The 72089-nt window shown below is 40.1% G+C and overlaps 1 protein-coding gene and 1 long non-coding RNA gene across 2 annotated transcripts; one reads left to right on the forward strand and one right to left on the reverse strand.

Moving 5' to 3' along the window:
• Positions 1 to 22886: 22886 nt before the first annotated feature.
• LOC130682858 (uncharacterized) lies at positions 22887 to 52852 on the forward strand. Its single transcript, XR_008996251.1, has 3 exons — positions 22887 to 22985; positions 36846 to 36975; positions 52776 to 52852. It is a non-coding gene; the product is annotated as an uncharacterized LOC130682858 (long non-coding RNA).
• LOC118935897 (zinc finger protein 770-like) lies at positions 25247 to 27966 on the reverse strand. Its single transcript, XM_036932550.2, is given in 2 exon segments — positions 25247 to 27551; positions 27554 to 27966. Coding segments are annotated over 2 exon segments (2103 nt in total). The 5' UTR covers positions 27885 to 27966; the 3' UTR covers positions 25247 to 25779.
• Positions 52853 to 72089: the final 19237 nt, after the last annotated feature.

Genomic DNA, 72089 nt, shown 5'->3' on the forward strand with positions numbered 1-72089 from the left:
TTGATTGAATTGATGAGTCAATTTAGTTTTTACAACACTATTAAAAATGATTATTTGATCAAGAACATTTGCCATTTTATTCAAGAGTCTCAAATAATTTTAATGTGTGGGCATAGCCTTGTATCTGCATTAATTAATTTAAAGTATGATATCAAAGAAACAGGATCTAATACAAAAAGAATTTCAAGGGGCATGTCTTTGGAATCTAGTTATGTGTCTAGCTCCAAAGTTCCATGTACTTCTTGAAAATTGACATCGGTAATTTAAAACATTTTCTTAAACAGATGGGCCTGATTTAGGGAGTAAAGACATTGATTTGTAGATGGCAAATCAGGAGCTGCAGTTCATGTAGGCATCTTATACATTTTAGTATTTGAAGTCATTAGTAAGAGACTGACATTTTGATACTTGTTTACTCTTTATTACTTCTTCATGGTTTTATGTATAACCTACTGATTTTACCTTCGAAATATTTCTGGAATCTTTCCTCTTATGAGAGCATCTCCTAGCTCAAGCCCTGTGCTCACTCTGCTCTTGGAGTTCTGCAGGACAAGCCTAACTTGTAATCCTGCTTCCGTTCTCAGGCCCCTTCACTCTAATCTCATCTCCAAGTCTGAATTTACATGGCAGCCAGAGCTATCTCTCAAGACCACATCCATCCAGATCAACTCTTTTCAATGTGCCTTCCCTAGAAAGAGAACAGAGTATAATCTTCTGTGCACAATAGGCAAGGCCCTCTGCTTTCTCTGCTCTGCTCAGCCCTCCTTTGCTGCCAGTTTCCCTGCTCATTTGCTGTTCGCATAATGTCTCACTGCTGGATGCCTCTGCATGTGCCCTTATGTCTCTTGCTTCTCTTTAAGCAGTTCTTTCTGCCTGCGTGGTTGCCCTTCCATATTTCTTTGCATAGATCATTTAGATTCATTTTTAAAGAAAATTAAGGCATCTTCTTTCCCATTTTGCATTCAGGGAGACTAGGTCTCAGAGAGGTGAAGGAAGTTGCCCCAAGTCATACAGCTATGGGTTATAACAGCTAGGATTGAAACCCAGAAGTGTTGGCTCCAAAGCCCATGTCCTTTCCACTTAATCTCAGTGCCTCCTGGACAAGCAGTTTCCAGAAGAATGAGCCACAAAAAGGTAAATTTTGATAATAGCTGGAACAGACAGACACTGGTTGGAGGGGTTATGCATTGAAGTAACAGCTCATGGCCAAGGTTAGAGTGGCAGAATGGGTGTCCCTGGGTGACTGGTGCTGATAGGAAATACTTTGATGCTTATTACACATCATATGAAAGGAAAACTCTGAATGGAGGAATATTTTCCCTGCCCCTACATTTTTTTTTCCACCCAGAAAGCAATGAAAAAGAGGAAAAGGACAGAAATTACAGTAAAAGGAGAAAGGCGTGTATAGATTAGTGAAAAAGAGAAGGTTGAGAAATCAATTTAACAGAGCTGGGATGGGTCACCAGACAGTTTTCTATGCAAATCAGATCTTCAGAGAAATTCTTCCTTTCCAAAATACTTTGAGAGCTGAAATACATATGCCAAAAATTATTTTTCAAGAAAACTCACTGGGCTTGATTATAAAATCAATATTTAAAAGGCCAGAAATCATGATTATTTTTTACACTTTATGTTTTTTTTGAGGTCCCATTTTCTCAAGATTTGACTGAATTATTGAAAAGGAATTGGAAAAACATGAATTTCTTCAAAATGGTATGAGTATTGCTTTATAATTTGGTTGCATGTAAAGGTGATAGAATGCTCTACGATTTTGTACATAAACTCTGGTTGTCGATGTTCAGTTTAAAAATGAGTATCATTTGTGAAAGTTGTTACATCACTTCTAGAATTTTTACAATAAATCAGTTTCTACTGTCTTTTTTGTATTGAGTTAAAACTTGATTGTAGGTGAGTTCTTCCCAGCATGAAGGCAGATATGAATTAGTAGTCTTTCTGAAATTGAAAGAATGATAAGTATATTGATAAATTTTTGATAAATGGTTGTGTAGAAACCACTGACATTGTGTGGTGAATTGCAATTTAAAATAAGGCTTAATTTTCATATATTCTTTCTTGTAACTTAGGCTCAATCACATACCTTTGTTTTTAGCTACACATCTATATAGAATAATACATTTAAGAATAGTTTACTTTAAAATGAGACAATATTTAAAAATTTGACTCAGGAAAATTGAATGGGGAGAATGAACTTCCTTTGACCTGGGATAAATGAAAAAGTGATTTCAACCAAAAATAACGTTTCTCCCTGCAGAGCAGAAAGGTAATATATGGAGATACCTTTGCAGCATCCAGACGTTTGATTTCAGGATGCTGCCAGATGTTATATGTGCTCCAGGAGACCTCACAGAATTGGGTAGGAAGTGTGGAATATGCTGCCTGAGCCACACACATGAGGACTATGGGCCAGTAGGGAAAGATTGCTGCATAAATCCAGCATGCCAAACTCTGCTGTAAGAGCAGGCTCAGGAGTGCCCAGAGGCTTGTCTTAGTTTACCCTCATCAAACAGGAGGCAAGGCCAGTTGGGGTGGGGAGTACCAGACCCAAAATTTACCCCTAATCACTTTCCTCAACCTCCTCCCTTAGGATGTAGGAGGAAAGGACCTGTAAGGAAACAGTTCAGATTATGCAGAATTCACTTCAGTTTAAATTTCAGGCTATAATGATCTGACTGCAGTGGTTAGGCTTATCTATTATATATGTTCCCCTCTTTGGTGTTTATTATAAATGGGCCAATTTGTTCATTTCTTATTTCCTTCATTTTGCTATCAAACATTAACTGCATTATCATTTTGCTAGGAGCTGACAGTGAAATAAGGCGAGGGCACAGGGAAAACCTGTGAAAGCCTTAGCATCTACTGCTTGTGGAATCCAGTCTAGTTGGGGATGTAGTCAGTAAATTAGTAAAACTGAATGAATGACCTGATTATTGCACATTGTGATCCTGCTGTGAAAGAAGTGAGCAGGAAACGATAGAAAACAGTGCTGGGGAGAAAACTACTAGGGTGACCAGGAACAGCCCCTTTGAGAAGGAGACATGGACCAGCCTGCAAAGAAGGGGAGAGAACATTCTAATTGGAGGGAGTAGCATGTGCAAAGGCCTTGAGGTTTGCACTCCCTGAGGTGTGAAGGAGCTTGATGTTTTCAAGTCTCAGAAAGAACACTATTTTCTTCCACAGCTGGAGATGTGAATGAGGGAGAAGGTAGCACAAACTGGGAGGGCAGGTAGCTGCATGCCACGTTATTCAGGGTCTTAAGGCAAGGCAGGGAGCTTGGATTTTCTTTGCGATGGAATATGAAGCCATTAAAAGGGTTTAGTCAGGGGAGAAATATGAACTATGTTTTTTATGTTTTATGTTTTAAAAAGAATGCTGGGCCTGCTGTGTGAAGAACAGATGGAGGTGGGCTGGAGAGAAAAAAGGAGAGCTGTGAAGGGGCTCCTGCACTGGTTTGGGTGAAAGGGCAGTGGCTTGTATCCAGTGGGGACAGAGGTGAACAGATGGGGATGGGGGAGATGGTGGTGCAGGTAGCACTGGCAGGGCTGAGCGTGGGGGTTATTCTCTGCTCATCCTAAAGCCCTCCTCTGTGGAGCCCTGAGGCTCTGGGAGCACAGTTTGAAAATCACTAATCCATGGAATGTAAAAATGAGTTTGACTGACATTTTCAGACACATAACAATTATTTGACTGAACTGACTAGGTTACCTAGTGGTTGGATCTATAATTCTCCTGAAGTGAAGATTCTAGTTTGTCATGTTCCGAAGTTACAAGACAGCTTTTGATGATGGAAGTATCTTTATTGAGGTATATATAAACTGTTTACCACATGTTTTATTTAAAGTGTTAATTGAATGAAATAATTTCTAAATCTTTGACTTTCAATCTTATGATAGAAATGTCATGATTGAAAGTCAGGATTTCAAAGAAAGAGGAAGCAAAGATGAATTGAGTCAGTGATTTAACAGCACACACACAAAATCAAACTAAGTCACGTTGCTGTGCTTGATCTCAGTTTTGAAAAGCTATACCCATTCTTTCAATGAACAGTGGAAGGTTAAGTCATCAGTGGTGTACCTTTTAGGCTGTGGGCAGGTTGTGCTTCTCTATTTAATTTGGCTGCAATAACACATGTGCTGATGGAGCACAGGCTTGATTATTGTAATTCTCTTCCAGTAGGACTTCCAGCAGGGCTTCTCTGTCACCTGCTGCTTGGGCAGAATACAGCGGCACATCTGTGGCTGATGGGAGAATGGGCAATCATATTACCCCGTCCCGTATAATTTGATATGTGCAGGTCACTGAGGACTCTGGCAATGTTTCTTTGTTTTTCTCTCTCTCCCATTCTCTCTTTTTTAAAAAGGATGAAAATTACATTTCCTCTGTATCCATGCCTATCTATTTTCACAGTCATTTATCTTTTCTTAGGGAGATTTGCATGGCGTTTTACCTACTCTCAAGTCACATGTCATTTTAGGCATAACATATCCATGCTGTTTGTAATGTGAATGACAAACAAAATGAGACTACGTAGTGAGAGCGTGAGGCACTCTTTTTATAGATTTTATTTCTACTTAAAGAGGCTTTTATCGCATGGAAGGATGAAGAGTTTCTATCCTATCCTATCCTACCCTATCTTATCCTATCCTATCCTATTCTTCTATTCTTTTCTGTTTCATTCCACGCCCTTCCATTCTATCTTTCTCTTCACCAGTTCTTAAGCCTGACAGCAGCCTGGAAGAGAGAGGCAGCTATTGCTGCAGCTTTGCCTGTGGTTGGTAATGTAGCTTTTGACCCACATGGTTGCTGAATGTCGGAAAAGCTGAGGTCATCAGGAATAATGACACTGTGGACTTCTCTGGACTACCAGGTGCCTCTGTTTATTGTCCGAAGAGCATCCTTTTTTTTTTTGGGTTTAAGAAGGTTTAAGTCTGTTTAGAGTGGTGGAAAATTGGACTGGAAGAAAGATCAGCAATTAGTGTGCACAACTCTGGGCTCCTATCCAGAGGGGAAATATAAGGCAAGGCACACATGTAGGGGACACACATCCTGCCTTCATGGCCAGATGGGCATTGGGCCTCTGGTTTCCTTCACTGGCAAGTTTACTGGTGTTAGATTGGGTGGGGGAAACATGAAAAAATTGAAAAAGTGTCAGGCAGTTGAAACAGAAGTATTCTACCCACCACGGGTGCCCTAGAAGGGAGATGTGGGCTGACCTGACTTTTCAAAAGACAAGAACAAGTTTTAGGAAGGAGGTAGAGCCGTGTAGAAACTAATTTTCATTATTAGACATTGGTAAAATTGACCTAAGGTATTGATTACCTAGATGTAGGCTGGGGTGAAAATCCTGGCCTTGAATTACAGCTCCAGTTCTTCTGAGTGTCTGTAGGTTTTTACATCTCTGGTCCTCAGTTTCTTCATGTGGAATGTGTGGATAATCATATAATTCTCAGTGTTGCTGAGAGGACTAAATGAGGTAATGAAGATTCAAAGAGATAATTGTGAAGCTCCTGCCAGCACCTCTTCCTGTCTCTTTCAAAAGTTAATTTTGAGTTCCATTTATTTTGAAAAGCCCTCTGTGACTAACCAAGCCCACAATGTGGTACATATTTATGTATGTTGCTATTTACTACCAGGTCAGTAAATAGCTTATGTTCTTAACTAGTCTAGGTAGTTTCTAAAGTCTTTGAGAGCATAGCACATAACTTGTATTTTTTGGAGTAGGCTGTTGAGTCTGGTATGGTGAGTTGTACATGAGCTGTACTTAATGGAGATTTGTTCATTGATAACTGCAGTGACTTATTGATTTTTTGAAGTTCAGTAGTTTTCTTAGTGATATTCTTAGGGAGCCCTATGTAAGTCACTGTGTAATGTCTACAGACATTGTCCAAAGGCTTTAGCACTTCTCTTGAGACTGGAACCAAGCTGTATACTTGAAGAATTTTCCTGCCTCAAGACAGGGCAGCAGAGAACAGGAAGCTGTGGAGAAGAATTTCCATGGAGGATTTTTCTTAAATACACTGCTTCCTTTGACAGTTCAGGTTCCAACTATGCTAAAATGTTGATGACAATGGTGAAGATAATAGTCACAGTAATGGCGATGACCAGGGTTAGCACTTAGAGTCCTTATTATGTGCCATATGACCTTGAATAAGTAACTGTGACCTTAATGATAACTTATTCCTGGGAATAATTATAATCCCTCTTTAACAGATGAGGAAACTGAGGCTCAGTGACATTAAATTATTAATGTCACAAATAACTTATTCAAGGTCACAGGGATAGTAAATCTCAGTGTGTATGAATTATGAAGGATGGCTGAAATGCCTTGCTTTGGATTATGCCTCTGCTATAGCCAGCATGCTGGAAAGTGCATGCATACACACACACACACACACACACCTGTATTTTGTGTACAGCTATTTTGTGACAAACTGCTATTTTTTATTGTTAGTAATTTTGATTGAAAGAAACTGCTAGTAATTTTGATTGATATATTTAATTCTATCCACAGGATGAATCCATGACCCCTCTTTCTCTATCCCTCTTTCCTTCTTTCTGACAAACACAGTCAAAGTAGGCAGACACAAAGGCAGTCTTTTCTAACTGTCATGAAGATCAGATTAGTGAGTATGCTACTATAGTAAACTAATTAAATTCTATGAGAAAGTTCTAAAAAATGTTTACTTTGACACTGTTTTGTCTTTTAAAACATGGAGTATTATGTCTGCAGATTTATCTTATGCAGATACAGTGGAAGCATTGTGTAAAAGACTGAAGCATACTTTGTTAGAGTGAGGTCTAAGAAAAGTCAAAGAACAAGGAATCTAACCAACAAGCATTTTAATAGATGGATAGTCCCACTAAGATTAGAGAATGGTTTGTAGCAAGAAGTAGTAAAGCTATAAGTGGATGTCAATAGTTAAAGCAAGGAAGTTTTATTTCATACAGCAGTGAAAGCCATCCCTGCTGTGCATATATCATCACTTCTGCTGAAATGAACTGTACAGTGTCTGTCTTAGTTTGGTGAGTGGAGAGCCTAATTCTTGGAACACTTCTCAGCCAAGGAGTACTAATGCTGTTGAGATGGTGTCAATGCTCAAGGTTCCCCTTGGCTTTACAGACTTACAGTGATATATTCCTGGGCTCTGTTAGTTACTGGCTTTTAGAAGGATTTCAGTTTAAATTTGCAATCTCTGGGCTAAGAGTGGGACCCTTTTTTGGCTGTTCATTATAAATAAACAAGTCCTCAATGCAGTTTTCTCTTTTGTCAGAACCTATGGGGCAGGGAGTCAGTCCATCAGTGAAGGCATTGTTTCTTGTAGATAAAGGACATGTGACAATAATGTGCTACTTTACAGTGACTTTTAAACCGTTGGATGAAATTACCCCATGACTTATACTTGGAAGTAATAAATGAAATATTTTGGGGGCATATACTAGAATCAGTCACTTCATGAATTCTAATAGGCGTGTGTAAAAGATTTGTGTAATGCTCCAGGTTGTGGACATGTCCATGGGGGAAGTCTGACAGACACTCATATAGCTGAAGGAGACATTTTCTAACACCAACCTTGAAGACAAAAACAGACTGCAAGTAATGATGGAAATTGCTTTCTTTTTGGGATCTGGAAAGGAAATGTCAGGCAAGATAGGACTCAGGGCTTAGAGGGATAGGGTAAGCTCAGAAGCATACTAGACAAGTTTCTAGATTGTTGTGATTAATATGCTCCCCACTCTTTTGTAAAAATACTTCTGAGGCTCCTTAAGGGAATTTATGTGTATCACTTGGAGTTTTAAAAAAAATGCCTGATGTACAGCATGGTGACTACAGCTAACACTACAGTATTGCATATTTGAAAGTGACTAAAGAGTAGATCCTAAAATTTCTCATCACAAAAAAATGTACTTATGTATGGTGATGGATGTCAACTAAATTTATTGTGGTGATCATTTTGTGCAATATATACATATATAAAATCATTGTTATATTCCTAAAATTAATACAGTGTTATATGTCATTTATATCTAAAAAAAAGTCTAATTGTCTTCCAACTCATAATATCCTAGATGGATTAAGTCCACAAGACCTTTTAAGTGATCATACATAGAAATAGCTAGACTCTTAGAGAGTTTTTGTTTTGAGATTTAGTGAATATTTTTATGATGTGATTGATTTCATTTCTTCTACAATTATTTTTTTACAGTGTGTATGTATGTGTTTTCATTTAGGGAAATGGCCATAGACATTATTGAAAAATAGAGAGTACAGGGTGCCTTGGGTTTGAGCTCACTCCCACTCATGTCTTCTTGTAACAATGGGCAAGTCACGTCACTTCTCTGGTCCTCAGTTACTTTATTTGTGGCTACATATAAAGTGCATGGTGCTGCTTGAGTATAAATACGCTTTTAATATACACAGACCATTTCTTTTTTACTCATCACTGTGAGGTGGACACTACATGGAGGAGTGGCACCAGACGTGGAGCAGGGAGGAGGGGAAAGAGAATGCAGGAGTGGGAGCATTGTGTGGGCCTGTGGCAGTGGTGCACTGTGGACGGAGTTAATGACAGGGAATAAAAAAAGCAAGGTAAGTCATTGTATTTAATAAAATAAATAAAATAAACCTCTTTTATATTTCAGAGTTATTAACAAACCTTTTATATTTCAGAGTTATGAACACAACTCTGCACCCATGGCTCAAAAAATTAAAGCAAAAAAGGGAGAGCTAGACCAAGTGAGCAGTTCTCTATCTGTTTAATCTCATCAACTGGCAATATTTCCAACACTCTTTGGGAACTGATAAATGGGAATTAGGAAAGATGTTAAAAAATCTAGTAAGATGTGTGACCTTCATTTTGTAAATAAAATGACATTCAAATATGTAAAATATAGGGAAGATACCAGAAAAAAAGACAGGTCTTTAAATTCAACAAATGTATCTTTTATTTTATTTTTTATTTTTTATTTTGGTATCATTAATCTACAATTAAATGAAGAACATTATGTTTACTAGGCTCCTCCCTTTACCAAGACCCCCCCCCCACACCCCATTACAGTCACTGTCCATCAGCATAGTAAGATGCTGTAGAGTCACGACTTCAACAAATGTATCTTTTGGATAACTTATCACATTATGTTTATTTTTCTCATTTTTTTTTTCTTGGGCTGGTAAAAAAGTCATCTTGAGTGGTCACAGGCCATAGGACTGGCAGTTAGAAACCAGTGAGTCCTTTCCAGAATTCATTCTATGATTTTTGTTGGAATTTTCTGGGAGGGAACTATTAGGTGAGTGCTCTTCTAGGTTTATTTAAAATCTCAAGAGTGTAATGTTTATGGTGCTTGTAAGGCAGGGACTGGAGGGGAAGAACAACTCTTTGTCGCCTTCTTGGGACAGCAGCTGAGCTGCTCTGCGTGTATGCAGGGAATGTGTGCACAGCGCATGTGCCCTTGGAAACAGTGGGGAGTGCCGAGATGCAACCTCAGTCACCCTGCTGGGATTATCATCTTTAGATCGAGTTTTACAATTAGAATGGTATGAATAACATAAATAAACTGGTGGTGATTTACCTTGCCTTTTTTATTTCATTTCCTGGAGTTTTATGACTTGAGTTTTGTGAAAATCTCCATTACCAGTCAGTGGGTAGTCCACCCATCTAAAATTATTTGTTGATTGTCTGAGAAATAATTTTTCCCCAAGGAAGTCCAGCATTGACAAAGCACTGATTTAATTGTTAAACAACTCTGGTTGTTTTTCCATAGTTCTTTGGTCATGGGTAGATTTTCAGTGTTCTGAGGGCACCCCCTAGCTTTGTGGTAGTACTCAGGCAATCAGTGTACACTTGAGTGGGAAAGCCTGCTTTCTGGGGATTCAATTTCCCCTTTTATATTTGGGCGGATGAGAAGAGCCAGGCAGTGATCTCCTGGAGGCAGAGATGAGAGCCTCCTTCTGTCCTCTCATGGCTCTCTAATGTCACTGGGCTGACTACTGATGCACATCTAGGGTAGGAGCGTCCCACTACCCGAAGCCATGATTTCTTGTTGCATAATTGCAGTACCTGTAGTGGTGTAACAATTAGCGGCCCTAAGAGGAAACTAGAAAGCACTTTGGATTATTTCTGTTAGCACATGTGAGTCCTCTAAGCTTTGGGCTTTTCCTGGTTGGTCCGAGAGGCCAAACTTAGTCTTGGCCCAAAGGGCCACCACAGTGGGGAGAGGGTGGGTGAGGGACATGTCTCCCCAAGTTTAAAGTCACACAGGGAGCTTAAAAGACATCCCTGATGTTTATACCAGGTTACTCTCTCTCAAAGAGGGATGTTAAGTTCATTAAGTGGAAATTTCATTCTACTCATCTCCAACTGAATGTTGTATATAATTGAACTTACTGTGTGTGTGTGGGGGCAGCGGGTGGCCGTGGGTGGGGGGTGCATTCTGTTGCAGTAATGAAGTAGCTTTGGAAACCAGTCTTTCTGTTTTGTGAAGACAGGACCCTTTAAAGACGGGAAGACAGAGGAAAGAGGACTGTAATACACTAAAAAGGCAGCAGCCTAGATACTGACGTGTGAGCTCATTTTGTTTGGTCAGGGCCTCCACCCTTCGCTTTCTTGTGGTACTGTCTACTTCCCATAAACACAGAGGCTAGGTTTCTCTCAGAACCAGAACTGCCATTAAACTTTCTGCTACTCTCTAGGTCTCAATCAATGAAAACATATTATTTCAACCACCCGTAGTAAACATTTTAACCCATTAAAAAATACTCTTGACTTTTCACATTCAGTCAATTACTAAGAGAAGATTTTTTCCCCCCAAATAGTTCTTTCTATTCTCATCATAATTACCTAACACAGGCCCCCAAAACTTCCTGCCTGGACTTCAGTGTCGTCCTCCTAGCCTGCTTCCTTGAATTCAGGATGTTAGTCCTTCCACTCCATTCTGTGTACTTGATTTTGGACTCATCTTTCCTCCCTTCCTATCATCATCTTCCCTGTCTTAACCAGTGTATACAGTGCATCAAGTCTCAACTCTACTACTTGAGCTTCTCCATGATTCATTGACTCCATGTGCATTTATTGAGTATCTTCAGGGCATCAGACATAATGCTAGGGACTAGATATAAGAAAACACAAGCCCCACCTTTGATGAGCATCAATTCCTGTTGAGGAGAAGGACATAGAGTGTAGGAGGGAGTTCCAGAGGCAGAGAAGGCTTTACAAAGGAAGTGACCTTGGAAATCAGTCTGAGGGAGAGGAACTCTTCAGACAAGAGGGATTTCCAAGAAGAAGGAAGTACATGAAGAGAGATAAAAGGGCACAGATTTGAGAGGTGGCACCAATTCAGCAGTTAGCCAGGATGGCTTGAGGGAGGATGTTGGTAAGAGTGGCTGCAAGTGAGACTTAATAGATAGGAAAGAGGCAGTGGCTGGAGGTGGGCCCCCTTGCTATGGCTCCCATGCTCCCCAGCAGAGAGCCTGGGCTCTGACCAGGCCTGCCTTTTCCTACCTGGGCCCTTACTGCCATTTTCCTGGATCCTTCTATTTTTAAGGTGAAATTCCCATGCCACTCATTCCATGGAGACTTCCTAGGCTTCTTGGGTCCTCTTTGCAGTGCCCTCTGTTTCTATTTTTTTTTTTTGTGGTAGAGTAAACATCATATAATGTTTACCATTGTAACCATATTTACGTGTGCTAAGTGGCATTAAGTACATTACACTGTTGTGCAGCCATCACCACCTCCATGTGCTTTTTCTTATCTTCCTCACACTGAAATGCTGTACCCTTAAAGACTAACTCCTCTTCCCCCATTTCCCTCATCCCTTGCAACCACCATTCTACTTTCTGTCTCTCTGAATTTGATGACTCCAGGAACCTCATGTAAGTGGAATCATACAATATTTGCCTTTTGTGACTAACTTCGTTCACTTAGTATAATATCTTCAAGTTTCATCCATGATGAAGGATGTGTCAGAATTTCCCTCCTTTTTAAGGCTGAATATTATTTTATTGTATGTACATGCCACCTTTTGTTTCTCCATTAATCTGTCAATGGGTATTTGCTTGCTTCCACCTTTGGCTGTTGTGAATAATGCTGCACAACATTGGCTGTTGTGAACATTTGTGTGCAAGTATCCTTTTGAGCCCTGTATTCACTTCTTTGGGGGTTCCTGTAGCCTTTGTTACACAATTTGGTATGAAATAGTTTATTTTATTGCTTATTTATTGCTGATATTATGTTGTAATACTTCTGAACACCTACTAAGTAGTATGGAATAGATGGTCATGTATAGCAACAACCACAGCCACTAACATTTATTGAGCACTTACTGTGTACCCAGCACTCCTCTTCATGCTTTACACATATAACATATTTAATCCTTAGAATACCTCATGAGAAGAACACTTATTGCCCATATTTGGCAGATGAGGAAGTGGGCACATGTAACTTACCCAGGGCATAGAGCAAGAGGTATATATTATTAACTCTCCTAGAAACTCAGAGCAGCAGGTATTATTGTCTTCATTTATTCAGATGAGAAGATTATTGTTCTGAGAAATTAAGTGGCATACTTAATACCATTGAGTTAAGCAATAGAGATCAATACAACCTTGGTTTACCTGACTCCAATTCCCACACTCTATCCCCTGCAGTGTATTTTATTTTATTTTGTTATTTTATTGCTGAACCAGATTGTACAGTCTTGAGAAAAGAAAACATCCCCCTGATTACTGCACATTTCTAAGTACATAGTCAGTGATCACTATATGTTTGATTTCTCATTGTTAGATCGAAAAGTGTATGAACATACAAGATTCAAGGAAAGGACAGAATAGTTTTGAGTGGAGAGTTGGGTTTGAGGACAGGGGGATGGGAAGAAATCATTTAAAACAATCAGAAAGAAATTAGTGCTAAATAACCATTGTTTTTCTTTTGTATTTCTGTGATCTATAAGTATGTCATAATACATGGAATGCGCTGTTACATATGCTGCCTCCCATGGGGGAGAAAACCCATTGATTATTCACAAGTTACATTGCTCTCGTGAATTATTAAAATTTGCTAATGAGATGAGAAGCAGCCTCAAAATCCCATCAGGCTGCTGTTTGTGAAGCTCCTGCCATGGAGGGGTCTTTCCTGTGAGGCGGGAAGAGCTTGGGGAAGCCAGGCTGTGAGGGGACAGCTGACAGGGAGAGTCAGAGTGAGGATGGATGGCACCGGTGGGAGGAGGGCATGTGTGAATTGAGAAGTAGGATCCATCCATTATATAAAAATAAACAATAAGCAACTTTTGAATTGCAATGCTCTATTTCCTTGTGGGACTCAAATGACTATCCAAACCACTTGAGCTACATTTTTATGGTTTATGAAGCTCAAGGGAATTATCTACTTGTAATTTATAGTTGCTGGTTCCACGTAGTGTTTATGGCTCCGTATGCTATGTACAATGATATCGTGTGCATGCCTGTACACAGGGGTTAATTAATGACCTAGAGATTATCCTTGGCTGGACTTATTAATATCTATGTGTTGGAAAACATGTGCTTCCGTACTGAAAAATAAGAGCGGTTCAGGGCCAAGAGCAGTAGCTTTGGAGTTTGGAATGACACTCTATGGTTACACCAGTTGCAGGTTCAGTCTCTGGAGTTCTGCATGCATTGTGTACCTTTCCTGCTCATCCTCTAAACTATTGCAATAAGTGAAGCAATTAAAAGTTAAATTAGATACTTCGAATAAATTTCTTTCCTACATTTTTTGGTAAGTGCATTGGCTGTAAAAGTTGCAATTGATTTTTTTGGTTATTCCTTCTTTGAGAAGCAGTGAGTCTTCTCCATTTCTTGCAGCTGGGGGTGGGTCCTGTACAGGAATGTCTTCTGGGGCCCTACATGTGAAGAACAGAGAGAAGGTCGGATACATGTTGCAATTTTATTGACTTCTTGTCTTTAGAGTAGCTCTTGCTAAAACTAGATTTTAGAGTGTTAAAGTGACTTAATTAGGTTGAGTTCAGTTGTTTTCAAACTTTTTAAAATCCATAGATGTCTTTTTTAATGAAAATCACATGTAGAAGTCAACAGATAAAACAGATAAAAAACAGATAAAAAAGAGTAGCTGCACCAGTCCCTCTGGCTAGTAGGGAGGTAGTGTGGTGCAGTGGCTACAAGTATGAACCGTGGTGTTAGACTGGGGGGTTCAGGTCCCAAGTTATCCCATTTACTTAAATGGGCAAGTTACTTAACCTTGTGCCTCAATTTCTCCAACTATATAATGGGTATGATAAAAATAAAACTTGCCTCATAGAGTTACTGTGAAGATTAAAGAATGGAGTTGATATCAGTTAAGTACTTAGAACAGTGTCTGGCATGGGATACTTTCCATCAGCTGCTGCTATTGAAACTACCCAAGGGCTCAATGAAAAAACATGAAAACCTCTGAGTTATTTGAATCCCTGCCATGTGCCAGGCACAGGTCTTAGTGCTGGTGAATGAAACAAAATCACTTTTCTGACTCTTATATTCCACTGGTCTAGCCCAGGGGTCAAGCATACATTTTCTGGAAAGGGCCAGATAGTAAAGGTTTAGGCTCTGCAGACCATACTGTCTCTGCCATTGTAGCACTTGAGCTACAATGTAAATGTAAATTAGGAGAAGAAAAAGCATTTGAAAAAGCCTTGTTTGCTTCTTCATACAACAAACATTAGTTAAGTACCTACTATGTGTCAAGCACCATGCAAGGAGCCCTCAAAGGGCTAACCTGGTGGAGAAGGAGACAGTAAACAGTTATAAAACATAGAAAGAAATCTTGTGAGGGGTAAGTAAAAATGGGGGGGAGATGATGCAGGTGTGTGTCTGTAAGCCCACGTGCAATGTGGAGCCACTGCTGCGTTCTGAACAGAGGAAGCCATGCTCCAAAAGGACAGGCTCACTCTTGGCTGCTTTTGAGAATGAACTGTAGAAGCAGAGGCCATTGCCTCAATCCAGATGAGAGGTGACTATGGCTGCCACAGTAATAGCAGTGGATGGAGGGAACAGGAGGAGATCAGATCCTGGATGTGGGTTTTAAATGTGGCACTGATTGACATTTCCTTCAGATTGGCATATGAAGATTATGAGAGAAGTTAAGGGTGACCCTCTGCTTATAGTACTCACAGGGTTCCCAGGCTGATCACACAGCCCAAGAACCTTCTTTTATGGATGGGAGAACTGAGAGGGGTGACTTGCTCCAGGTCTCAGCAGCAAATGAGTGGCTGCCCTTGATCTAAGGGGCACGGCTCCATCTCCCTTTTCTATTCATCATTGTTTATCTTTGTGTTAATCTTCTTCTCCCTTCCCTGAAACTACAGAGCTAGGTGCCCTTCCTCTATCCTTTGCAGTGTGTCCTGTTTTTACTTACCCCTCACAAGATTTCCCTCTGTGTTTTATAACTGTCTACTGTCTCCTCCTCCACCAGGTTAGCCCTTTAAGGGCTCCTTGCATGGTGCTCGACACATAGTAGGTACTTAACTAACATTTGTTGTGTGAAGAAGCAAGCAAGGTTTTTTCAAATGGTTTTTCTTCTCCTAGTTTAAAGTCATTCTAAAATCTGATTATTGTTCTTCTATAGTTTTTCTTCTTTCACCAACTTTCCCTTCTGTGTTTTTTTTATTTCTTTTTATTTTTCATTGAATCTTTACTTGCATTTACTTCATATTTTCTATTTTAAGAGTTTCCCTAGAGCCTCTCACATTGGAGGGAAAGTCTTTTGATTTTCATTTTAAATTACATCCATTAACTAGTAACACATCAGGTAGTAAGGCATTTGATATTTTAAATCTCTCTTTTAACTTTCTTTTGGTTCCTCAACAGGTCTCTTGGGAGGCATACAAATTCAGAGTGTCTTGAAATTCTGCCAGAAATGTGACAGAGTTGCAGCAGTGTGTATAGGACTTGAGTGTGTGAAGTGCAGCTGGGTAATGCCCGGTTTACCTGAGCCCAGAGTGTAACGCATCTGCCTGAACTTGGCTCTCTATTTTGCCATTACTCTTAGTTGAGCATGTGCTGTGAAAGTCACCAGGTGTCAACAATCTAAGCCACCATTCCCTGACTAAATCTTCTCAGGAATTAAGGTGCTTCTGACGGAAGCATATTCCAGAACTGGTGGTCACTGAAACTGTAAATTCACATAATCCTTTGCTTTCAACTAAATTAATGCTCTAAGTCTTGGAAGATTAAAAAAAGAAAAAGAAGACAAAACCAGGTTAGAGTACATAATGGGTAAAATAAAATTCTGAGTACTGTAACTGGAAAGATATTTTTATTCTTTTTTTATTCTTACATATTATTTTTTGAGAGAGATGTCTTTTTATTATTTCAATAGAACTGTGAGTGGGAAAAAGAATATTGGTTGCGGTATTTTTGGCTTTGTAACCCACCAATCATAGTTTCATTCTTTTGAATGTGATAATAAAATAATAGATTATGTGTATATGCTGGCATCATGCTGAGTATTCTACATGCACTCTTTAGTTCTCACAACAACCCTGCTGTGGGTGTTATTATTATTCCCATTTTGCAGATGAGGAATGAAATTAAGTAACTAGCCTTGTGACACTATCTGTAGAGCTCAGGGCATATTTGTTATCACCAAATGGTGTTTGTAATCTATAGGCTCTCTGATTTTGTGCTGGGCTTATGTTCCATTTTTCCTTGTATATATTTTAAATTATGATCATTTTGGGGGTGCAGACTATATCTCAATAAGCTTTAAGGTAGATTTGTGTTTCATTTGATATATGACATTCTATTAAAATTCCTTACATTTACATACCATTATAGCACTTGCAAAATGCTTTTAAAAATAATATCTCCCTTAATTTTAGCATTCTCTGGAAAGTCAACCTATTCTCCTAGTATCAGAATCATACTGATCATTAAAAATGCAGAGGAAAGCTTTCCTGGAACTCCTCTTCTCTCTACTTCTATTGCTTTACAGTGTCCACTATGATTTCATTATGCCATTTAATCCTCAAACCAGCCAACTGAAGTACATGTTATTCATCACATTTTGCTGCTGAAGAAATTGAGGCTAGAGAAGTGATTTGAGTGTCACAGAGATGAGGCAGAAGGGAAGTCAGAGAGATCTGAAGTGTGAGAGGGACTCAGCCTGCCATGCTGGCTTTGAAGATGAAAAAGGCCACTGCAAGGAAACAGGCACTGTCTCCAAAAGCTGAGGACACTGCCTGTCCAACAGCCTACAAGGAAACGAGGACCTTAGTCCTACAACCTTGTGGACCTGAATTCTGCCAACAACCCTAACGAGCCTGGAAACATATTTTCCCCTAGTGCCTCCAAAAAGGAATCCACAACCCTGCTGAACTCCTGACTCATGCAAATTGTGAGATAATGAATTTGCTGTTTTAAGCTGCTAACTTTGTAGTAATCTGTTAACAGTGCCAACAGACTACAAATACAGCCACAAAAGTGTTTAGGGTGATTCAGATGATCTCAAATTCCATACCATTTCCACTGGCTCCCAGAATAGCACCCAGCACTGCGGTCTCTAAAGGTGGGCAGGCCATCCACCCCAGGTATGCACATGATGACTCATTTAGGTAAAGAAAAAAAATCTCAACTTTAAATTTGTACTTTTGTGTAGGTTTTATAATACAATTAATGTATTAGGATAGTGGGATATTTATACTTTACATATATTTTGTTGCCTGCTCAATGTTTTTTACTAATAGGGTTGCATGAGCAAAAGGCATATAGAACAGTGACCTAGTGGAGAGCAGGATGTAGAGTAAGTATGCTCTAGTGGAAAGCACATTGCATTTAGACTTGGAGCCATAGATTTTATTTCTACCTATGATGATAATAAGCCCAATGTCTTGGGCTGAGCCACTTAAGATGCCTGTCTTACATTTCTGTACGGACCCTGAGGTAGGCATTCCGGATGCCCCCTGAGCTTCTCTAGAGAATGAAGATGCCACATTGACATCCAAATCAGTAATGATCACCTCTGAACCATGTCTTTGTTTTGAGAGGAAAAGAGAGAAACTTAGACAAAAAACAGTTTTTACTAAGTTGTCTGGTTGCTTGGACTAATTGATCACTGTGTTTGACTGAATACAGTGAGCAACTTCTGGTCAGGCATTTTTCTGATTCAGTTTTTTAAATCTTCCCAACTTCTAATCTGGTACTTTGCACCAGATTAATAATAAGATTTTGTAGAATGAATGGAGAGACTTGAATTGATAAAATAAAAATATTAAGGTTAAAAAGAAGCATTGGCAACATAAATTATAGTGATGTCTCTTATTTGTTACCAAGGCCCAGCTTACCTGACTGCTTCCATTAGACAACAGGATCTCAAGGGACTGGGAGTAAGATTGATGTGTCTAGGGATATTCCAATGGGACTTTCAGAATAATCTAGCTACATGTGTATAGTACCTATCATGCACCAGATGTCACAGTACTTAGAAATATTTTCTGTATATTAACTCATTTAATGCTTACAATAACCATATTGGTTTAGTACTAATATTACTCCCCTTTTACAAATGCATAAAGCAAGGCACAGAGAGGTTAAACTACCTGCCCAGGTCACATAGCTAGGGACTGGCAGGGCAGGGATCCAGACCCAGCAGGCTGGCTGCAGAGTCTGTTCCCCTCATCACTCTGTCCTGTTGCCTCTCCAAGGTATGAGGTGGTAAGGCAGGCGTAGGAGGACTCATTTCCTGAGTCCATCAAGCATAAGTATTTTTTAGACTTCTAATTCACCATGAATAATGAAGGCTACCTTCCTTCCCCATAGACTCAGATAATTGGGCCAGAATTGGAGAGCCCAGAGTGGGCTCAATGTTCAGTGTTGCCATGGAGAGGAGTAGGGGGTAGATCTTGGCACAAAGAGCTCTCTGGCCTTGGGAAAATTAATTAAACTTTCTGAGCCAGTTTCCTCATATGTCAACATGGAGCTGCCAATATCTACATGAGGCTGTTGTGACATTAAGTGAAATAATGGGTGTAAAGTATGATGTTTCAGGTATGGGACTCAGCAGGCACTTAATAAATCTTTGTTGAACTGCATTGAACTCCTGGTCTGAGTGTCTCTGGGGTCCTGAAGATGTTAACATGCAGGAGAGAGGATATGAACTACTTCCCTTAGCACAGCTTTGCCGACAAAGAACTCAAATGCACCTTGTCCCAAGCCCATCCCATGATCTCCTGTCCTGGCATCCTGATCTGCCTGTCTCCTGTGTTCTCTGAACCTCTCTTCATGACTGGATTATTTTCCCAGAGTCCTAGGTTGGGAAACCATATTGCAGAGCTTTGTTGAGTCTGCTTTCATGAAGTCAGTAGGATTCATCCTTCTCTCTGTTTCCTTATGGCTAAGGCTTTAGGGTAGGTCCTTATTAGTAGGCTTCAATTATAGGCAGAGTCTCCTAACACATCTCCGAGTCTCCACACTGCTACTGGTTATCTGTCCCAAACAAGCCCACTTACTGCTTCCCCACATGAACCTGTTTTTACCTTTGCACTGTTTTTACCGAGGCCATGTGTAAACTAATCCTTTTCATTGTCACATCCTGTCCAGGAACAAAACATGCCCTTGACTGCAGTAGCCTTATACTATCTCTGGAGTATCTAAGTGTGATGATGGTGGCGGGATGGGGTGCATCAGCTGATGGGCAAGGGAGCCCCCAACACTGGTGTTGCTTAGACTATTACTCAGAGATCAGGGGTGCTTGCCAAGCCCATTAATTTCTCCTTCCTTTCCACTTTCCACCTTTCTTACATCTCATTGTCACCGACTCTTCCACCAAAGTATATACAAGAACAAAAGCCAACCCTTGAGAATTTACAGAAATGCTGGTGGGGGCTCTGGGGACAATCTCTGTATCAAGAAATTGGGAGATACCATCTATATAGGCTTTGGTTTCCAAATACACAATTTGTAGGCCCAGGGTCATTTAGGTCACTAGGCTATAGTTTAACACACTCAAAAGGAATGTATTAATAATTATCTTTGTGATCTCTATAGATATGATAATCTTCATCACAAATTAATTTTCTTGTAGGATCCAATCACGTCATTCCATAATTTCTTTCCATTGCTTAGGCAAGAGACCAAAACTTTACTTGTTAAGTTTAAAACATTTCTGTAATACTAATTGTGTACTGGCACTGTTCTAAGAACTTTACAAATCTTAATTCATTAAACTTCATGAGGTAGGTGCTATTATCTTCACCCCCATTTTGCAGATGAAGAAACTGAGGCACAGAAAGGTCAAAGAACTCTCTGCTGTAACACAGTTAAGCTCCTGCCTCTCTGACAGACGTCATCTCATTGTTCCCTCTTGCCCTCTCCTTCTGGTCATCTTTGTGTTTTTGTACAATATACTGAGCCTGGAATACATTCTTTGCTTTTCACTCGGTCCCCAGTGGTGGTAATATTATATTGTGAATGTACTTGAAAGTGGTAGAATTCTAATAGCCACAGTTCCCTTGACAGTGGGAATTGATGAACCTTAATCTAAAGGCCTAATGTGGTTTTTATTTACTGCTTTCACATCTGTGCTTTCCCAGGTCTTCCCCGTCTCTGCAGGGAGGACCAGAGCTCAGCCTTGTGTTCTCTCATCCATCCTTCCCCATGTTTGTTGGGAGGAGCACTGTTCATGCTTGTGCCCCTGCCCACCCTCGGGGAGTTTTCCCTGACTCGTCTCTTGCCCCAGACCCCATCCCTCTGTAGGTATTCTCAGTTCTGTCTTCATAAGCCATCCTGAATCTAACCACTTCTCTTCCTCTCCAACAGCACCAGATTAATCCTAGCCACTGTCACCTCCTGCCTGGACCACTGCAAACGCCTCCTTTGGTCTCACTTCTTCTCTTGCCTCTTCCAAGGCAGCCAGACCGTTCACATCCCTCCTCTGAGCTCACCTCCAAATGCTTTCTTGTCACATTCAGGACACAATCCAGTGTCCACCCACACCTACCAGGTCCTTCACAATACTGCCCATGGCTGTCTCACTTTTGTTTCCATCGTCTCCTTCCCCTGCTGGCTGCTCTCAGGCCCACTGGCCTTCCTCCTCCTCTAGCAGCATTCCAAGTAGCTTCCCACCTTGGATGTCTGTTCACTCGCTTGCTCTTCCCTTCTGGAACACTCTGCCCCAGATCTGCCCGTGGTTGCTCCTTCCTATTCTTAACCTCTCAGTTTCAAACTTTACCTCCTCAGAGAGGCCTTTTCTGTCAGCATTGCTGTCTCTCCCCTAACCCTGTGTTTTACCTTCATGGCACCTGTTTCTTTTCACTACATAGGTAATTGCTTTTCTGTTCTCTAGGATGTACAAGACTCAGCACCCAGAAAAATACCTTTCACATATTAAGAGTTTCTTAAATATTTGGAATAATGGATGAATGGATTATGGAAGAAGTAAGATGAATATGGGAGAAGAGAGAGCTGGATATTTCCAAAAGGATTTCTGTTGAGAGCAGCAAGGGCGCTCAAAGGCAATCTATCTAGGGATGATTCCCTCCCGCTGACAGCAATCCAACTACTCAGGGAATAAGGTGAGCTGGAGCTCTGGGAGCCTTCCTCACCCTCTCCGTTTTGCATGCCTACCACCTGCCCGTGGGGCTGCCCACCCTGCTGGCTGGAGGCCCCTGGAGGAACCTCTGACTGTCATTGCCGTGCAGGGCAGCTCTGCTTTTCTCCCTTTGCCCATTCTCTGGGCTGGGCCTGCAGAACCCCACTGCACAGGGCATTATTGTCTACGTCTGGGAGGTGCTGAGAGCCTGTTTGTATACTTGAGAGCCAGGTCCTTAAGGAGAAGCTCAGTACTCTGGCTGAATAGCAGAGCCTTTCTCAGGGAGTCTTTCCAAGAAGGTTCAGCTCAGGCCTCCCAGGTAGAGCAATGATTTGTAGCAGTTATAGGCCTCTTTCAATTCTACTTTCATCTCCCCATCAATTTTGCCATTTGCGGTTCATAATGGAAATGAGGATAGGTGGTGTGGATGAAGCAGATACTAGACACTTCTCTCTCTCTCTCTCTCGCAGCTGGGCACTCCTGGGGAATCAGCTGAATGGGTATTTGCTTCCTTAGCTCTTCTCTGGGTTTCACCAGGTTGGGGTTACCTGGAAGGTGGTCATCAGTTCTGTGGATTGGTTCATATTGTTCTGTATGAAAACAAATGAAAGAATTAAGAGTACCCCTTGACATAAAAGCTTAAAAGTAACCTAAGTATTTGAGTTGTGACAATTTATACCAATTTTAGGAATACACTTCACTAAAACAGGATGAAAAATATATTACATTCATACAACTTCCCTCTACCCAGTTCGTAGGGGGCAATGAAATGTTTATTTTACTGCAGGTTGATTATAATGCTGACATTATAAGGAGGACTGGTATTTATTTTGCTTTAAGAAAACTCAAGACATCTATGAGGCCATATCATGTATCTAGAGGTCAGTCTGGAACACAGCTTTGATCTGAAAAAGTAAGGGGAAAAGGCTATGAAGATATGAAGCAGGAGAATCATGTCCCTGTAGACAAGCCTTAGTACTTCTTATTCTTGACTCTCATTCAATATTCTAGTCTCAACATTTTCAGCTGTCTTTTTTTTAACCAGCTCAGAGCAGCTAAGAAGCAGCAAACTGGAAGAAAGCAGCAGAAGTTGCAAGTCAAATTTACACTGACAGAAGAGAGAAAATGACAGCTGAAAGCAAGCTGGGTGAGAGTAAAGCTCGACCAGAATGAAGGCGTGCGTAGACTAGCTCGGAGTTCCTGGCTTTAGTCTGCAAGTCCAGGATGGGCACAAGTCCAGAAGACCTTCAGGGAGGGGACATGGGAGGGAGTGGCTCCAGCTAAGAGGATGTGAATCTCTAAAAGTTGTTCATGAGTTTTCTGAGTCAAAGAGCTCTGACCAGAGGGAAGCTGAAATAGGTAACTGGCCGAATGTTGCTGGTTCATGCCAGATGCTGGAGACCAAAGGACCTTTCTGAGGTAGGTGTTAGCAAATTAATGGAGGTGTGCCCACATCCGTATGGGTGGTTGGGTTGATTCAGAGACTAAATTAGAAGAGTTCAGGTTTTTGGTGGCTTAGTTCCTTTTATATAAGTATTTAAAAAATATGCCTCAGACCAGTAGCTTCAAAATAGAGAATGTATGCTCTGATGATCTTAGGGTATGTTATGTCCATTGTATATAGTGCCTTTTTATCTAAACATGGAAATTAAGCTTTAGTTGAGGGAAGTGTGACAGCAGCATTTGTGTGACACATAAAAAATAAAATAAATATGCTCAGATCAAAGTACAAAACAAAAAGCATTTGAAAACGAACAGTCTGTAGAATAGTATGACTCAATCAAGCAGTCTGATGAATTGTTTCAATTTCCTGCCCCCAGTGTCATATGCATGCTTATCTGTATCCATAGCTTCACTTTCCCCATTACTCCTTTTTCCATGTCTTCCAATGGAACGGATGTTCACAATGGAAGGAAAGAAGGAAAGATCTTTCCTCTTTCTAAAGGTGGTTCCTCCTCCTACATTCAGGGTCCCAGTCTCACCAGTTAATTCTGAATCCTTACTCCATAAATCTGTTCTCTTCCTCTTACTCACATATTTAACCCTTTTCTGTTCAAATTACAAATGGTTTCACAATTCTTCCATCTTAAAAAAAGCTCCCCAGCTCTCCATCCTGAATGTGCTGTCCTTTCTTCTCCACACCTCATTCCTTGAAGTTTCTCCAAGGGGGGCCCACACCTCCTACATATCCTCTCTCTCTTCTTTTGACTTCTCTCCTCCTGCAATAGGGTTCTGGGCCCACATTCCACAGAAGCTGCTCCAGCTTTCATGCTCTTGCCCTAACCACCAATGACCACCTAGTGCCAAACCCAGTGGGCACGTTTCCTGCTTGTTTTAGTTAACTTCTCTTTGACATCTTAAACATCCCTTCTTCTTTGACTGTCCTTTGTCCACCACTACTTGTTAACACTCATGACCACCTACCTTGGAAATCACTTCTCTCATGTAAAAAATGGAAAACATAATCTTTGCTCTGACCTGGTTCTTCCACCTGAATTTCCCTCTCTTGATGAACACCAGCACCATCTGCCGTATCATCTGAGACTGAGCATCCACTACCTCTACTGATGAGCCAGTGAAAGGCAGTCTTCTTTTTCTATTACTGTGTTTATGATTTCTAGCATTTCCTTGATTATTTCCTGGAGTTTTTGTCTCCCTGCATGCATTGCTCATTCGTTCTTGCATATTGTTTAACTACTTTTTCCATTAGTGCCCTTTAATGCTAATCATAGTTATTTAGGATAATTCTGACAGATATCTGAGTCTGGTTCTGATGATGGTTTTTTTCTCTTTGGATTGTGTCTTTTCTTGCCTTTTGACATACCTTGTGATTTTTTTGTTGAAAGCTGGGCATATTGAATTGCATTATAGGAGCTGAGGGAAATAGGTCTTCAGTGGGAGGATTTATGTTAACCTGGTTAGGAGTTGAGCTGTGTTTAGTATTTATTTTAGCTGTAGGTGACAGAAGCTTCTGTTTCCTTTAGTCCTTCTTTCTGCTTTCTCTTGACTTTGAGGTTTCCCCAGGTATTGCTCCTTGGAGAAAGTTTACATTTTGAGCTTCTTTCAGCTGTGATCCACTGTCATTACTCTGGAGCCTGTTGCTGGGGTGGTAGGCGGTGAGAGAGGAGGGGTGGCCTACAATGTTTTGATTGCCTCATTCATAGGTTCACAGGGAACCTATGTTTGGAGATGGCCTCCACAAGTATAGCCCTTTCCCTGTCCCTGTACTTCATTCCTGGGCTACAGCTTTCTCACCTATTTCCTTGAAGCCTGGCTCCTTGATGACTATGGGTTTATTCCCCGCTCCCCCACCCCCCACCCAGGTGTGATAGGGGTGAGGTGAGGTGGTCTTTGGTCCTGGGGAATGGGCCTTTGTTGTGGTGATTGCTCTGGGTGGGTTTCACAGTGATTGCTCTTCCCCTCCCCCTGCCAGGGCTGGTGGGGGATCTTTCTCAGATACTCACTAGGAGAACCTGGAGTGGTCCCTAGAGGGAATGCTCAGGGAAGGCCCCTGTCTCCAAGACTGTGGCCCCAGGAATTTCCTCTTTTACACAAGTCTACACAGAGCATCCAGCAATTTTTCAAAATTACCAGTTGAGCATTCCTGCCAGGCTCTTGATAGGTCCAAGCAAAGTAATTGATTCTCAGGGTTTGTCCAGGTTTTTTTCTTTCTTTTTTTTTTTTTTTTTCTCATCCATTTTTACTTTTATTGCCTTTACAGTTTTTAACTTTACCAGAAAAAGTCTTTACAAAAGAATATGTGCCACAGGTGGACAAAATTAAACTTTCATGTGAAATGTAAAATAAATGAAATATACTGGGGCTATTTGCTGCAGCCCAAAACCAATTTTTGCCTCTCAGTCTTTTGAATATAGGACATGGCATGTCTTAAGGAACAATCCCTTCAAAAAATGAGGTTGAATTATTTGTACCACATCATGACTTACATTTTCAACAAAACCAAAGTATATATTAAAACAAATGCTTACTTTATGGCAACAAATCATGTTCTTCCCTCTAAAAATTAACTTAGCAGTTCCCAAAATACTGTGTTAATTTCCTATGTATTTTACCTCGTACTATGCATGGCAAATGACTGCCTATGAAGTAACTCAACCTCATGCTGTCTTTTGATAAAAATACAGTTTAAAGGATACAGGATTTGAGAAAAAGATCACCAAAGACCCCTCAAATGTGTTAGTGGTTCTGTCGGTTATATAACCAAATTTAAGACAACCACTTTTTCTTCTTAGGGTCACTCCTTAAAGTGAGTGAGTTGATGTCTCTTCCAGTGAGGAGCCTGTCTGAATGTTTTGCCACAAACTGAGCATTCAAATGGCTTTTGCCCTGCATGAATTAGATAGTGTCTTTCCAGTTTAGATGGAGACCTAAAACTTTTAGAACAAACACTGCATTGGTAAAGAAGGCCATCATTCCTCTCGGTTTGCCCCGAGTGATGACGACGACGACTGTGATGGCTCTGCTCTGGCCCCAGAAGCGTTCCGGAGAGACGGGGCTGCCTGTTGCTATAGGGAGTAGCAAGAATGAAATCCTCTGACTCCGACTTAACTTTTATTTCTGATATTGGATCTGACTCTGGGCCCTCATATTTTTGAAAACCAAGAGTCTGGCATTGTTGGGAAGCATTGTAGTTACCATTATCACCTGGATGAATGAAAAGTTTGTTCAAATTTTCAAATTCTACTTGGCAAAGAGATCTATAAGGAATCTTATCACTGTGAGTTAACTTATGTCTTTTTAAGTGAGCTGACTGTGTAAAAGATTTCCCACAAACATTACAGCCAAAAGGCCTCTGTCCAGTATGAATTAAATAATGTCTTTGTAGTTTGGCTATAGAAGGAAACACTTTCTTACATTTGTCACAAGGACACATCTTATGTCCAGTATGTAAGTTTTCAGTTGGAACTGAAAAACCACACTGAAGTACTTCACAGTTATTAAAGAATTCCTCACCTGATGAACCATAGATGGATACGTCTTTATCATTCACTGAATTATCTATAGTTAACACACTTTCGGTTGTAAGGATACCTTTCAAGTTTTTCCCAATATTTTGGCTCTGGAAATGCTTTTGCCAAGAAAATGGCAAAGCCAATGTTTTCTTCTTTTTATTGCCAACTGTCTTATATGTCCCATGTTTGCCAAGAGAACCCATAAATGTTCTCTGTGTTTGCTCAGGACTCTGCTCAACAGACATAAGATCACAATTTTTCAGTAAACTCTTTTTAAATGCTTTTTTCTCAGGTCGAAAATTATCTGATTTCTTGCCCCCAGCCCGTTTAAGTTTAGCCAAGATTTTCTTAACAATGGTTTTATAGTTGTAGCTTCTTTTGAGTCTGCTTGGAATTTTGCCACCTCTGGCAGGAAAACACTTGTGTCCATTGAGAATCTGTTCTGATTCAAAACACTCTTCACACTCTGAACACTGAAAGGGGACAGTATAAATAGAGTGGTCATCAAGTTGATTATTCTCTTCGGAATCGCCTATATAACCATTTTCAAAGCCATCCTGCTTTGCATTTAATTTATTAGGCTGGGCGCATGATTCTGGACTCTTCACCTTTAATGAAAGAGTCTGAAAAGTCTTATTTCTGGTATGGGTTTGTTTATGCTTCAGAAGTTTGCTTTGAATCTTAAATCCTTTTTGACAAAAGCAACATTGAAAAGGTCTTTCTTCTGAATGTGTGAGCTGGTGGATTTTTAAATGAGTTGACTGTCGGAAAGATTTACTGAACAGGACACATTTAAAAGGCCTCTGACCAGTATGAATAAGTGTATGCCTATCAAGTTTTGATTGTGACGGAAACATCTTGCCACAGATTGTACATGCGTGAATATTTTTTTTCTTTGCAGGATCAGACTTAGAGCATGGACGTAATGCCCACCTCTCTTCTGCAGTGAAAGTATGATATATTCCATACACAGGTTTTTCTTGCTTGGCTTCCAACAATCTTCTGACCTGTTGACATCATTCTGGTAGGTTTCATTGTGAAGTTGTTGGTGTTTCATAAATGTCTTCAGGTTTTTAAAGTGGCGTTGACAAATACTACATTTAAAGGGCAGATTATGAGTTAGTTGATGTCTCTCCAGATGAACTAGTTGCCTAAAGGTTTTATGACACACATCACATTCAAATGGCTTTTGACCAGTATGAATGAGATAATGCCTGGATAATTTTGATGGTGTTTCAAAGTACTTGAAGCAAATATTGCAAATATGTGGCCTGTTTCTAGGTAGCTTATTGACTACTACACACTGTTGAATCTTTAGCATTTTTAAATTGCTTTCAGCCATCATATTCTTCAGTGATATACTCTGATGAGCTCCATAGTGTTCTTAAACTCCACAGATGTCTGGAGCTGGACCCTGCCAGCAGGAACGTGCCACGATGGCAGCCCAGGTTTTTTTTTTTTATAAAGATGGGGATGATAACTGCCAATATCTTCACAAATCAGAGCTAAGTACAAAGTTTACTACATTCTTAATCCTTCATTGTCTACATCTAATTCTATCACTTCTATTTCTAAAATATTTCCTGAAACATTCTCAGTTTTAGTCAATAAATCATGATTTGTTGTCTGGATCATTGTAGTAGTCTCCTGGCCATTCTCCTCATCTCCAGTAATGCGTGTGTGCAGTAGATCCTTTAAGTCTTATCTTTTTTTTTTTTTTTTGGATAATTATTTTTTATTGAAGGGTAGTTGACACACAGTATTACATTAGTTTCAGGTCTACAACACAGTGATTCAACATTTATATACATGATAATTCTAGGTACCAGCTATCACCATACCAAGTTGTTACAATATTTTGACTGTATTCCTTATGCTATACATTACATCCCGGTTACTTATTTATTTTACAATTGGAAGTGTGTATATATGTATATATTTTTTTTGTGAGGGCCTCTCTCATATTTATTGATCAAATGGTTGTTAACAACAATAAAATTCTGTATAGGGGGGGTCAATGCTCAATGCACAATCATTAATCCACTCCAAGCCTAATTTTCATCAGTCTTCAATCTTCTGAAGCATATCGGACAAGTTCTTACATGGAGTACAAATTCTTACATAATGAATAAGTTACATGGTGAACAGTACAAGGGCAGTCATCACAGAAGCTTTTGGTTTTGCTCATGCATTATGAACTATAAACAGTCAGTTCAAATATGAATATTCATTTGATTTTTATACTTGATTTCTATGTGGATACCACATTTCTCTCTTTATTATTATTATTTTTAATAAAATGCTGAAGTGGTAGGTAGATACAGGATAAAGGTAGAAAACATAGTTTAGTGTTGTAAGAGAGCAAATGTAGATGATCAGGTGTGTGCCTGTAGACTATGTGTTAATCCAAGCTAGACAAGGGCAATAAAACATCCACGGATGCGGAAGATTTCTCTCAGAACGGGGGGGGGGGGAGGTTCTAGGCCTCACCTCTGTTGATCCCCAATTTCTCACCTGATGACCCCCCTGCGACTGTGCCTGTCTTAGGTTGTTCCTCCCTTGAGGAATCTTACCCGTCTCTGGCTAACCAGTCATCTTCCGGGGCCATGCAGGGAAATGTAAAGTTGGTAAGTGAGAGAGAAGCCTTATTGTTTGAAAAGGTTAGCTTTTTACTTCTTTGCATATTTATGTCCTGTGGCTTCTATGCCCAGCATTTGTCTTGAGGTGTCTTTACCACTTGGAAGAATTATGATACTCAGTAAATTCGATATGTGGCACGAATTCTATTTAAGGGTTGTAATTAGGAAGGAAGAAGAAAAGCTATAGAAGTAGCAGGCGGAAGAAAACATGGGAAGATTGATTATTTCTTTGACATATCTTCTTGTAGAGTAACTTCAGCATGTATAAGTTTTAAGCTACTACTTAAATTGCGCACACACATTAACATAATAGGAGTATAGTTATGTAACCAAAGCATATCTGTAATTACCAGCCATCTCCAGTGAAACCAAGAAAACCTGTTAGGCACCTTAGGCATTTGTGAAAACTTATCTATGATATGGTGGATATTGTCCAACTGAACTTGAACAGTCTGAGAGAATTCAGACAAATTAAAACAACCCATTCCTGGGGACTGTTCACATCCCATATGTTCTTTTAACAGTAAATAGTCTGTAGTTGTAAGATTTTGGAGTGCTACAATTTGCACTTCTCCTAATTCTTGGTTGAGTTCCAACAGTATAGATCCAGTCAAATTTGTTGTTTTACTGTATGCACAGGCCAGCTTAGATATCTCCTTCTTCATTCCCATGGCAAGTCCAGGAACTGGTGGGATGAGTGCATCTACACCTGTAGCAGTGCGTGGATCTTTGTTGGGGTTTTTTTGATGATCGTCTCTGGCATGAGTCTTCCTGAGAGTGCTGATGTTGGAAGTTCTTTTTCATATTGTATCTTAGTTCATTTTTGGGGTAGCCATATTAGGCTTTGATCCTCTGTATAAACACAAACAGACCCTTTGCCTACACTTTTATATGCCCTTTATATCATTGTGTAGAACTCATTGGAGGTCACCACACAGGAACTGCTTTTTTTTTTTTTATCATTAATCTACACTTATATGATGAATACTTTGTTTACTAGGCTCACCCCTATATCAGGTCCCCCCTATATACCCCTTTACAGTCACTGTCCATCAGCAGAGCAAAATGTTGTAGAATCACTACTTATCTTTTCTGTGTTGTACAGCCCTCCCCTTTCTCCCACCCCCCTATGCATGCTAATCTTAATACCCCCCTTTTTCTCCCCCCCTTATCCCTCCCTACCCACCCATCCTCCCCAGCTTTAAGTCTTATCTTAAGACTAGCCTTACCAACATCTTCTGATGGCCCATCCACCTTAGTATAGAATACACTGTCCTCCTACAGGCCCTGCTCTCTAGTCCCACATAATCTAGTAGAAAAGACCAAAGGTTCAGGGTCCAGACCCAGATTCAGATGCATTTTATAAGAACTTTAATATTATTCCTTTAATTTCCATTGCTTTAATTAAGTGACCCCTTTAAATTAGGACATGTTCATGAAAGTAAGAAAACAAATCAAAGAGAAATAAAATTCTTGCATACCAAATTTTAATATATGGTCTATTTGTTGATATAAAATATATTTTTGGGGGATTACACATAGTCATATTTTACACTTGTGTGGAGGAAGGGACTGGATCAAAATGCCTTTTATTTTGTCCATGACTCCAATAAAGTTCTGAGGTTTCTGACATTGTCAGAATATACATGATATTGGACATGGACAAGATAAGCATAAGCATTTGACCTATTTTTGACCTCAGACACTCTTAATTCACTTCCAAAGACCAAATGAAGTGATAACTGCATGCATCAACAGTCTAGAATTTAGCTGGCCCTGGAGACATTGCATTAGTGTCCTAAGGGTGAGGTCTAAATTAGATGGCAGTCAGGTATGTATGTACACAGGAGCGGTCATTACTGTGGGCAGATGTGCACAGTAATGGCTGGCAGTGGAGATTGCTGCAGGGGGAATTCCTTGATAAAAATGAGTTAAAATGAAACAATGGATTATCCAGATGGGTGCTTTTCTACAGACTACATTTTTATTAGTGAAGGCAATCAAAGGAAAAAAGTCATTAAAAATGAAAGCTGCTATAATGTATTTATTTAATATCATCTATGTAGCACACAACTGTATGCATATATATGAAATTTTTTCTTTCAGTCTGAGTAAGCTAAAGGAAATAGTGCTTTTATTTTTTTCCCTAAATAAACATAGATGGGAAGCTGGTACATTAAGGCAATGTAGGAACCTAATGTACAGGGGCAGAGGGACTCCTTGCAAAAGAGTTAAATCTTAATGCATGTAAGCCAAACTGCCCATGATCTCATTACACCACAGAGAGTGTGCAAGCATTGCTCCCCAATCACAAAGAAAAATCAGTGCACAAGTGACCTGTGTATTAGCATCTCTGCAAATCTCAGGCAGGAGCTGAGATTTATATACACTTTACTCACCCCTGAGGAAATACCCATTTTACGCCATTGATAGGCCAGATGTATTTTCCTCTGTGAAATGTGATCAGAATGTAATTAGAAGAGAATACACTGCATATTCAAAAACAAATAGATAGTATTCTTTTAAAACTCCATGGTAATTTAGAACAGGCAGCAATATCAAATTAGAGGAGTTGTGTGAAAGGGTTATTATTGTGTGATTGGGCTGTGTGGTTATATTTGCAACAGTGCACTGATTTAGTTCTATGGCCATTGAGCTGAATTGAAAATTTCACATGTTCAAGAAAACTTTGTCTCTGAATATGATTACTAATGTGATAACATATCTCACATTAGATAGTGTGATTTCTTGAAAATGCCGATGTGGATTTGAGTCTATTTTTCTTTTTTTTTTTTTTCCCAGGACCAATTTTACATGGGAGGCAAGAAATGAATATAGCTTTGGGGGAAAAATACACACATTTCTAATAGAACTTGCTAGAGCAATCACACAGACTGCTATTATTCTACTGCATCTGTGCATTTTGCTGTAACAAAGTGATTAATATGCTTCAAATTTTGAACTTAGAAACTCAACCATTTTAGTGCCATGTCATCAAAATACACAAAAACCTGACACATCTAACTTCTATGCAATCCCAAGTAGTATGAAATTATATGTGTATTTATAATGTCTAGGCATTTGAATGGATTGTATGACATAAGCGTGAACAATTGTATACAGGAACATGAATAAAACATGTTTAAATGCATAAACAAGGCAGACACCAGCCAAGAGAATTGTATATGTACATGATGAATTAGGATGAAAATTCATCCTTCAATCTCTTCTAGACTTAGGATCACACTATTTTATATAACTGAATACTTTATAGGAAATATCTGGGGAAAAAAGGCATAATTTATAACCTGTGTACTATGAGGACTTTAATCCTTAGTTTTATATGAATGGAAAAGATGAGTAAAACACTGTGTTTCTGAACCTCTCTGAAGAGGTCCAAAGATAGGACAGACTAGTGGCAATGGATTTAGAGACGGGATTAACAACGGTTGCTTCTGAATTCAAGGCAGCAGAGACCAATTTGACAAAACAGAATATTCTCATAAGCAGATTTAGGCATCATCTGGGACTATTGATGGGTCCAAGGGACCGATAACACATAACCTTGCTCTGGTATTTGTCAAAACCTTACAAATGTGAAGAATGTCTAGAGAAAAGAAAAGTTTGTGGGTTCACATTAAGGATTGAAACAAGATGTGTGACAGTTTAAAAAATATGACCCTGAATTCTCTAATAGTACTTCTGTTGAGAGGCTGGGTCATGTCCCTTCCCTTTGAGTCTAGGTGGGTCTGTGACTGCCCCAACCCACAGAATGCAGCAAAAGTGATCCTGCAGGCTTCTGAAGCTCCATGTGCAAAGGCCATGCAGTGCCGCCTGGTTCTTGGGATGCTCACTCTGGGAGAAGCCAGCCGCCCTGTAAAGAAACCCCACTGCCCTGAGACTATAATGCTAGAGAGGCCACATGTAGGCACCTGGCTGACAGGCAGTTGAACCTTCAGATGACCACACCTTGATTCTTGGCAGGCACTGAGGAGACAAGCCATACTCCCTCTTCTCCAAATCTCTGACTCAGAGAATCCATGGGAATAAAATGTTGTTATTTTACACCACTTAGCTTGGGGCTGTTTGGTACACAGCAGCAGTAACTGGGTCAAGCCAGTATTTCCCAAACTTATTTTTGATAATGGTCAGTTGGAGAGCAAGTTAAAAACAGCTTCTCACATTTCACCCTTGGGCTTTCTGACTTAATAGGTCTGGACAGAGGTGGGGGTGGAGAAATCTGTTTTTAACAAACAGTATAGAATGTTAACTATAATAAAATGGCTCCAACATGCCATATGATTTGTTGGCCAATTTTGATATATGAATTTTTCATGACAAACATATTTCCTTGATTACTGGAAACACACAACTTAAAGGCCTATTTTTCTAATCCCACTTGTGAAAAAGCAGCGATAAGATAGGACACTCTAGTTAAGAGGAGCGAGAGGGAGGCCAATAAGGTTTGGCATAAGAGGGAGTTTTATGAAGAAGGTGGGGCTACAATTAGGCCTTTGATGCTCACAGCCCTGGAACTGGCTTAGAGGAGGAGGAAAGTGTTGGAGACGGAGTATGGAAACGGGAGGGGAGGCAGAGGGTGAATGACTCCCAGATCCTATCACAGCACCAGGGGTACTCTGCTGCATTTACCTGTTAAAGTTATTACTTTTGTCAACAATAATGGCAGCAGCCCAAACCACCTTTTACTGAGTGTTCCCTTTGTGTGCATGGCCCACATATGCTCACCTTGACCTCCTGCCTGGCCACTGCCAGCATCCCATCTTACTCCCCTTTGTATCCTGCAATAATTGGTGCTGTGTCTGGCACATGATGGGTGGCCCATAAATGTTTATTGATAATAATAAAACACGATTGGGAGGTAATATTTATGGGGCACTTTCTATGTGCTAGACACTTCAGTCCTAACACAAATCTGTCATGGGGTAAGATAATTACCCAGTTACAGAAGCAAGAACTGAGGCAGGTTTGTGACTTGTCCAAAGTCATGCAGAATGGGAACAGTGGCCTCTGCATTCTGACTGAGGTAGTTGAGCCCCAGAGCTTGACTCCGAATGCATTAATGAGGCTGTAGGAGAGAATGGACAGAGTCTATCACTCTTCACCCCTCCACATACTGCCTCTACCTGGGGCACTCTTGCCTTTCCTTGCCCAGTCAATACCTACACATCCTGTCCTGTCCTCTGATATTTAGTGGGGGACAGGAATGGTGCTATCATCCCATACAAAATGCCAGCAGCACCCCAGTTAAGGAACACTGTGTAATAACACTAACTAAAAACTTGAAGGAAAGCCCCCATGTATTTACAGGGTCCAGATGGTGAATTATTTTATTTTATTGGTATGGGAGGGAATATTTTCTCTTGACCCTTTTGAAGTGCCAAACTTACATGTAACAATTTATTTAAGAGCTGATTCCACAGAAACCTAAAAGAGTAGTATTTTAACTTTCGGATGTGAATCTAAGGATATTTTAAACTTCTAGTTCTTAATGAAGACTTCATTTTTTGCACATGGACACTCACATAGTCAACAAATTATTTTGAACACTTTTATAGGCAAAGCACTCCTCTAGGCTTGGAAGATATGGCATGAATAGGACAAAGACCCTGCCATCACACAAGAGGGGCTTTACAACCCTAAAATCCAAGGGGGGACAAAACATGAGAGAGACGATTCAATTGCTTCTTTTGCAGCCAAGAATTATTTATGTGGGGTCTCTGAAAATATAACTAGGACCACATTTCTTTATAACTAGACAAGCTCATAACCCCCAGGGTGTATGCACTGTCCATGCCTTGCAAGAAAGGTAGATGTAGATTGTGTCATTAAAGCCAATTGCTAACACATACCAAGGGCTGTTTGGGGACTAAGAGAATTCAGGATTTATTTAAAATTGGGAGAACAGAAGAGTTGGAACCTGTCAGAAACCTTGCCAGTGCACTATATTAACTGTCATAAATATTTCAGTAAAATCACTGGTTAAAAGGATGTCAGCACTGATCTAATTGTTTGCAAATTGGGAAAACTTAAAGACTGCCAAGAATCCTTTGAAAGCAGAATTGGTTGCTCTTTCTTTCTGCTCATTTTCCTAAGCCTCTTTATTGGGGCTAGCCAGGTAGGAAGAAGAAATATATGTAGGGTAGAATGAGAGTGTTAATTGTTATCATCATTATTTTGTGTTTTGTGTGTGTGTATGTTTGCTGGTACTTTAGGTAATATTCTTAATTTGATGGACCGGAAGAAAGAAAGCTAAGAGAGTTTCCTTTTCATTAGCTGAATGTAATTGATGGAGAAACCAAGAGAAATATTTCCTACCTATTCCTAAAGCTAAAGATACAAAAAGGGGTAAAGGGATGCCATGGGCAGAAAGAGTTAACAGAACCACAATTAACCACACTGAGTGGTTTCTGTGTGGGAGGATCATTTGTTAAGATACATATGAACTTTGCCTTGCCTTTTTCTGGCATAAAGTGAAGATGGCCCCCCCTTTGGGTTTACTTATCTCAGGAGAAGTTTGCCAGAAGGGAATGTCATTCCCTGTCTTTGGTGAAAGCCTAAACTTCTTGAGGTGATTATACTAAAGTGCCCTGAATATTGGGGAAGAGAGGTAAGGGAAGGAAGAATAGGAGAGAGAGGAGATCCTTCAAGGCTGATCTTGGTGTAGTGGACACCTATACTTTGTTCTCTCACGGTGGACCCAGTGGTGGTAGGGCCACAGAGGGGAAATGGCAACATGGTGGGCTGGACCTATACACAGGGTTTGCTCATCAAGGTAAGTATTCCATGTCTCTTTTGACTTGGGACCATTGGGGTGGATGTCCCTCTCTGGACAAGTGAGCCTGGGCCATAAAACATCAGCTGTGACCATGTGCATGGGAGATTGGAGGTCTGACTCTGTTTTCTGAGTTTGTGAGAGACTCCCAGGTTTCTCTGAACTTCTGGAGAGGGCAGGATGTCAAGAACTGAAAAGTCTGAGAGTATAGCCTGTTTGCAAGGTGATAAGTTAATTCTTAGTGTTTCATGGATGTTGGCAGAAGAACTATGCTCCTGGGTTAGAAATGAAGGGTAGTTTATTACTCACAGCAATACTAGGAGCCAGAGTATCACTATTTTTGCCTTGACTCCCTAAGCCCTGGGTGTCTTGGGTGATTTAAGGAGAGCCAGCTGATAGCAGCACATTTAATGGGTTGCTTTGTAGGAAAGGAACCTTGGGTTGAGGGAACACGACCTTGTATAATGGGTTGTGAATGTGCTTGCCCTTTGCTCTGGAGGGAGACACTATCTCTATCTTCCAAGGCTGTTTGCATTAGAAATATCTTTGGAAAGATGATATGAAACAAAGGGCAGTCAGGACCTCTGCTCACCAGATGTGCAGAAACATGAAAGACTCCTGGAGAATTGTCTCCCAACTAAGGGGACATTCCATAATGTCTGAGATTAAAATTCTGCTATGGAATAGGGCTCTGAATTCAGATTTAATTTGGTTAAAAGAAAATAAAGAAATACAGTGCATCTTAAAAACAAGGTCTATGGGATAAGTTTTATACCCACTATAATGCTAATTCTCTATATGATTTATCTTACTTAAGGACATGGATTTTGGAGTCAGACAGATCTGAGTTTAAACTCTGGTCATTACTTTCTAGGAAACTCATTTAACCCTCAGTCTCAGTTTGTCCACCTATGAAATGGAAATAACAGTTTCTGCCTTGAAGATGATGTGAGGAATTAATGTGATGCTGCCTGGAAGGAGTCTAGCACATTACCTGGCATGGGGTGAGTGCCAAATATTTGGGAACTATTAATATTATTTAAAGGTATACAATGTAGTAACACTAAATGTGTGTGGGAAATAGTGTAATTGAATGTAGGAAGAGAGAAAAGACTTGTTTTTCAAGTTTTCTGCCTTATCTTCAAGCTCCTCATTCATTTTATTTGGAAGACTTTTTGACTGGATAGATTAGGTTTGAAGAAAATTCAAGTTTTCCATACCTTCATCCCTCATACCTTTGTTTGAACTGATAGACAATGGAGGAATATTATTACTTTACAGAGAAAATTAGAGCTAAAAATAGGAAGGCCTGAAAATCCAGGCTGACCCAAAGACAAACTAATAAAACAATGGACCCAGGCTAGAGGCTAGCTAGTTCCTTAAGGCTGCCCTGTCCATAGAATAGGCATGCAGGCAGGCCACAAATGGCTTACCAGTGTGCCTAAATAGTGATACCTTCAGTTGGAATGTGGCTGAAGAAGGCTCTGTGGTGGCTAGAGGGTCCTCCCTGGGCCTGTCACCTTTGACTAAGAACAGATATCATATAAGAACAAATCTTGTACGTATATCATGGTGAATATTATTAATAACACTGTATTGTATATTTTAAAGTTGCTAAGAGAATAGATCCTAAAAACCGTCATCACAAGAAAGAAAATTTGTAACTATATGTGGTGATGGATGTTGTCTTATTGTAGCGATCATTTCACAGTATCAAATATTGACTTACTCCACTGTATACCTGAAACTAATATAATATTGTTTGTCAACTGTATTATCAGAAAAAAAAGTGAATCTTATTTTCTATATGTGCCATGATGTGTAAAAGGTTGGGAGGCAGTGATTTAAAGACTGAGAACTTTAGACCCACAATGGGGAGAATTGTCTTTGGAGTTAGGAAATGAGGGGTAGAGCATCATTAAAAAGCTCAACCTGAATTCAAGATTTATTAAATGCAAGCAGGGATAGGATAGGTGAATTCCAGGATTCCAGGAAGGCAAATTATTTGCCATGGATTTGCCCACATGGTGTTGCTAACTCAGAGTTGCTCAATACGGGAGAGCCTATGCGGGGATCCAGCTGTGGGTCGTAAGAATCCTGGAGTTTGGTGGTTGAAGTTCTACCTCTGCCAGTGGGCTTGGGGGCTGGGGCTTACCTGTAGGGCAACATACTGTCATTTGGTTACAAAGCAGAAACCCACTTATCTGGAAAGTAAGGTGCCAATGCCACAGTGAACCCAGAAACCAGAATAAAGTCCTATCAACTGCCCAGGTTAGTGACTTCAGGCTCCTTGTACTTCCTCAATGTATGGCAAGAAGGCAAGCTAGATACCTGAGTCTGGAGCAGGGCCAGATTTTAAAGTAAAGGCATAAGTGGCTTTGGGTTTGAATGTTAGGAAGAAAGCCAGGCAGAGAGCCAAGCAGATCACAAACCACCCCTAGGGCCCTCGTGGCTGTGCTGTCAAACTTAGAAGTCACTGGCTGACCACCCCCACCCCAGTATCAGTTAATAGTTTTGTTCCTTGCTGAAGTTAAAGAACAGTTGGGTTCTGGTCTCCCACATCATATTACAAGACTGTTTTTAACAGAGTGGTTAAGTAATAAGCTCAGATAATCATGCTCAGCTGTTATAGCAGCATTTGAGTCGTTCATTAATGTGGGGATGTTAATCTGCTTTATTATAAATATAGGACAATTACCCAGATGATGTGTGATGCTTTTTCTAAATTTCTTTTTTATTTAGTCCAACATAAGAATTATCATATTGTGCCTTTGCCATGGGTACATGTGGATGAGGTCAGTTATGGGGAAAGCAAAAGCTGATAGATAAGTGGGTGTGGTTTCAGGAATCAATTAGTCAGTAAGGACATTAAGGCCTTCTTCTATGACTAGAACTAGGTATTGGTGGCATGGGGACCAAGAATTAAAAACTATGGGCATGTGTCTCAAAGGATTTCTGAACTAGTGGGAGGAGGCTCAACTATAGGAGTCAGGGTTGGTGAGAACTTGGGAACCGCTGGATATTGTATGCTGTGGTGTGGAGGTGCTTTGAAATGTCAACCACATACTGGAGGAAGGTAGACACATGCAAAGATAATAGTTTAGGTCTCTGATTTGAATCTTCTGAATTGCATCTCTGATTTGCATCAGTTTAAGACCAGGAGGGTTCTGTAAAAAAATAAATCATTCAATCCAATGTAAGGTAGGTGACTGTGAAAAGGGGCAATCCTTTAGAGAAACAGCAAAAAGAAAAAGATGGCAAGTCTTTGATTAACTGAACTTTGCTACCCTTTGAGAAAGACAGTCACAATGATAGGTCTTTGATCCATGCTAAGAATTTGGAACACTTCTTACCCTTTAAACTTCTGTGTTTTATTTTTTTAAGCTTTTCTCTCTCCATGGTGGTTATTAGTGTGTTTTAGGGGAGGAAAATAAATTTCAGGAAATTGGAGCTAGTGGGCTATTAGTTACAGGAATTGTACTAGTGAGTGGTCCACTATTGGCTGTGCTGGTTGTACTGAGGCTCCTCTGTCACTCCTGGAGCTCTGCCTTACAACTTCATACAGTAGTGATCATTTGTGGGAGAATGAAACAGAGAAGGAAGCTGTGGATAAACTGAGAGTTCCTGTGGCCAGGATTCTCACCTGGCCCTGGTTGACTAGCTCACTGCACACCTGTGGGCAATATATGGCTATTGACTCTATATAAAGAGCTCCGCCCAGTGCTCTGGGTGTAACACAGTGGCACAGCTGCAAGGCTGCAGGAGAGCAGAGCAGAGGCTGGAGTGGTGACAGCATTGAGGACAGAGGCCTGGAGGATGCCTGTGCGGGATGACTGTGCAGAGAGGCCCAGAGGACAGCTGTGCAGGATGGCTGTGCAGGCAGAGAGGCCCAGATGACGGCTGTGCAGACAGAGGGGCCCAGAGGCAGAGACCGGCTTGCTGCATGCAGACTCGCTCTGAGTGAATGGGATTCTAGTGACTGATCTGCCACCTGGAAATAAAGTTGGGTATAACTCTTTCACCCCAAGAATGTTTTGGTGTCAATTTCTTTGGTCCCACTGAATCCACAGCGAACTTGCCTGGAGCTGAAACCCATTGGCAAGAAAGAAGCCATATCTCACCTTGCTGTGGATGTGGGCTGGATAGAAGGGAGTGGCTGAAGAAGGAAAGACACAAAACAGGGGCAGCAGGAACTCACTGAAAACAGGCACTCAAAGCAAGGGGAGACTAGGAAATGGAGTTCTTTTGAGAGTCCTGAGATACTGGGAGATGTTAATTCATGCTTAAGCAATTTGAAAATTGATGCTGAGACTGTCCCACCATCTTTTCCCCCTTACTGCCAGAAAGTTATGGGGACATCCCGGCAGCTGACATTTGGGTTATAAAGGACCTGGTGTTTTCCTGTGTGACAACAAGGAAGGAAGGGGTTAGTACTGTAGAGACTGTGTTAGATTCCACAACCAACCTTGATGGGGAGAAAACCTTAAGCAGGTGGTTTAGAAGAGCGGGAAGATTAGCAGACCTTCCCTCTCTGTGGTCTCCAATGGAGAAGAAAAGGAAGCCATGTAGCTTAATTAATTGTCCTGGATACCCTGATAATTTCCACAGAAATACACAGTCCTCATGTGCCATCTACCCCAAGAAGGGTGTCAATTGCTAAGGGATGCTTCATAAATTCAAAGAAATTCAAGTAAGTGGAGCCACCAAGGCTTCTTTGAAGAGATCTGACTTCAGTTTGATTCTAAAGAGGAAGAGAGATTTGGCTAAGGAGAGGTGAAATAGTTTAACGATTGCTCCTATCCTAAGTGTTTCCTATGTGTTATTTTACATATGTTGTTACTTCATTTAATCTTTGGATGGTTTATATAACAAATGACTAAAATGAAGTTCAGAGAGATGAAGTCCATTTTATGATAGGTGGTGGGGTTGTTCCATATCTAAGAACTTCTCGTGCAAGAGTGTTTTTAGTCACTACACTCTGTGGTCCATAGGTCAGACTATGTGGTTTTAAATTGGGGACAAGAATGCCCTTCTGGAGGCTATTTTGTAAAATGAGGAAAGGGGGAGTTTGAGTTATCACATGCACTGGAGGTTCTCCCAGAGTTTAGTGGGAGGGATCAGGGTGCAAAACATTTTTCAGTCTTTGGGCAGTTCTGTACTAAGGAGAATCACCCCAAATGCTGAGTTCCTCTGCTGAGAAACACTAGAGGGGAAAATGCATAAATGTAGTAGATGAGGCAATGGGAACTGGAATTGCCAGCAGTAGGAGGACATATGAGGGGCTGAATGGAGTTGTGTCTAATCAGTGCACAGACTTAGACTGGGGAGAAAAGTTTGCTTGCTTCTCAAGCATTCCAAATCCTTTCCCACTTCTGCTGGTTATTCTCTTAGTTTGGCTTTTCTTTGCAGAGCTCACCTTTGTCCTTCAGGTCCTAGAGCAAATATAATCTCCTTAAGAAGGTCTTTTCAAACCACCATCCAGTTTATTTCATCATCCTTGTTTTTGTTATGTTTTGTTGTGTAACAAAGTGCCCCAAAACTGAACAGCTTCAAATAACACTTACTGGCTGTGTACATTTTCTGTGTCTCAGGAAGGTGGGAGCTGGTGATCTGGCCCAGGATCTCTCACGAGGTCTCAGTCCAGCTGTTGGCTGGGGCGGCAGTCTTCTGAAGGGCAGGGGGATCCAATTCTAAGACTAGAGACACTTTTGTTGGAAGCCTCAGGTCCTTGCCAGTTGTTTGCCGCCTCTCAGTAGGCGTGTGTGAGTGTCCTTAGTACATGGCAGTTGGCTTCCTCTGCAGACTGAGGCAGAGCATGAGGGAGTAACCAAACCAAAGCCACAATGTCCTTTATAATCCAATCCTGGAAGTGACATACCATCACTTCTTCTGTTGTCAGTCAGACCAACTCTGTCAAACGTGAGAGGGGACTTCGCCGGGGCATGACTGTCAGGAGGTGGGATCACGGGAGACCATCTTGCAGGCTGGCAACTAGAGTCCTGTGGATTTTCTTCATAGCACTTACCCCAGTCTTAAATTCTCTTGTTTGTTTAACCTGTTGGTTATTGAGCTCTTCCTCACTAGAATGAAAATTGTACTAGGGCAGAGACACTCATCTGGCTCCCTCCTGAACTCCCAGCCCGTAGGAGAGTGTCTGATACACTAAATATTGTTGAAAAAATGAGTATGTGAGTGAACCAAACGGTAAAATATAGGAAGTCACTAACTAACCTCCATTTCTTCTGTTTATTTTTATCACATTAGTTTGTGGTTATGTTAGGAGTTACTTAGAAGATCACTGACTGAACAAAAAGTCAGGAGCATTGATATAGTGTCAAGTTCACTTTTTTTCTTTCTTTTTTTAACTTAATAAATGATTTAAAATAATTAACTATATTTTTAGTCTTTCATTCTGCCAAATACAGGCTCTAGTAATAAAAATAGTGTGGTGTAGTATATCATAGTTTAAAATTGCTTTCACTTTCTATACTTCATTTGATCTTAACCATGCCATGTTTAATTGGATAGAACTTTGACTTAAAGATGAGGTATTGGAGGTTTGGAGAGGTCAGTGACTTACCAAAGGGATACACTTAATGGGTAACATGGGACCTAAACAAAGCCTCTGTCTCCAAATAAAGGGCACAGTCCCTGAGTCTAGAGTACCTTTGTTTAATGCTTATATAATATTTCTCTCATGGTAAATTAAAATAGTCTAATATAAAATGTTATTTTCAGAAGAGCATACTTTCTTTCATATGTGTGTGGACTATTTCTTGCATACCAGGGTGGTTGTATTAACTAACGTTAGAGCATGGGTGTTGAATTGTTTATTCAATTTAATTTAGTTATCATCTTTTTTACTGCCTGCTGTGTGAACCAGAACTGTGCTAGATGCTGCATATAAAAATGGTGAATAACCTATGTGCCTTGATTTTAAAGAATGAGATTTCTTGTACTTTCTTTTCCTGATTCTAAAAGCAATTTAGGTGTTTTCAGAATTTTTGTAAAATAACGAAATGTATAAAGAAGAAAACATTTGCCAATGGACCAACCTCCAAATGTAAACTACCATTAACATTTCAGAGTATTTCTTCCCAGTGTTCATGTATATGTGTATGCATATGTACTTCCCTATAACATTTTAATGCAAGAAAAAAAAAGTGTTTTCCCATGTACATTAAATGTGACTTAGCCCCTAACCTACTTAGTCTTGGGTTTGCCAGCAACTCCCTTGAGGTTGTAAAGGTCCCCATGGGTTTGCACAGTCTGGGAAAATTGGGATGTCTTCTGATCTTCAGTGAGTGTGGTCCCAGCCCTCATAGACCATTCAGTGGTGGATGCTCCCTGGTGTCAGGGCTCACAGGGTACTTCTGTTCTGGCCTGAGGTCTCCAAGAGCCACACCCACCTATGTGGAGCATAGAACAGAGTCAGGGGGCAGAAACTCATCAGTTAACTCCTCTGTCCCCGAGTCCTAAGAAATCTAATTCTCTCCCTGCATTTGGGCCTTGCCATCTATTATTCTTAAACCTCTCTCTCCCTTACAGCTCCAGCTTGCTCACTCTTGCTATGTCCGAAATATCCAAGCTGTTAACTCCTTTTGGAGCAAAGGCTTTGCTGTTCTTCAATGAGTGGGGGATGAGAATTAGATTTCCATCCTCTTGCTAATGATTATTCAGCAGAAAAAAGGACAAAAGACAAGATGCTATTTAATTTGTTAATTACATGTGCTACTTTTAATATTTCTACCTATATTTAAATTTAAATGGTACTAAATGTAGTTTTGTATCCTGCTATTTAACTGATGCTATATCCTACACATATCCCATATTATTGAATGTTTCATAAGAAACAAGATTTTCCTACTTTTTGGTGTTACAAAGAGTAGTAAAATCAATAATGTTGAGCACAAGTCTTTGTTCAAATCATAATGATCAATTTTTATAATAGATGGTGGGTTTCTGCTCTTAAAGAGTTCATATCTGGTTTGAGAATGAGAGTAGAGTAGGGAGACAATGAGAGAAATAATTTTTATGTAGGTGGCTTGGAATAGAGAAAGAATACCAGGTGCAAAGGTGGCAAAAATGGGAGAGGCATCAGCAGCAATATATTTAGGCATGCCTCCTTAATCCCCTGACAGCTGATGGCATATATTCTAGATCTGACCTGAAAGAATGGCATAGTCTAAGGCCTTACTATTCAGAGTGTGGTCTCACACCAGCAACATCTGCAACCTGGGAGTTGCTACAAATGGAGAATCTCACACCCTAGTCCAAACCTTGATATAGTGTAGATAGCATCACTGTTATCCCATCCTAATCTCTGTGTGCTAACCAGCTGATAAGCCTGCGTTTTTAGCTTATAGCCTAATTTCCCTTTCCATCAACACAGAGCCCATGTTTGAAAATGCATAAGCAGTTATTGCTATTATGATGATGACTATTATTACTCCTACCTTGTTTTTATAGGGTATATTTTCTTTTAAGAGTTGAAAAAGCTTAAGAAATATTGCATCACTAATCCTTACAATATCACTGTGAAATAGGTAGGTGGCAAATATAAAAAAGTATCAATATTATGCTAATAATACTTAAGTATATGGTGTGAAATCCTGGGCTATCTAATGAAAGCAATATCCTTTTGCTGCTGGTGAAGTATTTATGTTTATATCTCTTATGTTAAATCACTGAGGGATAGGGCTTGTCAACCTATTATGTTTTCCTCCTTTCTCTCATTTAGGTAATATTCCTTTTGCATTAATATGGAAAAAGGTCATATATATTTCTTAAAAATTAAAGGCCTGAAAGAGATTTTACAAGCATGACCTCAGCAGTGGCCACTATATCAGGGAAATATGTACTTTGCGTTACCAAATCAAATTGAAATCAAAGGCTGTAATTTAGTCCAGTTAACTTCTATACTGAGGCATTTCTGGACTGAGTCCAACCTCTCTTTCCATCTTGCCAGTTGCTGTGTCACATGAGTTCTTTCCAAACTTCAGTCATTTGTTTATCACATTCACTAATTCTATTCTTCATCTTTAAAGACAACTAATTTTTAAAATCTTAAATAAATTTTGCCTAAAAGGAAGTTTTATATTACCACCACAATTGGAAGACCAATAAGTACTACTTGGTGTAAAATAAAGTAACACTAAAAATAAACATAATGAAACCAACAGCATTATTAATTTCTAGCCTGTAGACTTTGAGCCTGGGGCTGGCTCTCTCTGTTAAAAAGATTTAGCAAGTACTAGAGCGGTTGAGAGATATATTGGCACACAAAACTGAGACTGTCTTCTTGAGACAATTAGGAGAATTAACAGAGTTACTAGGAGGTTATTTCTCTGACTTCATGATTCAGTGTTAATGCCTGCATGTGTACTCCTCAAAATCAGTTCCTTTAACTCCCATAATTTTGAACATTAATTCTCAGATGTAACCAGAGCGGTCTACCCAGTTTCCCTCATTACTCCCACTTCCTCCCACTAAATATTTCCTGCTCTGAGTCTTTGTAAAGCTCTCATCTGGTCAGATGTCTTTTCTCTGACATTATTAATCTTTTCAGACTTCATGATTGATTTTAAATTCCTTGTGGCGAGGTCCTTGATTTCCTGGGCTTGTGGAACTCTGTCTTTTTAATTCGATTTGTAGTACTCAAGTCATACTTATTATATACCAAGTTAATGGCTGAAAATCTTCTTGTGGGAGAATCTGTCTTCCTTACTAGCCAGGTATCTCTTTCTCAACATAGTGCCTTGCAAGCAGCAGGTGCTCAGTCAGTAGTTGTTGCTTATTTGAGACAAACTTTCTCTGCATTAGCTCCATTTATTGTGTGAATGTCCATGTGCTGACTGGGGCTGTATTTACTATAGATCAATAGCTCTGAGGGTTCCTGTTTGACTGTCACTCTGTTCAGTGTCATGACAGCTGAAGTAGAAACTTTAAGCTGCCTATGAGGACACTAAGTTCTAATTTAGATCTGCTTTGACCTGAAGTTATGGTTTGTGCTGTTCCTGACATTCTTAGGGACCTTAAAAAAGCCCCGTCTAACTCAGAAGAGGTAAATTAAATTGAATGGAAACTTTAGGTTTGGATTCAATCTAGGAGTCCAATCATCTAAAATTCACAGAAAGCATCCCTGGAAGAGGCAAGGAAACTATCTTAGACCATCTGACATAGTTTTCATTATTCAAGCCCTTCTTTCTTTAGTGTGTGCAGTCTTTCAGGCTCTCTATACCATGACATGATTGCTTCCTTTTGGGCTCTGTTTGCCGGTTAACTAAAGGCCATTGGCTCCTCTCCTGAAACGTGCTCGTTTGTAAGATGTGGGTGCACTATTCCCGAGCAGGTCACCAAGTGGACAAACATGTCCTTACCACTGAAATCTTGACATCTCACTTGGGTAAAACTGAAAGTACCAAGATCGTTATCTAAATACAGATAACTTCCCTTGTCTGAAATCTTTCCATTGTGAAAAACTTACAGGAATTTTAAGATATTTGATGATTATAAGGACTTTCTCCAGAAATACACTCTTTTTGCAGAGGCCTAGTCTTCAACTGTGAAGCTTTTCAAAAACAGCTAGAGTGCATTTTAAACAACACAGAAAATTATTGTAAAATACTAGAAACTCACATAAGAACCAGAGGTGTCAAATCTAACCAGGCAAACCCATCGTTCCTTCTCCTTATTTTTGGTTACAGGTGTTGAGATTGTATTTTCATGGCCTCTAAAAATTGCCAGTATCTGTAGGAATACTAACGGGTTAATCTATTCCATTTACTTAAATATTCCAGACCATGATGAAAACATTTTTGCACCTAAGAGGAAAGATTGTGGGTGAAAAACTGAAGATACATGATTTATCACTCCCCTCACAAATAAAATTTATTCATTGCATCCACCAGCCATCACACAGATGGTCAGAAAATTGGCTTTGTGTAGGGATGTGGATTCAGGCATGAATATTAATATGAGACAGATGTAAACGCATATTAATATGCATTTGCTTTGCATGGACTGACATTACAATATTTTCATTAAAGAAACTGCTTTTGAAAAGAAAGTATAGGTCACCTTTTACAAAACATAAAATTGTATAGTAGAATATATTTGTTTGCTTTAGAAAACTGCTGTTAATAAGAAATGGAAAAATTAATGTTGAATCTGTGGTTGGATGTTTACAACATGGCAACAGAGGCATCAGAAAGATTATTAATCTCCTCTGGATTGCAATTAAACTCTATTTTTGAACTTTAGCCATACAGGGTATAGGCTGGCACTTGAGCAGTCTAGGAAGCAAAGCCCTGTTTGGTTAGGATACACAGACAAGTATAAATTATGAGGAGTCTGAGATAAGCTAAACTATCTAGAAAGATCCATTCACATCCTGAGACACAAATTTTCAGTGTTCAGTTGCCGTAATGGCAGTGATTCATAAAAATATAAGATTTATGCAGGCATGGTACTTTGGAAATTTTTTTTTTTTTTTTGGTGCAGGACAGCATTTATGCTCACATCAGCTCCAGCATCTGTGCTGTTAGTATCTGCTTATGGTAGCATTGTGCTTCCTTCCCAAGTGGAAGGAGAGAACGTGACATTGTAAAAAGCTACTCACATGCTTGCTGCTTTGTACTCACAAACCATTCACAGGGTGTTTTGCCACTAAAATATTGCTTACTGGAGAGAACAGCAGTTTTCTTCTGTTTGCGAATCCCCTTAAAACTGCTGTGTTGGCTCTTCAGACAAACATGATTACATCCCAGCACATGAACGTGCAAGTTAATTATTATAAATGATCTGTTATTGATTATTCACTTCAGTGACTTCACTAATTCTTACAAAACCTCTGTGAAGCTTCTGAATTCCACTCTCCAACCCTGATTTTCCCATCAGACTTCCTCATGTCTTTCCAGCTGCCTGTTCAGAAAATCCATCTGGAGATCCAGCAATGTGTCCCAAACAGAGTCGACATCTTCCCCCTGGACACTGCATGGAATACTTGAGCAAGCATGAAATCTGGTCTGCGGTCATGAAGTGATGTATTCAAATCCTGGCTCTGTCTCTCACAAGTCACCTATCTAGGCAAATCATTGAACTTTTCTGAGCCTCAGTTTCTTATGGGTAAACAAGGGGATAGTTTTAACAGGTTCCACAGTTATTGCATTTGATTGTTTGGCATATTACTTGTGAGAACTTAACTTACGGAAATTTACCTAGCATGTCTGGCACATAGTAATTTCTCAGATTTTTCATAATTTTCTATTTCTTTTAGTGACCTAGTTGCTTTCCAATCTCTGTCTCAATTCAATTACTGTTCATTCTGTCTCTGTTCATACTCGTCTTTACTGTCATCATTCTGCTTTGGCCTTGATTACACTTCTTCTGGTATATAACCATTTATTATACAATGCTTTCATAAAAGGTCTCCTCAGGTCCTCCTCTAAACCATGGGACAAGTTGATTTTCCTAAAGCACAGCACTGATCAGATTTCTCCTTTGTTCAACATCACTCAGGGTGCTAAGATTACCTACCAAGTAAAACCCAAACCCTTCATTGAGAGACAGTGTGTGTTTCTGCTGAGCCTCGAATCTGCACCCGGAGGCTGGGCTCCACCTTGGAGTCTCCACATCTTCAGGATTTCTTTTCCCCAAATGTGCTCACCTTCCTGCCTTGGCATTGTCTGGGCCCCACTGTTAGAGCACCTCTCTGTCTTGTCTCCTGGCGGAGTCCTACCCATTTGAATAACTCCTCTCCCAGGAATTCTTTCCTCTGAACACCTAATGCATTTGGTTTCAGTCCAATAAATGTTTACTGAAAAGTTGATTTGACAAACACATCTATAGAACTCTAATTCATTCAGCCTGCATCACAGCCTTACCATGCATCTGTCCTATGTATGAGGAAACTGAGGCACAGGGAGTAACTCCCTTGGTCTCAGGGCTGTTAAGGGGCAGATTTGGAACTCCAACCCAGGCGGTCTGGAACATGAACACATGTGTTATTAGCCACATGTGTTCTATGCCATGCTGCTTCTCAAGTTCAATATTTCTATTATTTCATGTGTCTTCCCATCAGTTCTAGTCCTATTAGTGTACCATTGCAGTTCTCTACCAAGCCCTCTGTTAAAAAAAACAAAACAAATAACGCCAAGAGTGTTTGTCTGGATTATTGAATAATTTAGCTTATTCTGTCATGTTTGAGTCAAAAGATCAAAACCAATGGCTGTCTGTAGGTTCTAAATGAGCATAGCTATTTGATTGTGGATTTTATCTCTATTTGCCTACCTATCTATGTATAAATCAATGTTTCTTTGTATATTTACATATTATATTTCTTTTAGGGATGATATAAATATTTTCATTCTGATTCCATAATTCTTATATATCATTTATGCATGTGGTTCATGTATTGAAGATTTTCAGCAAAATGGGATGACTTGCATTAAGCAGCGAAGAACATTCCCATGCCTCTAGGCACCCAGTAGTTTCTAGGTGGAAAACAAGCTTGTTTTTCTCCCTGCCTTATTTCCAGTGCCTAGCATATTGCCTGGAATATGGCTGGTAAACAAATGCTCAAAGAACCATTCTATTTCCTCATGTTGTTCTAAGTACTCTGAGTAATAAGTTATTTATATGTTAATTTATTCCTTCATGTTTGTTATGATCACCCTTGGTGTGGTTCCTAAAGTTGCAATTCAGAGTTCCACATGTAGTCACTTCCAAAGAAACAAAGAAATGAATCTTTATTTTCCACTTGAGGGCGGCTAGGCTTCATAGGAAATAGAGCCCAGGGTGATTACAGAATATATTTAATTGGTCCCCTGACCCTACTTCTCTCCACTTGTGCAGGCAGCTATTTTTTGAAGCAGGGGCATCTAGTAAGGAGGGCACATACCCTTTAGGAGATCTGTGGGTGGGCTCTGGGTCTATGAGATTGCTAAAATTGTTTACTTAATTGTATATGAATTTTTTGGGAGAGGTCTATAGATTTAAAAAAAAATTCTTATTTACCTTTTAAAATGATAAATGATATGTTCATACTCTAAAAATAATTTGAACTGTATGGAAGAATATCAAGTAAAAAATTAAACTAGCACAGAAGCATATCAAGTGAAAAGTTAGAATTTTTTTCTTTACTTTCCACTCTTTTTACATCCTCAATCTCTCTCCTCATAAGAGGATCGCATCACAATTCTATTTGATGACTGACTTTAGTAATATAAAGTCATATTTCTATATTAGTACATATAGACCTACTTTTTAAAAAATCTTTATTTTGAAATAATTATGGATTTACAGGAAGTTGCAAAAAAAGTACAGAGAAGTTCTGTATTTCAGGATGGTAACATCTTGCATAACTATAGTAAAATATCAAAACCAGGAATCTGACATTGGTATGATCTAGAGAGTTTATTGAGATTTCACCAGTTTTGCATGTAATGGTGATTGTGCATGTGTGTTTGTATAGTTCTATGCAATTGTATCATATGCAGATTCATGTAACCAATATCACTGTCAAGGTACAGAACTGCCTGTAATCATAAGAATGCCTCCTTCTTGCCCTTTAATAGCCTCATCTGCCTCTTTCCCTGCTATACCTAATACCTGACAACCACTAATATGTTCTTTAGCTCTATAATTTTGTTACTTCCAGAATGTTATATAAATGGAATTGTATGATTTGTAGCCTTTTGAGATTTTCTTTTTCTTTTCCTTTTTTTCCCCCACTTAGTGTAAGTCCCTGGAGATTCACCCAAGTACAATAGGGTTGTACCACAGTTTACTTAGCTATTTGCCCACTGAAAAACATATAAGTTGTTTCCAGTTTTTGGCTATTATGAATAAAACTGTTATGAACATTAATGTACAGGTTTTTGCATGAACAAAAATTTTCATTTCTTTGGAATGAAAGTACTCAACAAGTGCAATTGTCATATGGCAAGTACATGTAGTTTTATAAGACACTGCAAAACTATTTTAAGGTCCATAGCTTTTTCACAGATTATCAAAGGGAGCTGTGACCCTAGGAAGGTTTAACTAAATGGACATGACCCATGTTTGGCCTGTAATGCAGTTATTTGCTTCAAATTATATGTAAAGAAACTTCTCTTTTCTCATTCTCTCTTCTGCTTCTCATGGGTATTTGACATTAAAACTTTAGCAACAGTTCTTTGATGGCATTTCCTTATCATTCACAACCCTGGTCGTGGGTCTCCCCTAGCTGCTTCTAGTCACAGTCTTCAACATCCATTATCTGCAAGAGAAATCAGCAACAACTCTTGCTCTTAAGGATTTTGACTGCATTTGTCATAGTATTCTTGTTTATTTACATTGTTGACATTCCATCTACTGATTGTTAGTGTCTGCTGTGCTAATTCTGTGTTTTATAGAAAGTTAAGTTCTTTTTACTTACTTTTGCACTGCATTTTCTATGTCCTCAAAATGCAGCTTGTTAAAACCCATGTTAGCTATCGTCCTTTTTGCTGCCAGGAAAATTTGAAAGAAAACACCTTGCTTAGGCTGGGGGTGAGACACGAATTTTCTAGGATAGAGAAGGATGATGATAAAAATTGATTAAAGCCAGGATGATGCAGGTTTATAATTTCCTTTAAGTTAAGTCTTCACTGGTGCTTCATTCACTGGTACTTGGTTTGAAATGAGAAATAAAAACACTAAGCAGCCATTTACAAATATAGACAATAAAACAATATCAGAGGTCATGAAGCAGATAGTTTGTGCCCAGAAGAGTAGCCCAGTATTTAATGCTCCCTGTCAGTCTCCTTTTTTCCTGATTATCAGCCTGTTTGATCCAACTTCTTTTCAGCTTATATGTCTATGTTGTTTCATCTTACTCTGGGATCCAGTATACCCACTGATAACTTGCCATGAGAGCCAGGCTACTCGTGTTCCGGTAAGCACTTTCCATCTGCCGCATCTGATTTAGACCACATCCTTCTCTTCAGGATCTGATTCTAGAATGACATCAAGTCCTCAACAGATGACTCCATTTACCTGGTCTTGGTTGAAGCTTGACTAGATGTCAATGATTGTGAGCAAACAGTGGAAAGCATTCTTGTTATTTTCTTATTCTCTCCCTCTTTTCAGGTTATGTTTATCAAGAGCTAATTGAGTGCCACACTTTGTGCCAAATATTGTGCATGCATTGATTCTTTTAATGTTGAGAGCAGCCATATGCACTTAGCCCATGTCCATCTTTTCTGAAGCTCTCTTTCCCTCTAACACATGTTGACTAGTCTTCATGGCACACTGGATGCTCAGGCCAGTGGGTTATTCTCCAGTGCACCGAGTCCTTCAGCTGCCTGCAGTGGAGGGATGTGCTCAAAGGGTCAGTGAGCTTGTTCCCAGACCTGTGTTTCAGTGTGTTTATTTGGAAATTATGTAAGTTGATTAAATATTATATAAGATGATATCTAGATGGGAAAGAAAGAGGTATTGATTTTATGAAAACTAAGTTGAATGTTTAGAAAGTCTTTATATAGGAATTCACTAAACAAGTGGCTATTAAATTTAGTGTGACAGAAAAAGTCTAGAAGGATTTTGTGCTTAGACTGTTTTACAATTGTCTATATGTTCTATTTCTCTTTAAAGAAAATAAAGCTGGAAATTATGGATACTTACAGGTGTGGTTTATGCAAGAAAGAGGTCTTGGGACTATTTCATAAGCTTGATGAATGTTCATTTGTATGTTTTAAGTTAATGTGAAATATTTGAGGTATGTTTGTATCATTTTAGGACTTCCCTTTTTAATTTGTATTTTTGCTTATATAACTAATTCCAGGACTGAATTATGCAGGATAAGGAGGCTGCAAAAATACTGTGGCATTTTACAGATGAGGACACTGAAGCTTAAAGAGGTTATGTAACTTGTTTTATTTTTCCAGTCAATTCATGATAGTGCATGGGGTACTGCAGAACTAGGATCAGATATACATTTCTGTGTGGGGAAATGGCTTGATCCTACATCAAGGTTTTTTTTTTTAACTGTTATATAATATGCATATTGGAGCTTAAAACCATTTTTTATGGTGATGATAAATTTAAAACATTGCAACATTGTCATTAAAATATTTAAGAATGTTCACTGCAAAAAGACAGGTTATAAAAATTACATATAATGCAAATCCAATTTTGGGGAGCATAATATGTACATAGTATATATATATGTTGTAGATAATCGTTACCATCAAATACACATATCTCCACATAAAATAGACCAAAAGAACTTATACCAGTTGTGAATGATTGTTTTATACCTGAATGGTAAGAAGAGAGATATATCTTCAGTTTGCTTTTCTGTATTTTTCAAAATTGTCTCTATGCATATATAATACTTTATGATCACTTAAAATATTCATGTCAGTTATGATCTTCTTTTTTCCTTTCTCCTCCACCCAAAAAAAGTGCTGTTTGGTCTATTATTACAGTCATTTTAATACTGGTAGCATGGAGTCAGGGGAAGAGAAGGGATCTTCTACAATATTTTCCCTTTGTCTGGCCTTCTGGACAAATTGCCTTAAAAACAGGCTTCTATTCTGATCTGCTTTTCCCTGATACCTGACGATTCATCTCAGGTGTTTCTCTCCTGGGCCTACCGATGTCGTATCAGTGCAGCGTTCTGAGGAACTGAATGCCGTATGAGTTGGTTTAACAGAGCTTCTGTCATCCTGGATCTCTATTATGTGTAAGATTATTAGAAGTCTAATGTCTTGTGACCTGGAATGGCCCAGCTGGAATGAATAATTCACCATCTAGTCTTCTCCACTCACCTATTTATGCCTATTTTGTATAAATGGAAGTTTTCTAACAAGTGAAAAAAAATGGGTAAATAAGTTTTCAGGTTTTGTTTCTTGTACACCTTTAGTAATTCCTAAGCTATATAAATGTGCAAATGAAAACCGTCCCTTTCTATCCACCTGGCTTTCTCTGTGCAGTTCACTTAGTTATGTCTTTGTCTTTTCCTTTTGGTGTAACAATTGCTAATATGAGGATGAATCATAATATTACTTGTCGGGAATCTAACTGAGTGAAGTATGCCCAAGGAATGTGATGATTAGCGTGGGGGAGGTGTGTTACTATGTGAAAAAGTGAAAAACATATTCTCTCTTTTTTTTTATCAGCATTGGTGGAAAAGTTGGTAGTTGGTTCACGGAGCTTTTACTTAAACAACCTCCCAAGTTACAGTTTTTCACAGGAACATAGTAATAATTCATTAGACTAACAATTTAATCAAGAAGTCAGTGATGGTGGGGGTTGTCTCTGTGTGAGGCATAGGAAAAATCTCTTAGGTTTGGTGCAATTTTCTTGCTTTTAATCTGGTGTTCAGGGTCTTTCCAATCATCTTTGCTTCACAGTTGGGAATTTTTCCTTGGTGTTCTCATAGATTGTAGAAGCAATGATAAAACAGCTGTTGCCAGGATGTGTGAGAATCTATCATTTACCTCGCTACAGTAGGAGAATGAGGTACAGACGTTGTTTAATAAAGAATTTAATAGATGAGGTCAGCCTGTCCAGCCTGGATGAACATAGGCTGTAATTGCTCAATGGGGGTACACATGTTGTACCCCAAAGAGGATTCTTTGACATCTCTGGCTTTTCTGCCCAAGCCCTCTGAGAGGTGAAAATATAATTGTGTCTGTGAGTTTATACTGATATATGTGTATGGGTAAACAGGAAGAGTGGCAGGTGGCAGATTTGAAGGTTACAAAATGTTTTATTAACTTTTCCTTTATCTTCCAAATTTAAACAGTATAGCATAAGAATAGTCCTGAGAGTTCAGTCTTTGACTTTTCCTGAACAATTCAATACTCACCTGCTGATCCTCCTGCCAATCAACAAGTTGGAAGCAAATGGAAAAAATGTGAGGATGAATCAAACACCTTATCCATTATAGAGTTTTCATGACTGAGATCAAGAGAGAGTTCACTGAAGTGATCTCTCTGGAGAGCATCCAAAGACTTCTGCAGACAATAAACTGATCCGCAGAGGCCTGATTCTACTCTTGGTCAGGCATGTGATGAAGGCTCCCTAGCCATCCAAATGTGGGGCTTGATCCTTTCCAATGATTAGGCACTTGTTGCCCTTTGGTGGACAAACAAATCACAATTAGTGTAATAAGAGCTTTAACAGAAAGACTCTCAGAAGTTGGGAAAGTTTCATTTTTGTAAAGTACTGTCACTTTTGTTTATCTTTTTAATGTAAAATTAAGATATGCTTAGTACCAAAACAAGAAAACATTGAAAAAAAGAAGTGAAATAAAGTATCATTGAATTGTACTCCCATTATCCAGTGGTAATTATTGTTAACATACTGACAAATGTTTTTCCACATTGTTTCTTATGCATACGTAAACCACCTCCCACACATATACTTTAATTTTTAAATGAAGTCATCATAGTCATATTGTTTCATAATCTGTTACTTTCACTTGATAGTGCCATGGTTTTTATTTTGTGTGTCAATACCTTAAGCCTACATCATAATTTTTAATAGCCATATAGTAATCAATTGTACGGACTTATCATTAGTTATTAAGTTGATCCCCTGAAGATGGACATTTAATTTGTTCCCACTATTTTGCTATTTTAACAAACTCTATGATGAATACCTATACAATTTTCTTTTTTTTACACATTTGGCAAATTATGTTAAGAAATAGAATTTCTAAGAAAAAATTGCTATAGCCAATGTCACCTGAAGATATTAAACCAATTTATGTTCCTGACAATAGCACATGAAAATGGCTATGTTTCTCTAAACCCTTGTCAGCATTGTTTTAAATCTGTATAAATCTGTTATTAAAAATATTATAGTTTGATGTCCTAATTTGCATTTATTTTATACTAATAAGATAGAGCATCTTTTATATGCTTGTCAACTATTTGTATTCTTTTCCTTTATAATCTGCCTCTTTGTAACTTCTGCTCATTTTTCTCATCTATTGGGCTATTTAAATTTTCCTTACTGATGTTTAAATTCATTATGGGTTAAATGTATTAATCATTTTGTCATGAGTTCTCCCTGGACTCCCATTTGTCAACTGACTTTTTAAAACCTTTGTTAATGGTTTTTTGGGTCATACAGAAACTTTAAAAATTATACGCAATCAAATCTATCCATCTCTTCCTTCATGATTTCTATCTTTGGTATAATTTCCAGCCCAAGATTGTATCAGTTTCATTTGCATTTTCTTACAGTACTTTTGCTACTTATTTGTTCCTATTTGAATCTTTAACCTAAGTAGAGTGTTTCACTAGTTAATTCCAATATATAGCACAGGTTAGGCAAATACTGACTTCTTTTCCTTAAATGGTTAGCCAGGTTCTCCATCATCACTTATTGAATTTTCCATCGTCTCATTATGGTTTTTTGAGATGCTTTCTTTATCACAATATAAATTCTGATACATACTGGGTCTGTTTCTGAGTTTACTCCTCTATTAAGCATCTATTCTAGCACACCATACCCTTTCTGAAGCTGTAACAGAATATAGTGAGCAACTGGAGGGCATATCTTTTGTCTATTTAGCTATTACACACCACCACCTTTCCATAGCAGTTACGAACATAGGCCTGGCCTTGAATCTGACCCTGTCACTTACAACATATGTAATCACAGGCAAATTGTCTGACTCCCTCATGCATTGGCTTCTTCCTGTGTAAAATGCAGAAAATTATACTTGCCTCACAGAGCTGTTGTGACAAGTGAAATAATAATCTGTGTAAAGCCTTTGTGCAGGGCCTGGAATATCGTGTGTTCAACAATAACTTAGTTCATAATGCAAAGGTATTTAGGACATGATTGGGCTTATGACTTAATTATAGGTGTGAGAATGGAGATGACTTGAGGACATACCATAAGGTAAATCCGCACATTCTAACCCCTCCTTCCGGGAGGAGGCAGACTTGGCTGCTGTGGCAGGCACAGGAGTGTGACTAGGGTGGCTCCTGCTCAGGTCAGACATCTCAGGGTGGCAGTGACTCGGTTTCTTCATCAGTGTCCAGGAATCGGCGATCAGCTTTGTGGTCCAGTTGATCTGGAGTCAGTTCAGAGCTGGGGTACCGAGCCACACCCATCAAATATGTTTTGAGTGTTATCTGATCTGAGGACATGCACAACCCTCACTCTCAGATCATGTGCCCTGTCCAGAAAGCATGGAGCTGTCATCTGCTGACCATTTTTACAAGTACGGCACAATCCCTCTCCACATTTTTTTGTGCAGATTCTTGAGTACAGCTCTGAAATGAGCAGTGATTTCTTTTATGCTACTAAATGGAAACTTGTGCTCTCATCCTAGCTGCATTTTCCTTGGATAACACAAGAAAAGGGAGTTTCCATGTTACATCTAATGTTACCTATCTCTACCATAATAGCAGGCTTTATTGTTCTAAACTGCTGTTGAAATACACAACCACTACTAAGGCATTACCTATATATGTATGTTTATCCCCCACTATTCATTATAATGCCTCTGTGTTCTGTCAGCATTATCAGAGGCAACCAGTATTTATCAGGTATCCACTGGATGTGTGACACTGTGGTAGGTGCTGCAAAGGGCACTTATTTAGAACGAAGCATTACAAGGGAGGTGGGTGACAATTTTTCTCTACATTCCGCCACTCTATGTTTCACTGTGGTTTAGGCTATCATTGGTCAAATTACTCATTATCCCTTGGACTGTGTGAGGAATTCCCAGAAATATGAGTGTGTTTGTTATGTGTTTTAGATGGGCTCACTGCAATATGGCTTGCAGGTGAATTTGCAAATATAATCAGAAAAGATAGTCCCTTACATTATATATATATATATATATATATATATACTTTAACACACAGTAAAAAACAAGAAATACTAGTACCATGCATAAATGATTTGGAAAACAAAAAAGCTTTCTGTGAAAGGAGAAAGAAATTGTGTGTGTGTGTGTATGTTTATATCTCAAGTGGCATAAGAACTGCTTTCATTTTAATATGCATGCTATGGAACTGGGTTAATTCAATATGAGACTTGTAAATATTTCTAGACCCATTTACCTATTTACACATCATGTCCTGGAACTTCTGGAGAGGCCTTACTGCTCCCTTCTGGCAGTGGTTTCTGATTTTGTGTCTTCTGATCAGTATAGATTCTGAATTCCCAAGTTTCTCAGTCTTTGGATTCATCAACCATCTTCAGTCTCACAATAGATGTAGCTGTAATAATCACCCTGCTGGTGTAGTGGGTGGGTGTGAGGTATCTGTCCATTCTGGCACACATAATAGGCCCATTGATCCTTGGTTTCTGGGATGTCTGTCACTGTATCATGGAATCCTGCTATACACTGACAAATGACAAATCTACCATGATCTTTTGAAGTTTTGGACTCCTCTTTTATTATTAAGAGAATGATGATGGCTTGAGTTACAACTTCTTGTTCTCTGCCCAAAGTTTCTTAGCAGAGATAGAATCTATCTTGAAGTTGTGATTACTGGTCATACCAGGTAGAGGATTGCATGATATTTTTTTGCAATCTGGTTGCAACCTGCTGGTTGCACTGGTCATACCATGTAGAGGGTTGCAAGAGGGGCTCTTATTGTATTAAACACAGAAGCAGGCTAACTCATTGAATAAGGCATTTCAGTGCAATGGAACTTACTTTGTATATATGACAGTCATTGTTACTAATAAAATATTGATAAGCAATTTCAGTGCATGCAATCTCATCATTTTACACAGTATCTGGATATTTATTTGGCTTTAATTTGTATGATGTTTCATGTTTTCCATGTGTGTCCTTTTATTCAACATAGGCAAAGTAGATACCGTTGTTTCATTTGGAGCGTCATGGAATATTGGAGAACCAGACAGACCTGAGGTGGATTCCACCTCAACTGCTCTGATCAACTCAGTAGTGAATGTGAGCAACTGATTCTCATTTCTGATCTGGGGGTCGTATCGCTTGGGTTTCAGTCAGGGGGCAACAACCATACCAGTTATATTAACAAAGAGAATTTAATATTAAGAACTGTTTACTGTGTACTGGAGAAATGAAAAGGTTAAAGGTGAACACCTAGGTATTGTGGAGGTAATGATGCAGGAGGCAATTACCACTCCAAGGCTGGGGGAAAAAAGGCAAAAGGAAGAAGTTGGAATTACTGAAACTGAGAATATTAGAGGAGGGGCCCTGCAAAGCTTGATTGCAGACCTCTGAGGAGGTGTGCTGGCTGGGCAGGCATCACCGATGGACAGTGTCACGAGGCTAGTTCTAAGAGTGTTAGAAAAAGTGTACACTTGAATCACTACTGCTTCTGGGATGAAAACTGCCACTGCAAGCTGGAATGAGCTGCCGCCGCCAGGACTGAGACACATTGCTCAGATGATGCTGACATGAACAGGAAATACAACAGGAAGAAAAAAATCCCTCCTTGCTCCTGCGGGCTTGTAGTCTCTCTCTCTGGCTCCCCCTAGTGACAGAGCCCCCCACAGGAAGCAGCTGGCAAAGCAGAAATATGGTTTGCCGGGTCCCCAGTCCCAGTACCACAGGGCAGAGCGGAGAAGGGTGACTTAATACTGAGAAATAATCGCCTGATAACCAGCATAGGGATGATATTACCTACACAACAGATCGGTCATCACTTTAATCATCATTATTACTACTTTTGAAATTTAGGTAAAGAATCTAGTATGATGACTTGCTCAGAACAAGGACTAAAACCTCACCAGTTCTTTTCAAATTTTGCTAGTTTACAAAATCTCCACCAGCCTACTTATTGAGGATAGCCAATTACAATTTGATACTCTGATTCCTCCACCTGACCCCACCCCCACCCTCATAGCAGTCATATGTATGGATTAGCAATGTTGGCTCTGGAATCCATTGGTTAGTAGCTGTGAACTTAGGCAACTTAATTAAGTTCTAGTTCTAAATTAAACCTCAGTTCACGTTATGAGAGGTAATGCATGTACAGTGCTTAATTCAAAGCCTGGCAAATAAGTGTTTCAAAATGTTAGCTGCCAGTATTGTTACCATCATCATAATCTTCACTGTTATTATTTAGAGAGTATGGAAAAATAGCAACAAAATAGTCTCAACTTAAGATACAACATTTGAGAAGCCAGCTTTCTCTAAAATCACCAATGATTACCATTGTTGTCTGAAACTTAATCATTATAAGGAAAGGTAAACATAGTTCATTTTCCTCTTTAGCTGTCTCACTCATTTTTGGTTCCTCAAAACATTCCCATTCTTCTAATATTTTCATCTGATATTCTGAAAGAAGCTAATATCACCAATTCTGTTTTGCATTAGGGGATATTGAGGCCTGAACGCTCTCTGATACTTTCCCTGAGTCATGTGTGCATTTGTAAAAAGGCCTGGAAGGAATTCAAAAATCCATCATGCCACTATCAGGGCCTCGTGAATTCTGAAGCATTCCTGGCTCCCACTTGCTCAGAGATATGGAGACTGTCACTAGGAATTCAGAATGAGTGTTCTGCATGGTAATGTGGTACATCACTGCTAGGTCCTGAGGCAAGCCGAGGACATCCTGGATTTTATGCATTATGCATGAGAGGGTGCAAGAAATAAAGGATCAATCATCTTCTCCCTCAGATAACATTGATCATTTGCTACACGTTATTTGGCTGGGCTCTGTGCAGATTTATTTTCTCCAATGAGAACGAGAAGCAGATTGCCTGTTTTCTTAATGAGCAATGACATCAATCTAGCCAAGTCTATCTAATGCACTGGATGACACACTCTCTCTCTCTCCCTTTTTCTCTCTCTCTCTCTCCCTGCTCCTCTCTCAGTTGTAGTCAGAAGAAATAGGGACAGCTTCTAAAGAGTGTGCCAGTTCCTGCAAGGGTGGTGACAGAGTGGGAAAATTGGGTCTAATTCAGGGTGATGAAAAGTCTCTTTCTTTTCTTCTTTCCTTTTTAATTTAAAGCAGTGCTTCCACTCTCCATTTTTCCAGATGGCGTATTCTGAGGGGCTGATCTGCAGAAAAGGCCAAGTGAAAAGTCGTCCAATAATGAGAAAGGAGGAAGGTGGCATGTAAAATACATAACTAGGTAGTGACGTGAAGACTCTGAGCACACTGGAATGGCACAGTCACTGGGAAAAAGAGCAAATACCAATCAGAGATGTTATTATGAATACTTCTTAGCCAACACGAATGACTGTTAATAACACTGGAATCGACATGTGGCATCGAATGAAAGCTGAAGCTTGACTTCTGTTGACACTGTGCTGTCCGCATTGTGGTAGCCAGCAGGCAGTAAACGGATGCTAGGGGTAACGGTGTGGCCCAGGATTTGAGAGAAGAGTGGGATGTCTTGCTGCGGCCCACTCCCTCTTTCATCAGACAAGTGTCCACTGAAGGAGGCAGGGCTTTGGGACACTGATTAGCCAAGGCTGGGCAGCTAGAGATTTGGTGGGGCAGGTGGCCAACGGCAGGTCAGGGCTAGCTTGGTGTTCTGGCAGGACAGACTCCACTGGCAGCTCAGCTTGCTGAGGCACCATGCCTAAGGAGAGCAGAGACTGCAGGCCCCAGGCGAGGCAGGGGTATGTCAAGAGGGAATTCCACAGTGGAGGAAAATATGTTAACAGGTGGATGGAGCACAGGGACAGGGCAACATCCAGGACATCCTGCCAACAAATGGCAGAGGCTCAGGCCTTGGAAGGAAAAGAAGAGGCCCTGGTGAGAACAAGGCAGGACCTCCATCATAGGCAAAGGCCAGAGTGCTGGGCTTCAAGGACCCCTGCATCATTAAGTTCCCATTTATACTGCAGTCTCAAAGTTGAAGGGAAATAAAGATTTTTGTGACTTTTGGAAGCTAATTAATTGCCAACTACAAAAGCACATGGAATCAGTGATGTAAATTGTGAAACATAAGTCTTGGTTCTGTTTATTCCCACAGAAGTGTAAATATGGGAGAATTTTCACAAAGCTGAAAGTAAGAACCAAGAAGATCTGGGGAGGGGCATCTCATGGAGTGCCATGCCTCTAGTATATCAGGCTTGCTTCCCATTCTGGAGGCATGTTAGTTAGGCAGGTTATCAGGACTAAGGCTCAGGAACTGGGCTGGGGAGGTCCAGTTACACAAGCAGGCTTTCAGTGGAGTGGGGAAGGAGAGTCTGGGGGCTGTCGAAGCTCAGCTGCAGCGACAACTCACTCTGTGTTGGACGTTCCCTGCCTCCCTCCTTCCCTCCCTCTCTCCTTCTCTCCCTCCCTTCCTTCCATTCCTCACAAATGAGGAGACTATAGCACAGAGAAGTAAACTAACTCTCCCAAGTTAGAGGCGGGTAGAGAGCTGATCTGTAATCTGTTTGAGCCCAGAGCCTGGTCTCTTAACCACCACACCACGACATCGCGCTGATTCCATCTGGGATGTCACATCTGAGTCAGCCCTGCTCAGAGGCTGCCGTGAGCCAAACCATCCCCTTTCTCATTCTAGAGAGTCCTTTGGTGATTCATCCTGAGATCAGCTTATTGTTCGGGGAGTTCACCCAACAACACACTGTTGGTCGTATTACCTTTTGTCAGCTCCTAAATTCTCCTTTTATTTTGTACCCAGATGTAGATCTTATTTAAAGTCATCTTTTTTACATTTAGCCTATTTCTCTATCTTGTCATGATCTCTTTAAATCCTTGCTAACAGCAGATTCTTCTTTTTTCCTTCTTTTTTAAAAATGCAATACAACATGAAATGAAAACCACAGCTCTCCTAAAAGCCCTCCTGCTTCCAAAAGGTTTGACACATTCAGCAAAGATCTATTCCTCAGTGTCTGTCTGTGCTCTGTTTATTTTCTGCTTTGCCGATTCGTGGAGTATAAGTGTACCCAAATGTGTCTTCAGACGGCAAACTCTGCAGGGCAAGGGCTCTGCTCTTTGCTTTGGCACATGCTACCTATTAGAGAGCTCAGTGCACACCTGGGGCCCAGATACAAAACAATCGAGGAGCGTTTCTCACTTCGAGAGCTGCATGGGCCTTTTCAGGCAGCATGTTAGCTTTTTTTTAAAGAATATCCAAGTGACCGATTTGACCTTGACATTGGTACCCATCTCTCTGCACCTGTTCCACCTGCTGCCTGGCTGGTATCTGCATCTTTACTCCTTGCTGTGCCTCCACTGCTCTTACGAGCCATTCCTGGGAAGCAGCACTTTGGCTTGTGGATCATGCTCATCTTTATGAATATTTGGGTTCTGACCCCAGCCCTTGCGCCCTCTTCCTGCTTCACTCCAGAACTCACCTCTCCGCCTGTTAACGGTGAAGTGCGAATCGCAGATGATTTCCGGGGCACAGAAGCCAGAACAGGAGGAGATAAAGGGGTGGGAGGGGACAGTAATTAGATTTTTGGCAGTAAAAACAACTAGCCAAAGGCTGACTTTCACAGATTTTAGTAAAAGGACCTTTGATTTTTGGTTTCTTTCTCTCTTTTTCTCGTGAAAGTGTGGGTTAGGGGAGAATTGAAGCTTTCTTTTGTTAGCGTTGACTAGTTTAAATATAGTTAACCTACATATTATCATCTTCAAAATATACAAAGAAAGAAATACTGGTTGGCTCCAGTGGATCTGGAAACAAAGTTGCCTGCTTTGGCTGCAGCCAGATTAGATTACTGTAATTCTCTCAAGTGGCACTTGCACTAACAACTAAAGTGGATTTTATGGAGGGGCCAGGATTCAGCTGAGAGGAAGATGTCTTATACCCATAAATCAACTATACTTGTTCCCAAATTTAGAATAAAAAATCTACTTTTAATTCTCCCCCTTCGGGTGCTGTTGCAAAAGGAGGGGTTACTTTTAACAGACTGACACTTCAAAGTCTTGAATTACCTGACTCAATCTCCTGCGTTATGGCTCTTCTTGGCAAATCTCTATCAGTAGATGATGCTTATATTCTATATCAAATGGTCTTTTTGAACATTCATTTTTCTCATGATCACATCTCATTCACTTACCTGAGTAGTCAGACCAAAAATTGTGTGTCTAACAAACTACTATATATAAATGTTTTAAAAGAAATTACTGTATTATCCCACATACACATGTAATTGGTATAACTGTATGATTGTACATTTTTGTTCCAAAGAGTAACTTGATTTCTAGACTGACTTAATTTCTGCCCCTGAGTCTTCAGCTTGTTTTCAAATTAAACCTGTCCAGTGTACTATGTTCTTGGTCAAGATATATAAAATGGGCATAGTTCAGTTCATAAGTTAATTAGGTTGATGTTCAACAGTATCAAGACTGTTTTCCCACACTAAATTTCTTCCTCTCTCTTTATCCTGATCTAAATTCCAAAAGTATAGTGAGGGCAGGGGAAGTTATCCCATGATTTGTCAGCAGAGGGAAGTCACTTCTGTTTTCTCTGCTGATGTTGCTGTGCTCTGTTATCCTGCTTTGGCTGATGCTTGGCGGAGTCACACGAGAAGCAGCCATCTCTCTTCTCACCTACAGGTGAATGCATTCTCCTCCTCTGCCCATCGGGGGGTCTCTCCCCGGACAGCTCTTGGAGTTGCTCATTGGCTGGCCTTCACTTTGGGCCCATGCATGAGGTACTTGCAGATCTCCATGCCCTGCTTGTGGCTGATGATGGCAGTCGGCGCCCCTCATGCCAATTTGCATATGCCACCACACCCCTGCTTCCAAGTCTGATGCAGCTGAATAGGTTTGCAGAGACTGCCACTCTCCAACTGTACCTGGACAACATATTAGCAGTCTTGTTCCCTCCCCAGAGACTCCAAACGTCACAGGGGAGTGCCCTGATACCCATTAAACTCATAATTTGGCCAGATGCGGAAAAGAGTAAAATATTCCCCGCTGCTCATTCTTATCATCTCTTAAGATTAGTTGGATTCCTCTGTCTCTCCTTTTTCACAAGCTTAAACCCTTTTGGATGCAGCAGGAAGCAGGTGATGGTGTTGGGGGTGGAGAGGCAGGTGAAGACCAGCTCCCCTGCTTTGCAAGTATCTACCAGGGTCTTCTTTCTTATGTCTGAGATCTTTTATCTCAAAGTCAAGACTTGGGCATTTCTTTTTACTTCTCCCTGCATATATCAACTATATTTGTTTTTAGCATTAGAATAAAAAATCAACTTCTCATTCCCTCTCTTGAATTAATTGTGGGTTGCTGAAGGTGGCAACTACTTTCCCATGGCCAGTGCTAATACACCGTCACCTGAGGTGGAAGCAGACATTGCAGGGGGTATGAACACTACAGACTGCTTGGGGATGTCTCAGATTATTAGTGTGCCACAGATAGCCTTCTTCCTGCTGTATATGTGTGTGACTGAAGGACTCATACAAAGAACAAAATTCTCAAGTAAAGAAATTATTTTTTTGTAATATTAATGATGCCAAACATACAAATCTTTAGGAATATTAACTGTGTTGTCATCACAAGAACTATATGTAAAGGATCAAATGACATTTTTGTTTCTAGAAAAAATATGCTGTATCAAAGAGGAAATATAATGATTAAGTGTATGTAAATATTTGATTATATTTTGCTGTATTGGAGAATCTGAAAATAAGATGACAATCTTTCTTTAATCCTAGGTCAAGTGAGCCTGGAGCCAAGGTGAGCGTGCACAAGGTGCTGGGATGGAGGTCTGGTGGTGAGGGCCGGCTGAGGAACCGGGAGGATTTCATCCTTACTGTACATGGTTTATCTGAATTATGGATTATCCATGGCAAATACAAAATTCCAAGATGTTTTTCCATATTGTACAGCATAAATTGGGCCTCTTTTTAAAACCTATATTTGGGTGTGTGGTAATGGAGTTACATTTAATTCCCCTCTTCACCCAGCCCCCTCTGCATCCATTGTTTAGATGGCAGCCAAAAAAGAGCAAACTAGTTTACAAAAAGCAGAACTGATCCAGTCATCCTCCCACAGAAACTCTGCAGTGTCTTCCCTTTGTTCAAAAAAAAGAATGTTTTCATGAATATTAAGGCCTCAAGTGGTTTATCTTCTACTATCTTCACTCATTCCCACTCACTGTAGGGCTCTCTTTTCCCCACCCTGACTTTTTCTTATCTCCTATTTGCTGGACTCCCCTCCCTGCAGCTCCTCTCACAATAGGACCTTTGCAAGTGGTGTTTGCTCTGCCAGAAGCACTGCTTTTCTTTTCCAGAGTTGTCATGGTTTCAACCTTACACTTGTTTGGGGGGTTGTTCTTTGTTGTCTGTCTCTCACTGCATTGTGAGCTCTGCATGCCAGTTCTGGTAATGACTGTGTCCCAGGACAGTACCTGGCACATGGCTGGGGCTCAAGGAAAGGATGCATGAGGGAATGAATAAATCCAAGAAAAGGTACCATTTAACCTGGATCATGATGGATGAGCAAGAGTTCATCATGGAGGTGGGGAGAAGGGCATTCCAGAAAGAAAGCAGTATCATAAACTTTCAGGATAAAGGGCTGGATAAACTGGTATGTAAAAGGCTCAGATGAGGAGTGGTAGAGGATTGGGAGTGGCTGCAGATGAGGCTAATCTATACGCTCAGGACAGACTGTGAAACGCCTGGTGTATCTTGGTGGAAAGCTGGGACTTTCTCCCATACAATGGAACCAGTGAAGGTTTGGGAGAAAGGAATTGATATAAATAAGATAGAAACTCAACTTGTATGACAATGTGGGAAAGGAGTGGGTAGCTGGGACCCCACTGAAGAGGCTGATACTTGAGATGAAAGTACTGAGCTTAAGGAGGTGGCTGTGAGAATGCACCAGGCTTAGCAATGTACAGACACTGAGGCGAGGGAGCGTAAGGAGCTGCAGCCCAGACACACATAAACTGGACAGCAACTATGCTCTGAGAACGACTTGTGCCTGAGACTCTGGTGCACAACCTCCCTTCTTGTATTTAGCACCAGAATGGGAAGTAAAGTTAACTTCATGGAGTGAGGGGGAGGGAGGGATTGAGGCTGACTATGATGAAGGAATGGGAAAGCCATGAACACTAGCCTACAGCTCAGTAGACGGGCTAACTGGCCCACTGGAGACGGGCTGACTGACTCTGTTTTCTGCCTGAGGTGCCATGGTAATTATTGTCAACTCAGAACGTTCCAGCCCAGAGGTCTTTGACTCCAGCGCCTACCTATATGTCTCTTTGAGTGTCTGGCCCTCCCTTTGGCTGGTAGTGGAGAGTTGCTCTGATTGCTGGAGTCAGGAGACACTCTGGTGTCTTCAGTGATGCTTGCAGAGCATTCTGTTTTGTTTGATAATTTGGAATGGAGTCGTATTAATCTTGTGCTTCCTTTGGAGGGTACTTTAGGAGGTTTAGTTGCTCATTTGGATGTTGTGATTAAAATCCAGAGGGGATAAAATAGAAGAAATGTATGACAACAGATCTGGTAGTTAATCTAATCCAGGATGTTTGAACCAATGGAGAGGCCCTGCTAGTCGGGTCTGGAACCAGCCTGAGGGCTGTGCAGCAGCAAATGCATAGTGTCCCCAGACAGACAGATCGTAGACTGTAACTGGGTAACAACAATGACTTTTAAACTCATGTACATCTGAGCTGTGATGCCACCTTCTTCATTTCTTTGATCAGGACTTTGTTAGTTTTGACTCTCAAAGTTGTATTTTTACTGTAAACTGGAAAGTATTAAAGTTTGCTCTGGGTGTGTGGTATGGAACTCTAATCAGCTGACCTATAGTAAGAAAAAATAAAGAAATTAAAAATTTTAAAGGCTTTGTTCTCTCTCTATATGGGAAATAATAAATTTATATTTGTATTTTACATTAAAACAAATGATTAAAGTATATGTATATCTGTGTTTCATCTTTTAATTCCTTGCTATAGTGGCATTTTTATCAACTAACCAGTGCCTCATCCCAGTTGTACATGATTTCACATAGGACTACAGTATATGAGAAAAAAGTACATTTAATCTTGAAAATGAAACAGTTTAGGAGACTTGTGGGACTCAGGCAACTGAGGCAATAGTAGATTTTTCTCCTTATCAAGTTCATTTTAGAGCTATGCTTATTGAGTGAAATAGTTTAAATGATGGTTACGTAATTCAAATGATTTTGTTCTCTTGTGCTCATGCTTACTCTTATTTTTCCTCTTTTGCTGAGATCATAGTTAAAGTCACATGAATAAAGTGCACATTTACACTTTATTGTTATCTCCTTTTTACAGATGAAGGAATGAAGCTTAGAGCAGTTGAGAAAGTTGTCAGCTTCTCAAAGCTTTAACAACCATGGAAAGCAGTTTGAAAGCAAGCCATGGGCGATGTTTAGGCCTGTGTCTGAGGCTAGAACTGTCTCCCTCCCTGTTTCTTATCCATTATCACCCAACTATTTGCTCAAAGTCAAATCATAGTAGTCATTGCTGATTGCCCCTCTCTTTCTCACACTCTGTGCAATAAATATTTAAAATCTATTGTTTTTTTTTAGTTTAGGCCACCATAATCTCTCATATGGATACTAAGAATATTAGAATAGTGAATAGATGTATGCGTGTGTATGTGTGTGTGTGTGCATAAAGCACTTAGTAGGTACCAAGCATTATACCATGCGCCTTACTTATATTAACTTACCTATGTTGAATTCTCACAATTACTCTTTGAGGTAGTGCTATTTTTTTTCTTATTTTAGAAATGAGAAAACTAAGGCACACTTAGAAAGACTAGAAGTAAAGATAACAAACAGCATCTGACTTGATTTTCCTACCTTCCCTTTTGTTTCCTCCAGTTCACTTTCCACAACACAGTGATAGTATTGAAATGAAAGTCTGCTCAGGGAGTTAAAATCTTATCCTTTCTTCCTCTCATCTTGCTGCTATTTTGGGCCCATATTCTCTACCTCTTTTCCATGGGGGCCTTACCTATGTAAGAATAGGAACTGATGGAAAATTACTGGTGGAAGTTGGGTACCATGGCTGGCTCGGAGGAGTTATCTTTAGACCAGCACCGTCTTGGTGTTTTTGTATGTTCCAGAGATGTCTGCAGCAGTATCTCCCTTCCTGCATGGTCTGTTTACAGTGTGACACTCTGAGAAGTGTTCCCTCTTCCTCAGTCTGGATGGGCTTATCACTGTGGTCACTGTGGCAAGAGGAGACCTGCAAGGTTGGAGCGTAACCGGTGATGGTGCCTCTGTGTGGGTCACCCGACTAAGTGCTCTGGATCTTTGAGCTGCTGTGCAAGCAACCAAAATGTCCTGCAGTTACTGTGCTATGACAAAGCTCTACTAGCCCAGGTGGAGAGACCACATGGAGAAGTTCTGAGCCTGCTGAGGACAGAGATGCCTGGCTAGTCACCAGCTGCTCCCGCACCAGGCATCGTCTGATGGTAACTGCCTGAGAGACAGTGAACCAGAAAGAGCTACCTAAGGCCTTCAAATAATGACCCAGAGATAATAAAATGACTGTTGCTCTTTAAGCTGTTAAGATTTGGAATGATTTATTATACAGCAATATATAATTCCCTCTCTTCCCAGGAGGACACTGTAACTGTGTCCTTCAATTTATACCACCTGAGAGGACAGCTGTATGTTTGAGGAGGACACTGAGTGTTTGATCCCGAGTTAGTGGGGGAAAGGGAGTTCTTTACCTTCTCTGACTCTCATGTCTGGGGCTTGTGTTGCTTGGTGTTGTACTACAGCCTTGACTCTGTGACTGTTAAAGGGGAGTGGCTGAGACAGTTTTGTGCACTTGCATTTTGCTTCTTACTGGACTTTCAGTATGTTGGTGTCACTGGTGATGCAGCCCACATTTGGCAGCTGATGACTCTCGTGCCTGTCTTCTGCCTCCACCGGGTGGCTGGGCAGGGAGGTGGCTCATCAGAGGGAGACAATGTCCCTGGATACACTTGTCCTGACCCCCAGACTAGAAGCTGCCTTGTCAGGTAGTCTGCGAGTGTTCTCTGCTCCTCGCCCAGCTTCTTGATAAAAACTGCCAGCAACCTTGGGATGTAGATCTTCTTCCAGAGCCCTTTCCCTGGTGCATCCAGTGTGCTGGCCAGCAGCACTTCTGTGTGAGCTCCAAGAATTGTAGGCACTCTGTCACTGCCTTGTTTGTGTTCATCTCAGTAAATCTCACTTTCGGTTTATACTGTGTCACTTACGGTGACTTACACTGTCTTTGCCCCTTACAACAACAAGTAGGGTTATGTCCAACATAGTCTGTGGATTTGCAGGGCATTGGAAGGGGCTATGGTTGTCATCCAGATGAAATATTGGCAATGAGGGTGATGGCACTGAGGATGGAAAAAACGGACACTTTGTACGATGGTCTTCAATGTGACCTCAGTGTATCTCTTCCATCCTTAACCTTCATGATTCCCACTCCTCCAACACCAAACACTTCTCCATCCTGCTAGTTTAGGTTTATCAGCTCTTTGGCAGGGTCAGGAATCTCAGCCTTTTACCTCTCCACAGTTTTCCCTGTATGTAATGTCCTTGCCTTCCACTATTGGCAAACTCCTACTTATCCTTCAAGATCCATCTCCTCTCTATTTTCCCTGACTTCCATAGGAAATATTATTTCCTCCTTGATACTTCAATAGACCTTTATCCTCTCTTCCATTATATGTACGGTATGCCTCTGCTTTTCCCTTCGGATCTGCTCTCTCATCTTCTCCAGCCTGCTCATTGCCTGGGCAGTTAGCCTGAATGGATATCAATGGACTCTCTTGACCTCTGGTTTCTGATGGTGTTTGGCCATTGTCAGGAGAAGAGAGGGTCTTCCCTATCTTTCCAGGAGAATAAATCTGGACTATTTATTATCCTGGTTTCCTTTCTGTGAGTTTATTCTGGCCTGGTTACTTCCCACAGCAAATGTTACACCTTTGGATGTGCCGTGAATGGTTAACAACCATGGGATGAGCCAGCTCTAGCACCCCACTGTTGGAGTCTATTCTTCCAGGAAATTGTACCTGCTCCTCCCTCACCCTTCAGGTTAGGAGGAGGGCTGCACCACATTGTTTCCAGTGCTTGGCACTGCACTGTCTCCTGTGGTTTTCCTTACCATACCCATACCTTTGAAAATAGTCCCTTTATTAGACTCTCCTCAAATTATCCAATTTGAGGTACCATCTGTTTTCTGATGAGGTTCAAATTGATTCACCAAGTTACACTGTGTGGAAATTAGTCATTTAGAAATCTTTTCTCCTGTGGTATTGCAAATACTTAAAAGTGCAGGGATTATGATTTATTAATTATCTCCAACACCTCACCAGTGACGAGAGTGGGAAGAGAACGAAGAAGTAACTAGTTTTCCCTGACAATCTACTATGCACTAGATAGTGTATCAGATACTTAAGAAATCTTCTGCCTCTAATCTTAATAAATCAAATCAATTCTAGGCACCATTATTCTAGGCATTTACAGATAAGGAAATTGAGGCCCAGAGCAGTTAAATAACTTCCAAGATTACACAGTTAGAATGTAGCTGAATTAGGACTTGAACTTGAGTGCCTGGCTCTAAGACCTATTCTTTCTGCACTATTGCTTCAGTGTACTTTTAATGAATGAATGGATGTTTTAGTCAACAGGGAAGATAGAGTGAGTACCATGAGAGATGCCTGATAAGAGAGATCTTCAAGTGGGAGGGAGGAGGAAATTGGCTTCTTTCTATTCCTAGGAGTGAAGTTTCTAGCAATCTTGCAGCTTATGAAATGTAAACTGTCTATGCATAAGTGTTCCTACTGAGCAGGGTATTTTAGATAACATCAGGCAAGTCTTATATTAGTCATCCATCTAGCAGATATTTTTATTAGTAGCAAAGCTAATCCATATTTTATAATACTGGGCAGTTTTAATCTCCTTAAGGTTTAAAATTAGCTTATACTCTGCAGTGAGGAAAACTATATCTGCATGGTACATTAAATGATGGGGGGAACTGCAAACATGATCACTTCAAGGGAAATTTTGTAAAAGAAAATACTTAGATCATGCTAACAGCTCAAATTTTGTGCTATAATTTTTTCATCTGGAAGATACTAGTGACCCTAGTCAAGACTTGGAAGTATCTGTGGGAGGTCTGCTTTAAAGTAACATCTGTAATATATTTCTGTTCTCTTAAAAGGGCTTAAGACAACTTGTATTTTGTTTTAATAATGAAAATCATTTTCTGGAAAAATTGATGCTTCTTTTGGCAATTTCAGTCTGTT

This window comes from Manis pentadactyla, chromosome 3 (genome assembly GCF_030020395.1).
Source record: "Manis pentadactyla isolate mManPen7 chromosome 3, mManPen7.hap1, whole genome shotgun sequence".
NCBI lineage: Eukaryota > Metazoa > Chordata > Mammalia > Pholidota > Manidae > Manis > Manis pentadactyla.